The sequence below is a fragment of the Rattus norvegicus genome, chromosome 20 (assembly GCF_036323735.1).
Source record: "Rattus norvegicus strain BN/NHsdMcwi chromosome 20, GRCr8, whole genome shotgun sequence".
Lineage (NCBI taxonomy): Eukaryota > Metazoa > Chordata > Mammalia > Rodentia > Muridae > Rattus > Rattus norvegicus.
This window is the reverse complement of record NC_086038.1, coordinates 7367208-7435223: the sequence shown is the minus strand read 5'-3', so window position 1 is coordinate 7435223 and position 68016 is coordinate 7367208. Positions and strand designations below refer to the sequence as shown.

Sequence of the window (68016 nt, the reverse complement as noted above, 5' to 3'; positions counted from 1 at the left end):
GCAAAGGACAGAAGCCCTGGGAAGAGAGGGGTGGCGGGCGCTGAGGGAGCAGCATGGGAGATCTGGATGAACTGTTAGCACCCTTGTCAGAGGTGGGATCAGGAGAAGGTGGAGGCTGAAAGCTTGGAGGAGTCCAAGCAGGAAGGGCTTTGTGAAGAAAGGGGAACCCCAGGGGCTGGGGATTTAGCTCAGTGGTAGCGCTTACCTAGGAAGCGCAAGGCCCTGGGTTCGGTCCCCAGCTCCGAAAAAAAGAACCAAAAAAAAAAAAAAAAGAAAAGAAAGAAAGAAAGGGGAACCCCAGAGAGTTCCCAGCCTGAGTCAAGGTGCCCTGGGATCCTCATTAGAGTCTCCAGGTTTTGGATGCCTGCCAGGCCATCTCAGCCACATTCTGCAGGTCCGGCCCAGTTCAGGGTCTTTCTATCCCACACAGCTCTTTGTGCTCATCACCAAAGGGCCTCCTGCTTCAGAAGGCTCTCCTGATATCTGTGGCCAAGTGGCACATGGCCGGATCTTATCAGAACAAGATATTAGACTGCCACCTGCTGGCCGGCTCTCACGGTAACTCTACAATCTGTCATAGGTCACCGATGGCACCTCTGCGGTGAGGTATCCCTGTGCAGGTTACAACCTGTTGGGTTATATGTGAGGTTCCTGAATGGCGTGCCTCTGTAATCTCTCCTTTTTAGGCTGGGAAACACAAGGACCATCTCAGACCACAGACACAATCGTCTTGTACGAATGACGTGCGCCCTGCACCGGGTCCTAGGTCCTAGGTCCTAGGTTGGTAGAACGCCCAAGGTGGTTCAAGCCCCACCGTCCCTTAAACCTGACTCAAAAAAAAAAAGGCTTCCATTTGTCGTAGACAGCTTCTCTCCCACCATGCCCAGCAACGTCCAGCAGAGGGCGCTATGGGGCCGCTAGCAAGTGAGACAGGCTTGTCAAAGGGTGGCAGCCCAGAGCAGGCACACAGGGCCTTTTCATGTGGTCTCAGAACAGCGGCCACACATTACCCTTTGAACCACGGTGGTGCAGACAGCAAGGAAAGCACCGTGAGGTTGTCAGAGTCGTGAACTGCCCCAGAGGGAGCCATACCCTTACAAGGACCTACTCTGGCCCCTGTTGTCAACCCACCCTGAGCCTTCTTTGGGGGACAGCTCACCTTCATGCCAGCCACGTCGATGCGGGTCCTCACCTGGAACTGGGCACCCACTTGGAGGACCCGGGGCACGCAGTACAGAAGCATGTTGTTGAACTGGGAGGACATGGGGAGGTATGGGCAGCAGCTCGGGGTGCTTTGAGTGCCCTGGCCCCCGCGCCTCCCCGTCCCCTCTGGTTACATTCTAGGCTGGCTCACAGAGCGATCCGGGATGGGGTGAGGACGTGGCTGTCTAGCCCCCAACTGCAGTGATGGGCCCCAAAGGTCCGTCTAGGTCTACCGTGAGCACTGGGGCACCAAAGCAACCAGAGGACCTGTGGGCTGACAGGAGATATACACCTCCTGATAACAACGCTGCCTGGTTTCAGAAGATTCCGGTTTCCCAGAATCAGCTCAACAGAACTTCCGGGGCAGCTAACCTAATTCCCTCATGCTGCGCCGTCTTCAGAGCACACAGAAGCAACAGGGGCCTTAAAGCCAACCTGAGCTCAGACCCTGATTTCTGCTGGGGGCGGGGGATGCAAAGCTGGCCCCTCAGCCACCAGCCACTCGGCAGCCCCTACCAAAACCAGGTAGCGCTCCATTGGGTCGCTGCGGCGGAAAGAGATCTTGAGAACAGGGCCCTCTCGGAGCAGGGTGTTGGAAGGGTCCACAATGTCATCCTCCAGGCCCAGGCGCTGGTACACATCCCACAGGCCCTGCAGCCGCTCCTGGAGATGGGGCACACCTTCAGCCTAGGCTGGGCAGGGTCCCAGCTTCTTGAGAGTGTGCCTGATGGGATAGGATGGGGGAGCCAAAGGCAAGGAGGTAGCATGGGGCAGGTACCCTGGATAGGATCAGTGGATACAAGGACCAAGAGACAGGGCGTGTCCGGGGATGCCCCCATGCCCACTCCGAGGACAGGCTCCTCACCATCTCAGCAATGGCTGCGTTCGAGTGCTGTGCGGCTGAGAAGATCATGTCCAGCGCTCCTAGCAAGGGAACAGAGCCCCAGTCATTCCTGGAGACCTGCAGCCCCCGGGGCTTGGGCTCTACAATAGCACCAGGGGCGGGAGCACCTATCATAACTACCACAAACACAGCCCTGCTCAAGCAGGCTAGCATAGTGACGGTCTAGAAGATGGAAGCCACCCAGGATGGGGACCCTGAGGCCACTGGGACTAGATTGATGACTTCAGCCATTCTCTCTTACTCCCAGGGCAAAACCTGACCTAAGAGTGTATGCCCGACAGGTGTAGGTTCAAATCCCAGCTCTGCTCTTTTCTGAACTGTGTGACCATGGGCGAGTCACTTAACCTCTCTGGGCCTTGCCACCCTGCCTCGTCTGTGGCTCACGTGGTGTGGATACCACAGATAAAGGACCGACGATGGGTCATCACCAACCAATCAGTCTTCAAGTAGGATCCCCCCACCCCCATCCCCAGCTCCCTGGGCCCCCGGAGTATCCTCACTCTGGGCATCTTCGAGGTCTGGGGCCTGGGCTGGCAGCTTCTGCACATATTCCTTGAGCAGCAGTTCGTACCGTGGGATTCTCTGCACAGGTTCCAACATGTGGTGCTGCAGGGTCAGGCTGCCGGAGGCCTCACTGCGCTTGGGGAGCAGGGGGGGCGGGCAGGAGAGTGAGAGTGGAGAAAATGGGGTACCAGACCTGAGGTTGTCCAAATGGCTTGCGGGGGAGGGGGGGAGATAGGTCAGGCTCACCAGGTAGCCGTGCAGGCTCCTCCCCTGGGCCCCTCACCTGGATGCGGGTGACCACCTCCTGGAAGGGCTGTGACTTGTCCATCCAGGTGGCCAGCAGTTCTGCCGCCCGCTCAAAGTTCTTCACGTACTCGCTGTACATTTTCAGAAAGGGGGCCAGTTTCTGGATCACATCCCCGATGCGTGGTGTGGCTGTCCTGAGTTGGGAGGGGATGCATTCAGTCTGGCCAACTCCCGTCTTGGCTCCTGAGCCAGACTCATGCTTCCCAGCCCCCAATAGCCTTTCCAGGCTCCCTCAGGCGGGGGGGGGGGGGCTGAGGGGGGAAGGTCAGAGTGTGGCTCCCTGAGGGTCTGCCTCCTCCTTTCGCTCTGAGCCCTGGTCCCTGGCTAGCCTCCCTCTGAGGCCCATTGAGGCCTGGTTGGAGAGACTGCAGAAGGCCACGTGTAGCTGACAGGCTCCATGTACAGGTTGCCTGAGAGTACAGCCCAGGATGGCTGCCTGTCTCTGCTCTCCTCAGTCTAAGCCGTGTGTCCTTGTGGAAGCTTCTCCGAGTCTTGGTTTTCCTCCTCAGAAAAGACGGGTGTGATGTTGGGTGAGTTTATAGACCTGCGTCCCACCCCCACCCCCATCTTGCTTTTTTTTGTTTGAGACAGACCTGTTTGTGGCCCTGGCAGACTGTTCTGGGTCTGGGTAGGCCAGACGGGTCTCCACCCGACTCTATCTCTCGTTTTAACAAGTTCATATTTATTACCGTCATGTGAGTGTGCATGTGTGTGTGCACTCCTGTGTGTGTGTGTTGGGGGGGTGATGCTTGTAGCATAGCACACATGTAGAGGTCAGAGGACAGTGTTGGAAAATGGTTCTCTTCTTTCACTGTGAGTCCCAGCCATTAAAGCCGGGTCTGTGGGGTTGTTTAGCAAAGCTTTACTGATTTGAGCCATCTCCCCAGCCCTCAGGCCCATCTCTCTTTAGATTTATTTATGTGTATCAGTGTTTTGCCTGCATGTATTATGTATGTACGCATGTATGTACGCATGCATGCATGCATGTATGTATGTGCTCATGTGCATGCCTGGTATCCACCGAGGCCACAGGAAGGCTATTAGACCCCTTCTAACTGGAGCTACACATGGTTGGGAACCAACATGCGGGTGCTGGGATCAGGGCTTCCCATATAACAATGGCGTGAACATCACATAGCTGCTGGCTAGGAAATCAGCCTATCGACAGATCAAGGCCAGGTTCCCACTCGGTACCACGACACCCAACCTCTTAAGTCACAGGGCCTAGAATGGCCCCGTCTTCTCCGGCTGTGCCAGAGGTAGAGGCCTGCAGGAGACAGCCACGGCCAGAACTAAACTCAAGCACACGGCCTCACAGGCAACCTCACCCCGGGTCCGTGACTCGAGTCCTCACCAGTCATCCACGCGCCTCTGCAGCTCCGGGAGGAAGAACTGTGCGTGGAAACGGTAGATGGAGGAGATATTGGAGAAGATGAGCTTCACCACGTCCTCAGGGAAGGCCTTGCTACGGCTCGCCTCCCTCAGCAGCTCCTGGAAGAACACCTAGACAGGGAACCAGCAGCTACTCACACCCTACTCAGGAGGAAGCCACCGCCCACCGCCCTGGATTCAGGCCACCTTACAGATGGGCAGACAAGCCAGGAGTCCCTAGGGCTTGGCCAAGGGAACAGCTCTATCTGTGTCTTCCTAGGCTTTGGGCCTTCCTTGGTTACCGAGCATCTAGTGAGGGTAATCAGTGGGGAAGCCAATGCATATATGAGGTTGGCCAGGACCAAAGGCAGTACATGAGGTGCTAATGGGTTCAGTTCTGACGCTGCCCCAAAGCCACCCAACGAGGTCAGTGGGTTGAGCAAAAGCCAAATCCCGGCCTGGTGTCTGCACTCCTGATATGGTGGGTGATGAGGAGCCCCGACTGGCCTGGTCAAGCAAGTGCAGGCGAGCCACGTAGGCCTGCTCCGTCTCCAGAAGCTCCTGCACGACCCTCTTCTCCTCAGGTTCCTACAGGGATTGAGGAGAAGGGTGGACAACTTGGCTTGCCGCTCCTCGGAGGACAATGTTGCTCTGCCTGGTGGGCACACCCTCTGGCATTCCTGCCTTCCTGGTAGACCTACAGAATACAGCCTAGAGAGATGCACTGCTCCAGGCCTGAGTCTTTTTTTTTTTTTTTTTTTTTTTTGGTTCTTTTTTTTCCGGAGCTGGGGACCGAACCCAGGGCCTTGCGCTTCCTAGGTAAGTGCTCTACCACTGAGCTAAATCCCCAGCCCCTCAGGCCTGAGTCTTAAGGCTAAGCAACTTCTACCCGGGCTTTCATGGGAGCAAGGAGTCAAGGAGCCACTGTGGAAGGAGGCCTCACGCATGAAGGGGAAGACACATGGAGAAGGGGCCTAGCATCGCAGCTGAGCCGTCCTCTGGCGCCTCAGAGCTGGGGGAGCATTAAGGTTACATAAGGTCATAAGGATGGGTGGTTGGTGACCTTATAAGAAGGAGAGTTAGAGTGACCTGTGACCCCAGCACTGGGGATACAGAAGCAGGAGAATGTGAGTTTAAGGCCAGCCTGGGCTACACTGCAGGATCCTGTCTTGAATAGGGGGAAGAAGAGAGAGAGGAGAGAGAAAGAGAGACAGAAAGCCAAGGGGTCCTTCTAACCCATTCCCCAGTCAGAGTCAGCAGTCCTGAGATCAAACCCTCACCTGAGTCTCCGGCCCTGGACTGGCCCCAGGTTGGCAGGATTTCCTCCAAGCCCCACTCGATAGCTTATTCTTGAGGGAATTCAGATATGTCCTGCTGACTGGCCGGAACTCAGACGTCAAGGCCTCCCCGGCAGGGGGTGCCTCCCAAGGCTCTGGGGACAGGGGCAGCTGATGTTCAGGGCTATGGGGCTGGTCCTCAAAACTATGGGGTCCAGGTGCTGCTCCCGGAGACCTGCTGAGAACAGACCACACTGGAGGGTCTCCTCAGGGTAACCGGTGTGAGCGAGCCACTGGTGTTCATGGGCTCCCAAGGGCCCGGCAGAGTGTAGGAACTTGTCAGAACTTCCGAATCCTCCTCGGTCCTCACCCACCCACTCCTCCCTCTTTTTGTGAGCCAGGGTCTCACATACTGAAGGCCGCCTTTACGGTGGAAGATGACCTTGGACTTCTGGTGCCAGGATTACATACGTGTACCACTACGTCTGGTTCACACGGGGCAGGGGGCAGGGCGCAGGGTCTTTTTTTTTTTTTCCAGAGCTGGGGACCGAACCCAGGGCCTTGCGCTTGCTAGGCAAGCGCTCTACCACTGAGCTAAATCCCCAACCCCTAGGGGACAGGGTCTTGTGCACATCCTCCTACCAACTGAGCCGTGGCCCCAGCACCATCCTTCTGAGTCGTCCCCCCACCCCCGGTGGGGGGAACTCTATCAGTCCCTAAATGAGTCACTATGACCTCTTTTATTCTCTGGGGAACTATATACTTCCCTGTTTCAGATGCAAGCACGTCTAGAGAGAACCACTCCTTTGACACACAGATTGTTTTTTTTTTTTTTTTTTTTTCTAGAGGTTCCTTCAGGATCAAAGTCCAGCTTTGGCCTTCATCCCTGCTTTCTTTTCTGTAGCTCTCCCGACACATCGAGGGAAATGTGGGAGCCATAGGGTAATTCAGAACAGGGTCACAGATGCTGAAGCTGGGCCTCTTTGGGGACACTTATACCCCTTTATGCCCCGTTACGAGGGGGCAAAGTCAGCCTGAAGAGCTCTGCGCTGCTGCATTTACCAGTCCCATAGGCCAGAGAAACCCACACTGGCAGAGTTATCCCTACCAGGCACCTGCAGAGAAATAGCCAGGGTGACGTCATTGGGTTGGCATCCCCACGAGGAAGACAGACAGGGTAACAAAGGCCAGACAGGTACCAAGCCTCCAAACCCAGACAGAAAAGAAGTCTCAGGGTTGGGGATTTAGCTCAGTGGTAGAGCGCTTGCCTAGCAAGCACAAGGCCCTGGGTTCGGTCCCCGGCTCCGAAAAAAAAAAAAAAAGAAAAGAAGTCTCTGCGTCCATGCGTCCATGCTGCAGATGTGGAAACTGAGGCAGAAAGGATGGGAACCTGAAAGTGGGCCAGGCGGGGAAGGCAGAGGCCCAAACCTCCATGCTAAGCTGTCTTTTTACTCTTGATGTCAAGGACAGAGAGACCCAGAGAGCTGAGGCTATTGCCCTGGTCACGGGGCATTGTGGGGGCAGAAGGAATATGGAGCCAATTCCAGACACAGAAAATGGAGTTCCTTGGCCTCAGGACCTATAGCCAGGGCGGTGGGAGTGGGGTGAGAGGGTGCTGAGTCTTAGGTTTTTCTCCTGTACACTTGGTTTCAGCTTCTGCATTTCTAAGCACTCAGGCCTGCGTCTGTTTCCTCTCTAGCCCTCAGTTTCAGATCAGATAGGTAGGTGCCAAGGGCCCCACAGAGAGAAAAGCCAGCATGGTACCCCTCGCTCAGAGCCTGACTCTCATATTCCTGACCCTGCTTCCTGTGACCCACTCCTCTGTACGGTTACTCTCCCTGCACGGTGCAGACTGGCATAGCTCAGTACCCCAAGAGCTGGCACCCACATGAGCCTACCCTCCAGCACTCTGAGTGTGGTGGTCCCCCACATCTGGGGTGGTGGTCCAAGGAAGGCCGTGGCCAAGAGCTGTCCCAGGTGCTGAATAGAATGAGTCCAGCCAGGCTCCTGGAGAGGCAGGGTCAAGCTGCTCAACTCCAGAAGTGAAACTTGCCCTGGAATGAATGTAGGGTTCCAAGTGGAGGCCCCAGGCACTTCCTGTGCTTGACCCTCACAACGCAGGAGGGAGGCCTTCCCAGGGCATCTAAAGCCTGTGGCCTTGTGTCTCAGAAGGACAAAATTTGGTGTCATAAGTAGAAATCTATCTCTGCACCCTCCACAGACCCCTAGGCACTGCACTGTGTTCTTGTGGCTTCCTAGGGCTGGGAACACTAGTGGCCGAGGGTTATTTAACAGCAGAGTCCTTCTCTCGGAACTTCAGGTACGAGAGCCGCCTTACCCAGCATCTGGCAGCTGGAGGCAAGGGGACTCAGCTAGAACCACTCAAGCATACCCAGGTTCTGGAACCCTCTAGCATAAACAAGGGCTCAGCCCCTCCCTCCACCTGCCCCTCCTTCCCTCATCTCTCAGGTCCTCACAGCTTCCCCCACCCCCACACCCCCGAACCTCACAACTCCCCCCCCCCTCCCCGCCGCCCCACCAAACCTCCTGAGGCCAAACCTCTATCTGGCGCGTGTTTCCAGAGCACAGTACCAAAGACACTCCCAAATCACAGGCCTGCAAAATGGCTTCAAGTCTCACACTCACACCCCTCCAAGACTACCTAGGACCCCTCCCACCCTTGGCTTTGTCTTTCCCCTTTAGACACAAGCATTAGCACAATCCCAAAGCTCAGAAACTCAAACAGCCTAGTCCCTGCGACCCCTCTTTCTTCCCTAGGATGGGAACAGAACAAGATACACCCTAGGGTCACCGGTAAGGCCTGAGGTATAGAATGGAACTTAGGAGACTGGCCTAGGGTGCATGGCTCTGTACTGTCTGCATCCTGCCCTCTTGTTCCCATTAGTATCCTGGTTTAAATGGGATCTGTGCACATGTATTGGAGACCTCCCAAAGTACCAGGCCAGATAGAAGGGTTCGACCCCAACCCCACCATCTGTACCTGCTGTTCTCAAACACAGCCACCAGGTTGCACACTGAGTCCTGCTTCGCACAGGCTTGCTCCATTCTGCTAGCCTGCAAGGTGGTCCTCAGCTACCCCAGAAGCAGGGAGGAGGGCAAGCGGTCAGCGCCCTCAGCACTCCCTGGCCTGCGCGGGAAGCAGGGCTACCACAGCCTGGAATCTGCCCATCTCTTCTGACTGCCCTGGGGCAGTTCCTATCTTCAGAGCGATAAAAGAGGAAGTGGTCCCAGTGACTTGGAAGAGAGACCAGCGCTCCCTACTGTGGGAGGAGCCTGTTGAGCTCTCCCTACTGTGGGAGGAGCTTGTGACGTTCTCTGCCCCTGCACTCTTGGCATCTGACCTTTACCTCCCGGAGACTTATACTTGGCCCTGGTTAGAAAAGACACCCGCAAGGGGTTGGGGATTTATCTCAGCGGTAGAGCACTTGCCTAGCAAGCGCAAGGCCCTGGGTTCGGTCCCCATGCTCCGAAAAAAAGAAAAAAAAAAAAAAAAAAAGACACCCGCAGTGGCAACAGGTCACAGGACCTTTCTGGAGCCGGATCCTGGACTGACAGCTTCGCTGGGGGCTCATAGTTTTTTTACTTGGTACCATTCTCAGCGTCTTTCCTGCATCTGGCCCTGTGCACTGCTGAAAGAAACAGCTTCTAAGTAAAAAAACAAAACAGACCACAGGACTGGGGATGTAGCTCAGCTGGTAGACAGTGCTTGTGTGGGATTCGGGAAGCCCAGGGTTTTATCCTCAGGACCGTAGAACTTGGTATGGTGGCACATGCCCGTGGCACCCACTTGAGAGGTGGAGGGGAGAGAAGCAGAGTCGACCAGCCCGGGCCACAGGAGACCACGTCTCAAAAAAAAGGGGTCGGATGTGATGGGTTTGAGATGGCTCAGAGGTAAGAGTGCTTGTAGCCAAGTCTGGCAGCTTGAGCCTAACCCTGCAGCCCCACATGCTGGAAGGAAAAAAAAAATAGGCTTTTTCTCTCCTTTTATTTTTATGCGTATGTGTGTTTGGCCTGTGTGAGTCTGTTATACCACATTCGTGCCTGGTGCCCACAGAGGTCAGAAAAGGGTGTTGTGGGAACCAAACCTAGGTCCTTTGTAAGTTCTTTTAACTGATGAACCAGCTCTCCAACCAAGAGCGGACTTTTTCCGGTTGCCTCTGGACTCCAACCCCCACACACTGTGTCTCTCGTATCCCTCCCCTAAAATATAAATGTTTAAAAAAAAATCATGAGTTGGGCTGGAGAGATGGTTTAGCGGTTAAGAGCACTGACTGCTTGGGTTGGGTTCAGTCCCCAGCTCCGAAAAAAAGAAAAGAAAAGAAAAGAAAAAAAGAAGAAGAAAAGAGCACTGACTGCTCTTCCAGAGGTCCTGAGTTCAAGTCCCAGCAACCACATGGTGGCTCACAACCATCTGTAATGGGATCCGATGCCCTCTTCCGGTGTGTCTGAGGACAGTGACAGTGTACTCATAAACATGAATAATTTTTTAAAATGATGTTGATTGGGGTTGGGGATTTAGCTCAGTGGTAGAGCGCTTGCCTAGCAAGCACAAGGCCCTGGGTTCGGTCCCCAGCTCAAAAAAAAAGATGTTGATTTCTCTCTAGCGCCCTAGGCAGGAGAGCCTCCAGGGTTAGAGCTAACCACTTTCTTCTCATTTATTCCCAGAACTGTGCTAACCACTGTGCTCCCTTACCAGAAATAGAGGCTCATGAAGGTCAAGACGCCTGACTGAGGTCACCCAGGAAGAACAGGGGAGAACTGTCATTTCTGAAGCCCAGGTAGGTGTCCTATGACTCCAGCAAAGACCAAGGGAGCTGGGAGGATGACCTTCATGTGCTCCGTCCTCAGGGTCATTCCTGATCACAGCACCCTAGGGAAATCTGCCTAGTCGTGAGCCTCTCGGTCACTCGGTGTTTCCAGAACACGTGACCAGCACCTCTGCTCCGTTCATTCAAGCTGGAAGGCCATTCACGCATCGCTCTCCCACTGATCCTGAGCCAGGACCCTCTGCTGAAGCTAGTCTTTGTCCTAGGACCAAGTGGGAGCCATCCTGGAGCCCAAAGTGCCTGGCACTGTTTCTCCCGTGGCAGCTGTGAGTCTGGGGCCTTCTGCCCAGCAATCCTGCACCTCTGAGCTCCCCTCCCCCCCGCCCCCAGCTGTGTTTTCCACCAGGCTGGCCCAGTCCTGAGGACTAATCCCAAGAGCAGGTCCTTTGCAAGAGCAGCAAGTGCTCTTAACCGCTGAGCCATCTCTCCAGCCCTTACAATGCTAGTTATATTTTTTAAAGCTTTATTTATTGTATGTATATGAGTACACTATAGCTGAGCCATCTCTCCAGCCTCACAATGCCAGTTTTATACTATGCTAAGGATGCACAGCAAGCCAAGCTGTCTACAAACTCAGCAGCATCCTTAGACTACTTGCACTTTTTGTCATAAAAAACTTAGAACATGCATGGGAGTAGACAGAATAAAATAATTTACCCCCATGAGCCCTCAGCCCACACCAAAGTTCAGTCCCCAGTCAGTCCCAGCCTGTGCATGGTCCTCTCCATTTCCCTTCTGTGTCCCGATTAATAAGCAAACTCCAAATGCCAGATGACATTATTTCTGTATGTATCTATCCCCCCCCCCACCCCGCCCGGAGCTGAGGATGGAACCCAGGGCCTTGTGCTTGCTAGGCAAGCGCTCTACCACTGAGCTAAATCCCCAACCCCTCCATATGTATCTAAAAGCCAAGGGGACTTCTAAATACCAACACACAGCCATGGAGGCAGACCGGATACATAGCTACACAATTACTATAGTAAGAGTTTTATTGACATGTGTGTTCATACACATGTACTACCGACAAAACAATGTTACCACTGTTGGTTCTCAAGAGACAGGGACAGAGATTGTTCAGCAACAATCTCTCTGTGTAACTGAGTATCCATTTCGAAAGCACAGGGCCAATAACCAGGAACAAATGTTATGTGTGTGGGGGAGGGGATGGCCTGGATATTGAGGCCCAGCCTGACACCCTCAGTTCTATACCTAGAACCCACAAAGTGACAGGAGAGAATTGATTTCTGCATGATGCCCTCTGACCACCACCTGCATACCATGGAAGATGCATACATGCATACATATATGCATATGTATACATGCACATATATGTTGATGCTCCCCGAGGTCCTCCCTCCAGCTGATGGTCACCAAGGGAGAGAGTGTCACTTTCTTTAATGATGTAGCCAGTGACAAGCTGCCTGTTGTCCAGTGAGCTCTCACACTCACACAAGCCACCCTAATTAAGCTCAGTGGGTCACATATATTCCTGTAATCCTAGTATTGGGAGGTGAGGTGGGAGGATCAAGGTCATCCTTGGCTACCGAGTGAGTTGGGGCCAGCCTGGGCTACACAAGACTTTATCTCCAAAATCGGATAACAGAACAGAAAACGGCCAGGTACAAATCTGTTCCAGGGTGATGCCCTGTCTTGCTCCTGAGCTCTCTATCTTGTTTTTTTGTGTGTTTAGCGAGGACACAGGCTGCTGCCTCACTGCCCTCCCCTTGCCCACAGGCAATCTCCTGCCTCAGGATGTGACAACATTTTTATTACAAATTGAACAGAGTCTGGGTTACTTTTATCCTTAGGGACACTTCCTCTGGGCACTCCTGGTCTTGGGGAGACCGCTCTTTGTTAGGGTTCAACCTTTGCCTCAGCAGTGTGTAGTGTGACAGGGCTTGGGCACAGATGTTCCCAGCCTTGTAAGTTCGTTGCTTAGCTGTGGCCTAGGAGGGCTCAGAGTGTGTATTCTGGTCCCCCTCTTCCCTAACCCGGCTGTCAACCTCAGCGAGGCACGCATCACCTGCAAAATGACAGACTGACACCTACAGCCAGCTCTCTCTGGCTTCAGCTCCATTGCTAAGGCCTCGCCTCCTGCTCTTTTCGAGGCCCTGGGGGCTGGGCGAGCCTGCTTGGTCACGTGCAGACCGAGCCCCCCCCCCCCCCCGTGACGGTTGCCAGTGGGTGGGTGGGCGCCCAGTCGACCAGTCCCTGACTGTACAGTGAGGAAGAGGGGCGGGGAAATACTAGCCTATCCAGTAAGTCTCTAGGAAGCTCATCCTGCCTGCCCCTCCCCCAGACAGCCAGGCTATTTCTATTTGTTTCTTTGCCACCATTTACTCAGGCTTCCCTGAGGAACGGCTTGCAGCTGATTGTCCCCTTAGCAGGCTGAAAGGTTCCCCCCTCTACCTTCCTGATGTCGCCTTTCCTAGGAATTTGCCTGTGTTCTGGCTTCTGAAAGGCCTGAGTGTTCTTGTCTTTTAAGGTTAATTTGAGCAATGTCATCTTTTGTTAGCCAGCCGTGGGGGGCGGAGGGGGGAGTAATGAGCCAGGGCTGTGACTTGGTGGAGGGCCCACTCTAGTTTCTGCACTGACACAAAGCCAGAATGACAGCAGAGTACGAGGGCAAGCCTGACTTGACACCTACAGCGCGCGTCAGTGGGCCACGTAAACAGCCTTTTAATCTTCCGTGCGGTAACTATCCAGTTTCAAAGCTGAGAGTTGGCTGGGACCTGGTGAGGCTGTTGCCAGGTCCTCAGGAAAGGCTCAAGGTCATAAGAGGTGGTGCCAGGTCCTCAGGAAAGGCTCAAGGTCATAAGAGGTGGCGCCTGGGCTGGCTGCCCCCCCCCCCCCCCCCCCCCCGCCTGGGGATCACGGAGTGGGGCCAGCCTGACAGACAATATGATAGAGACAATATGGAGCCGGCAGGTCTGTCTCTGAACTAGGCAAAAGCAGGGAAGTAGGGAGGATTATTTTTCCACGGGAGGAACCGGCGTGGGGAAGGCGGAGCCAGATGTGGTCAAGGACCTGAAAAAGTCCTTGAGCTTCACACGGGACCAGTACACGGGCCCTCCAGACTGATCTTGGGTTTCAAGGCCCTGACTGCTTTCAAGCCTTAGCAGCTCAAGAAGAAATGGCTTGGGGAGGAGTGGCCAGGCTTCCAAGGGACAAAAGCACCTCTTGTTCCTGCCTGTCCAGCCACTCTGCCCATTGTGTATCTCTCTCTCTCTCTCTCTCTCTCTCTCTCTCTCTCTCTCTCTCTCTCTCTCTCCTCTCTCTGCTACCAGCTCCCTTTCCCCTGTCCCAGGCTGTGCTCATTCGAGCTCACTCGCACAAACCCAAACCCCTGGACTTCACACACAATAGTAAGCACAGCCCTCCCACAGCCTGGCCCTGTCGTCCTTCCCACATTCCTAAGTGCCTGTGTGAGGGCCTTCAGGGAGAGCTGTTACATAAGCAAGCTCACGAGACTCTAAAAGCCATTCTGAAGTATAGCTCGCGGTTACAGAGCCTCCAAGCCATTCTGAAGTATAGCTCACGGTTACAGAGCCTCCGTAGCTTGCAGGAGGTCCTTCCTGGGCCCTATCATTACTAGGAACTTGGCAAATCACCTGTGGATTTAGTCCTCATAAAACGACATAGAGGGTGGACATAGCTCATTTCTCCCTGTCCCCAGAGGCTAGGACAGAGCCTGCTGACCAGCAGCAAAGACCACAGATCTCTCTCAGAAGGGAACAGAAAGTGGTGTGTTTATAAAAAGATAAAGGGGGGGGGGATTATGTTCTATGGAGGTGTAGTGAGGTTTGGGGAAAGGGGTGCTTCTGCGGGGCCCATGCTGGGACACCCCTTCCCCCTGAGGGACCAGCCACAGGATGACGATAGGTATAGTATAGAATAGAATTTGTTCAGGGCATGGAGAGGGGAGTTAAGAGGGTAGCAGGGGCAGAGAGAGAGAGAGAGAGAGAGAGAGAGAGAGAGAGAGAGAGAGGAAGAGGAGGAGGAGAAAGAGGAGGGGGAGGGGAGGAGAGAGGAGAGGAGAGGAGAGGAGAGGAGAGGAGAGGAGAGGAGAGGAGAGGAGAGGAATAGAGAAGAGAAGTAGAGGTGTAGAGGCCGGCCATAAGCACGTGGAGAGAAGGGAATGGGGAGAGGAGGGACAAAGGGGGAAGAAGGGAAGAGAATTAGAACAAGAGATGAGCAAGTGAGGAGGGAGCAAGCAGCCCCTTTCATAGTGTCAGACACACTGGCTATTGCCAGGTAACTGGGGGCGGAGCATACCTGGCTGTTGCCAGGCAACTGTGGGGTGGAGCATACCTGGTTGTTGCCAGGTAACTATGGGGGGGTGGAGCTTAGGCAGAATACTAACAGAAAGGACCCAGGGTTTGCTTTTTTCCCCTTCCTACCTCCAACCTAGGGTTGGGATGGACAGTCAGAGAAACACTCAGGTGATTTTTTAACCCAAAAACAAAGGACAGCATCCATCCTCAGATCCTCGGGTCAATCACCAGGTTCGAATACTTTCACAGTACCCAGCCTGAGGTCCCGCACGATCAGGCAGAGTCCCGCAGCAGAATCACCAAGGGCTCAGTCAACTCTCTGAATGCAAGCCTAGACTTAGCTACTTATCGTTGGTGATTCAGTCGGGTTTCACAGAGCCTCGATCTCAAACTCACTGAGCACCTAAAGACGACCTTGACCTCAACATCTGGTCTCCACCTGGCACGTGCTGGGTTTGCAGACGTGTGTCAGCACACCCAATTTCTCTGGTTCCGGGGGTTCTGGCTTTATGTATGCTAGGCAAGCCCTCAATGTGCTGTGCCACGTCCCCAGCCTCCTTGTTTTTGAGACAGAGGCTCCCTCTGTAGCCAAGGTTGGCTTATTATCCAGGATATGACCCTAATTGATCTAGAACTCAGGTGGATTTCCCTCTCCCCATTCTCCTGAGAGCTGGGGTTGCAGACAGGAGCCACCACAGCACACCTGGCAAACAAAAATCGGTTGTTTTTAAACAGTCTCACTATGTCTCTCTGGCTGGCCAAAACATTCTATGTCGGCCAGGTTGGCCTTGAACCCTGCTCCTACTTCTCAAGTGCAGAATTAAGGGCATGTGCCTATGTGTAATGTAATTTTTTATTTTATTTTTTTTTTGAGACAGGGTTCTCTGTGTAGCCCTGGCTGTCCTGGCTCCTACAGATTCCTAGCCAGCTTCGCTTCTGCTTCTAGGCTAGAGACATGACTTTCTGTATCTTACGAAAAACCTAGATCTACACATGAAAGAAAATAGGGCTTAATTCACTTAATATGATAATCTTTGATTGCATCATTTTCCTCTAAAGGACATTATTGTTTTACCCCTTTGCATGACTGAATAAAATTCCATTTTCAAAAGATTGTTTTTTTTTAATTTTATGTGTCTGAGTGTTTTGTCTTTATGTTTGCCTGCACCTGACGCCCTCAGGGTTTGGAGGAAGTCATTGGTCTCACTAGAATTGGCACTAGAATTGGAGCTCAGCTGGTGTAAGCCACCCATGTGAGTGCTGGGAACTGAACTTGGATCCTCTATATGAGCAGCAAACGCTGTCAACCATGGTGTCATTTCTGTAATCCCATCCTTTTTAAAGATTTATTTTAAATAAAGATTTATTTAAATATTTATTAAAGATTTATTTCAATATTTATTTTATATATGTGAGCACACTGTAGCTGTCTTCAGACTCACCAGAAGAGGGCATCAGATCTCATTACAGATGGTTGTGAGCAACCATGTGGCTGGTGGGAATTGAACTCAGGACCTCTGGGAGAGCAGTCAGTGCTCTTAACCGCTGAGCCATCTTTCCAGACCCCCATTCGTTTTTTAAAAATGTGCTCTGTAGGGGCTGGAGAGATGGCTCAGCGGTTAAGAGCACCCGACTGCTCTTCCAGAGGTCATGAGTTCAATTCCCAGCAACCACATGGTGGCTCACAACCATCTGTAAAGAGATCCGATGCCCTCTTCTGGTGTATCTGAAGACAGCTACAGTGTACTTATATATAATAAATAAATAAATCTTTTAAAAAAAAATGTGCTCTGTATAGCTTTTCCCAGCCTGGAATCTGCTATGTAGCTGGGCTAACCTTGAACTCCTCATTCTCTTGCCTTCAACTCCTAGTGTTGGCTACACAGTCATGCCTGGATATTTGTTTGTTTGTTCGTTTGTTTGTTTTTGAGGTGGTGTTCTATTGAAGTGAAGAGACTCCACCACCAAGGCAACTCTTATTAAGGAAAGCATTTCACTGGGACCTGGCTTACAGATTCAGAATGTTAGTTCATTATCGTCGGGCATGGCAGGGGTCGGGGGTGGGGGGAGTGTGGTGGCAGGCAAGGAGGCTGCTGGAGAAGTAGCTGAGGGCTTTACATTCTGATTCCTGACCACAGAGGGGGCAGGGGGGGGGAGGGTGGTAAGGATAGACTGACCTGGCCCTGGCCCTGAGCTTTGGAAGCCTCAAGCCTACTCCCAGTGACACACCTCACTCGATAGCCCACACCTACTCAACAGATTCATACATCCTAATCTTTTCCAAACTGGGGACCAAGCATGCAGATATTTGAGCCTATGGGAGCCAATCTCATTCAAACCACCGCAGAGGTGGAATTTTTACTAAGTATCCGAAGCTGGGTTTTAATTAATTAATTTATTTATTATAAACGATATATCAGACATTAATATAAACACTATTCCGGATAATATAAAATAAATAAAGTATGATAAAAATAAAATAACTAACTAAATAAAACGGGTCAGTAAATACCTCTTTGTCTACTTTGCGTCCGCGTGAGATTGCGGATGCGCACGCACATGACGCGTCTCTACGTCCCCCGGCTGAACCTCTTCCATGTTAAGTTTAGGAAGCTGGAGAGACGGCTCAGCTGTGGAGGGCACGAGCTGCTCTTCCGGAGGACATCAGTTTGGTTCCCATCACCACTGTCAGGCTATTCACAGTCACCTGTAACCTCAGCTCCAGTGGATCTGGTGAACTCTTCTGGCCCCCTCAGTCAGGCACCTGCACGCACGCATGGCATATGCACGCTCACACAAATAAATCTTTTTTTTTTTTTTTTTTGGTTCTTTTTTTCAGAGCTGGGGACCGAACCCAGGGCCTTGGCGCTTCCTAGGCAAGCGCTCTACCACTGAGCTAAATCCCCAACCCCATGCAAATAAATCTTAAAAACTTTTTTGACAGAGGGTTTTCAATTTTCCAAATTGATTTTTTTTTTGTCATGCTGAACCTCCGGTTTTAGCCTGCTCTTCAAGTGTGTGTTATTTCCTTTCACCCTTTGTTGAGCCTAAAAATTAGGATGAGGAATGGGCGTGTCCAGACAATGTCATGGCCAAGTAGTGACTCTTGGCACCCATTGAGTACCCATAGTGAGCACAGGTACCCCAGGACGGCCAGTCCCCACTGTAGAACTCAGCTCACCCACATACACACCCACCCCATCGTGGAGTGTGGCTCAGGGGTAGACTGATGACTTCGGATGTGTGCAGCCCTGGAGTTTGTTGGAAATGCTGCCTTTAACCCCATCAGGAGGCCAAGGCTGGTAGATCTCCGAGACTTTGAGGCCAGCCTGGTCTACAGAGGGAGTTCCAGGACAGCCAGGGATACATAGAGAAACCCTGTCTTGAAAAACAAACAAACAAACATCCCTGAGTCTTGGGCTCCTTTTGGGGAGAAAAGGGAGGAAATCTGGCGTCTGCTCCTGACAACAGCCATTAAGCACGCTGGTCGTTCTCACAGAGGAATTGGTTCAGTTCTCAGCTCACAACCATTGGTCTTCTTGGGTACCAGGCACACACATAAATATAAACGCAGACAGAACACTCATGCCTGTGGAACAAAACAAACCAGGCCCCAGAACGTAGCACGCCAGACCAGGGAAGGGTGCAATATTCTCACCTGGACCTCATAGAAAGGAAGATATCTAACCCTGGATGCCAGCCCTATCTTCTGACCGCTCAGTGTATATGTCAAGGGGCAGAGGAGTGGAGAACTCCTGGCAATCGCAGGGGCTTCCGTTTAGCTGGGTTCCCAGTGTTTGACTTACCATCCACACGCTTGTCCATTGGCTACCTGCCTGTACCCAGACCTTAGCGATGCCACTGGACTCCCTTCCTCTCCTAGTCCCGAAAGCTCTCAGCAGCTCTGCACTTCCTGAGCCGTTCTCCAGATGGACTGGTTAATATCTAACCTCAGAAGTCACTTTCTCTCCCTCTGCCTCTGGTAAGAACGCTCTCAAACCCTTAAGCCTCTGGAACCCTTTGAAGTCATTCTATAAAACACACACACACACCACTCATAATTACAGTGTGATTTGTATCTTGAGTTAATATTAGTAACTACGATGTGAACGAAAGAACTTGTGATTGACTGACAGCTGGCTATCAACTTCAGTCAAAGAAACTGATGTAGCATAGTGCACAACCCAGGCTGGCCCTGCTGCTTCTGTCTCCTGAGTATTGGGGCTTAGTTTGCAGGTATGTGCCACCACACTGGATTGTTTGTACTTGAGTTTCTTTGTTTAGTCCATTCACTTAGGAATAGTTTCCTCGAAGATATACTTTATATGCATCCCTACATTTGAGGTGGCGAAAGATAGATATTAATGTCAGACAATACAATACAGTACAGTACAGGGAGCTGAATTATGAAAGGGCCAGACAAAAACAGGGTGCAATGGTGGACAGTCAAATACAGACTGGAAAAACAAGGCACTGGGGAAAATATGGAAGAAAAGCCCACGGATGGAACGGATTTGTGTGGGCAAATGTCAGGAACATAAGGTAAATCCTACCCTTTCCACATCTCTGGAAACTAGGACTTCTTCCGGGTTTAGTGCTGTGCTATGAACTTGACTTTAAGATGGACGAGGAAGCTAAATCAGGCAAAAGGAAGTCATTTAAAGTCCTGTCTGGAAGAGAGTAGGAGGTTTGATGAGACAGCGAACTGAAACACACAGACGTGTGTGTGTGTGTGTGTGTGTGTGTGTGTGTGTGTGTGTTCCTGCGCGCACGTGCATGCGTGCCAGTTTAGGAACCCACTAAGAGAGGAAACTGTAAGGTTTTAAAATCACAAAGGTTGGGGTGGGAGTGGTGGCCGTGATGGCTTTTTTCATGGGCAATCCGGGAGGGATCCAGACTTTGACTATTCCAAAGACCTTTCTCACAAACTAGCCAACAGGACAAGTTCAAGCAAAGGGTCCCTTCCGACTCTAAGGTTCATTACCAGAAAACTATTATTGGCCAGTGCAAGACCAGCAGAGAGCTGCTGTGCTTGCTCGGAGGTGGAAACAGATCACTGGCTGGATTAAGCACTTTCCTGGAAGGTGGCTCTAGGAATTGCTGCAGGCATTAGATTAGAGCTACCCTAGGTCTAGGCACCCAGCACTGAGCCAGTATAATAAGTGCACAGGCAAAGAGTGTTCCCAACCCTCCTTAGCTGCGAGTTACTTAAACACTGAGGGATTTTTACTCAGAACCGAGAAGCATGCTGGAGGGGTGCAGAGGCGGGCCGCAGAGACCGACCGGTAGGCACCACTGCGATGACTGGTCTGGTCCGCAAAGGGGCGGGTCCCGAGCTGCAGAGAACCAGCTCCTGGCCAGGAGCACCACCAGATCCCACTTGCCCGGCCAGCCACGCCCCTTTGCCCCGCGGCGTGAGTGGTGCCGCCCGGATCCGCCCCTTGACGCTCTGGGGGCGTGGTCATAACCCACGTGACGGGGAGTGACCTCCACGCCTGGCGCCATGGGGGCCTCGGACCCGGAAGTGGCGCCTTGGGCTCCGGGCCGCGCCGCGGGGATGGCGGGAGCCGGAGCTGGTGCAGGAGCTCGGGGCGGCGCGCCGGCGGGAGTCGAGGCCCGCGCTCGGGACCCGCCACCCGCGCACCGCGCGCACCCTCGCCATCCTCGGCCCGCGGCTCAGCCGTCGGCGCGCAGGATGGACGGCGGCGCGGGCGTCCCGGGCTCCGGGGACAACGCCCCGACCACCGAGGCGCTGTTTGTGGCGCTGGGCGCGGGCGTGACCGCTCTCAGCCACCCGCTGCTCTACGTGAAGCTGCTGATCCAGGTGGGGCGGGGGGCTCCGCGGGAGGATGTGGATGGGATGTGCGGTGTCGGGGTGCACGGAGGGGGCTGAGGGACCTGAGTGATTGAGTCGAATTGAGGGAAAGGAAACGATTTGAAGGTGCTGGGAGGGAGCAAAGGGACGAGAGTGACAGACGTGGGATAGGAAAGGCTTTGGGGTGCAGGGAAGAGCGATAAAGTGTGGGAGGTAAATAGTCGGAGGCAGTGGGTTTGAGATTCCGAAGAGTAATGGATTTGGGGTGCAGGAAGAAGCTACAGGATTGGGGGAGGGCCGGGAAGTTTTGGCGAATGGGTAGAGAGGAGGGCTGGCTGGGTACGAATGCGAAGTGTTTAGAAGGTGAGTACATTTGGGGCAGAGGACGTTGAGGCTCTGGATTTATTGAGATGGGTAAAAAGCGCTTTGAGGGACAAAGGAATGGGCACCAGGGCCAGAAATTTCGTAGGGAAAGAATGCAGCCGCGAAGAGCTATCGGTTTACTTGAGAAGGGGCCTGTAGATTTGATGGCGACGACAGATTTGGAGGGAGGAGGGGCCTCCGCATTGGAGGGGGGAGTGGAGCGGTGGTAGCGATGTGTCTGGAAAGGGGAGCCAGGAGGCAGCTTTTAGGGGGAAGGGGGGAAGAGGGGAACGGGATGACGCATTTAGTGGGGGGAGGGAAGGAATTGAAGTAATTGTGTCTGCGTGGGTTGGGAATGGGCAGAAATATGTTTGGGGATAAGCATAATAGGTAAGGGTTGTCCAAAGCTGGAGCGAAGGTAGGGATGTCTGGATTCAAGGATGCCTGGGCACCTAAACGGTGTTTTGCTTGTTGCCAGCTATTGAATCCAAGAGAGGATGGGGGGAGGGTAAAAGGGGAGGAGGGATAGGATTGGAAGGAGGAGGTGTGCATTTGGCAGAATTGGGTTGGTGTGTGATGGGAGGTGGGGAGAGTTTTGATTGTCTCGAGGTTGAGGCTCAGACTGATAATCAAAGACGGAGTCTAGCATTTTCCCAAAGGAGTGGAGGATGGGTGGTGAGGTTTGAGATGGAGGCTTAAGATTTGAGGTTTGATTTAAGGCAAATGGGGTGTGAGATTATTGTACTGTCCCCGTCACAGACCCGAGAGAATTATAATTAATTATGTTTTGAAATGAGAGGGCCTTAAGGAGTTGCTGAAGCCCTGGGGTCTTGATGAATGGAGATAACAGAATCTGGAGTTTGACTAGAAATATGAGAAGGAAGGAGAAGAAACCATCAGGGCCATTGGGCATCAAGTGGTGCCTGAGATTTGGAGACCGCTGATGGGACAGTTGGAGACCAGCACAGACCTGTTGTGATGTGAATATGTGTTTACAACATGGGGTTACAGCTGGAGAAAGCCTCAGTTTAGGGGAGACGCTGGGTTTTGGCAGTGTCTGAGCTGAGCAGTGGGGGTGCTGGGAGCTGATCGGGTGGGAATTGAATGCTGGACTTCGGGATGGCAGGCCTCTGGGTATGGTGTGGGAGGGCACACGGAAAGTGACTTATCATTGGGAGCATGGTTGGCGTTAGTGTGGGGGATTGAAGAATGATGTAAAAAGTCTTTGGAGAGGGACCTGGAAAGTGAGGGGGATGGGAACGAGGCGGCACGTGGGTGCAAACCCGAGAGCTCCATGGGGGGGTGTGTGTGACAACTTTAGGGAGAGAGCTTAATGGCTATAGCTTAGCAATCCATAACACTGAAGAATACGTAATAATAACGACAGATTGTGTTTTGCAGGGAGCAGGTGTGCAGTGCCAGACCTTGAGCCTTAGATCAACGTGGGTATCTGGGTGGAGGCAGGGTAGTACTGAAGGTGGTGAGCTGGCCCTGCCAGTGTTAGGTACGGGGTTCGAGGTCTTGGCTTCGGTTGTGGCCGTCAGAAACACATCTGGGTGAGCATGACGTGGGAACAAATCAAGCTGAACTTGACCGAGGCTCGCAGTGTACCCTTGATAGCGCAGCGGACACAAGACAATAAACGCAACAGATTGGAGAGGATGTGCACTTGAGGGACCTGCTTTCAGGGTCAGGTCGTAGTTGTACTGATAAGATGTGGGAGGGCAGCATAATAACAAGAGCCTGAGGCTTGAAGTTGGAGCATAAAGGAAGGACCACCTACCACTTAAAGAAGCTGAAGGGAACTTCTGACCTAGAAGAAGAACTCTGGAAGGAAAAGCCATCTGCCTCACAATAAAGGAGTTTTACATTTACAGTCAGGGTCCTTGAGATGGGTTTAGCAGCACGCCGGCCACTTGTTGCTCCAGCTGGAGCCTGCAAGTCCCATCCCTGGAACTTACAGCAAAGGTGGCCAGAGGAAACCGGGACTCCAGAGTTGTGTTCCGAATAATAAGAATTAAGACATTTGGGCCGGAGAGTTGGCTCAGCGGTTAAGAGCACTGACTGCTCTTCCAGAGGCCCTGAGTTCAAATCCCAGCAACCGCACAGTGGCTCACAGCCCTCTGTAATGAGATCTGATGCCCATTTCTGGTGTGTCTGAAGACAGCAACCGTGTACTCATATACATAAAATAAATAAATCTTTTTAAAAAAGAATTAAGACATTTACAATCAGCCATCCTCAGTATGTCTCGGAGTCAGAGCCATTGGGATCATGTGAACTTTGATGAAACGCCAGGAAGGCGAAGAAAAGGCAGCAGCCAGCAAAGGGCCCCACGCGCGGCTGACAAGGCCAGGCTTCCTAACCTGTGGGTCTTGCCCTCTGCTACACCTAGCAGGTGCTGCCCTGTTTGTGCTGAGGGCCCAAGAGAGATTGTCCTCATCCCACTTAGACTCTGATCTGTGGCCCCGCCCTCTAGCTGTGCTGCCCGTGGGGTTGACAGATCTAACGTACTGCTTTACCGGGAAGGTTGTAGTGGCTGTGCACAAGATGAGGGCCATTTTGTCCCAGCGCTACAGGGCAGTTGAGATTAGAGTGCAGCCATACAGGTGGGTTTAAGGCCACATTAGCTAAGCCTGGGACTGGCAGGGACAGGTGGGGAAAATATTTACACTAAGCTTAGAGGAATTTAGGGGTAGGTGGCAGCACAAAGCTGTCTGAAGTCCCAGGCCGCCCTTTGTCAGTATGTTGGGACTTAGGCTGGAATGAAGTTTTGTCCTGAAGATGAGAATTAGCAGGTTTATTCTCAGGAGAGTGGAATTGGCTCAGCAGGTAAAGACACGTGATTTAAATCCCCAGAACCTACAGAACGGAATGAGAGCCAGTTCCTGCAAACTGTCCTCTGGCTTCCACATGCATGCCATGACACACACACAAACGTGTACACAAAAATTAGTGTTTAAAAAAAATTAAATGTGTGTTTCTGGGCGGGCGGGATGACTCAGTCAGTAAAGACGCCTGTTGCCAAAGATACTTGAGGACCTGAACTGAATCCAAACGACCCACGTGGTGGAAGGAAAACACCAACTCGTGCACTCCATGGATGCGTCGTGCACCCGAGTACAAACACACAGGGACGCAAAATGTACAAAGCAGCCTGAGTTCTATCCCTAGTACTCACCGGAGGGCAGGAGGAGAGAATCAACTCAACAAAGTTGTCTCTTGACTGCAAGGATTGCGCCTTATTCCCATGGTGCGCTGCGTCCTAGTCTCCCTCTTCCCGTCATGCACTGCGTCCTAGCCTCCCTCTTCCCGTCATGCACTGCGCACTAGTCTCCCTCTTCTCGTCATGCACTCGATAATAATGGGCAAACTTGTAAACTGTAGTAAATGGTTGTGGAGGGCTTGTGATTTAGATTGGGGCCAGGGTGGGACCAAGGGCTAGGCATTGATAAAGGGACACCAGCTGATATTCCCCGGGGAAATGGGACCAGCCGTGTAGGACTTGGAGCCAGGAAGCTGTGCGCTGCCTTACAGTGACCCTTTTGTCTCTGTTGATTCTGAAGGTGGGTCATGAGCCGATGCCCCCCACCCTTGGGACCAATGTGCTGGGGAGGAAAGTCCTCTACCTGCCGAGCTTCTTCACCTATGGTGAGTGCCACAGGCCCAGTTGTACCTGGGAACCTGCTATGCATTCTGGCACCAGGAGCCAGTGCCAGCTCTAAGGAGGGGACCCAAGAGTGGCCCGAGGCAGCGGGGGTCAGGTGGGAGTCTGTGAGCCCAGGCTGCAGGGCACAGACTGATTCTAGAACCACACGGGGAGACATCGATTCTGCAGATACAGGAGCTGGTGTAGCAACCACTTGCTTGCTGCAGCCCCACTGTGCTGTGTAGAGGAAAATATACTAACTGCTCGGGTTCCTTATTGAATCCCTGTGGGGAGGTCTCTGAACAGATGCCCACCTGTCTGTCTTGGCTGTGATTCCCCAAGCCTGTGGCTGGCAGCTAGCTAGGGCGTGGAAGGGTCTCTCTAGCTGTGACTCCTTGTCCCTCCTGTCGGATGTCCCTAAGGTGCTTCCTACAAGTGTCTTTCTGAGTGTGCTGCCCAAGTCCGCCCATTTGGCTAGTCTAGAATATTCTCTGCAAGTCTCCGTGCTGCACAACCTGGTGCTTGACCTCTGAGCCACCTTCTCCGCTCTACACACTCACTGTTGGCAGAGCCAGAGGTCGGGTTCTTTTTCCAATTTTGCCTTCAGTTCTGGGTGTACTCTTAGGGCTAGGCAGAATGGGTCGTTTTGTAGGGAAATGCGTCTGTGTTATTTTAAGATTGTTGGTGTAGGGGAAGAGGGAAGCCATAGAAGCAGACCACCCCCACCCACCATTGTACACAAAGATAATGAGTGAAGGCCTGTGGCAACCAGGCTTTCTCAGATCTGCCTACAGTGGCGCCTTCACTCATGTCTGAGGCCGTGCCTGTCCACATGGGACCATCCTGACATCACCCGAGGGCCTCTTGCAAGAGTGAGCCAGGTTCTGAGGTGCCCCCACCCAGGTTTTATAAATGTTTCAGATCAGATTTCAGGAGCTGCTCCTTAGTCAGGAAGTGCCTGGCTGTCTCGCTGTCTAGAACTGTCTGGCCAGTGCGACCTCCTCCCCCGCACTGTCGTAGAGAGCCCCACAGCTGTGGACATTCTGTGGCTTGAGGCCAGAATCCTGGGGGGGGGGGGTTGGGAGGAAGTTTCGGGCTCTACAAATAGGCCCTGGGGTCCTGGAGCTGGTTCTATGGGAGCCACACAGAGGCTCTACCTGAGCCTGCCCCCTCAGACTAACATAGGGTGGCCTTGCCCGAGTCATTCCCCAGCCCTCTGGCCCCTCACGGCCTTCCCCAGCCCTTTCTTCCCTGCCCTCCCCCTTCTCAGGAAGCTGCATACAGGTAACAGGTGCACTCCCCCGTCCCTGGGAGCCCTCACTGAGTCTGCTGCAGAGGGAAAAAGGGGCACACGTGCACGTCACTTCCTGTGTGCGGTGCTAGAGAGCTGATGTCACAGGTCTGGAAGCAGACCACATTGAGGGAGCGCTGTTCTGGCTTCCAGGGTCTAGAGAGACACATCACCTTACTGAACGTGGGTTAAATGCGAAGCAGGGAGTGAATTCAAGATGTCATATGCTGGATGTGAGATACAGCAGTGGGACAGCAAAGTCCCTGTTGTTACCTGAAGCCCCAGGGTCCCCCTGAGCTCCTCCGTTTCTGTTTGTCCCTGTTTCTGCCTTGTTCCTCACACACAGGAACCAGCAGCTGCTGGGGGCATCTTAGGTATAGCACAGCACAGTGACAGAAACTGGGTGTCCCAGCCTCGGCGTGCCCTGTAGACCTCCTCAGGTCTGCCTTCCCATCCATTTCTTTTTTTTTTTTTTAATTTTTTTTATTTATTCATTTATTATATATAAGTACACTGTAGCTGTCTTCAGATACACCAGAAGAGGGCATCAGATCTCTTTACAGATGGTTGTGAGCCACCATGTGGTTGCTGGGAATTGAACTCATGACCTCTGGAAGAGCAGTCGGGTGCTCTTAACCGCTGAGCCATCTCTCCAGCCCCTTCCCATCCATTTCTTTTCCCCCTCCCTAAGGTGGGGAAGGTCGGTCATCCCTGCCTGTGGGCGCTCCGCCCCCACCCCAAGGAAACCACTTTACAAGCAGCTGAAATTGGTTTTGGATTACAGCATAGCAAGGGAGCAAGCAAGAAACCCAGTGAGCCTATTTGTCAGAACGTTGAAACGTTTTCCTAAAAGAGACAGGTCAGATGACACTCGGGATCGCAGTCCGGTGTCGGGCCCTGGACACACACTCCCTCAGGCTGCATCCAGCTGTGACTGGGAAACCACTGGTCTGGGTGTATGGTCTGGTGGTGGGTGTCCTGGGCTGGGTGTAACACCCCCTCCCCCCTTTTACTTTCCTACAGCCAAGTACATTGTGCAGGTGGATGGGAAGATAGGGTTGTTCCGGGGCCTGAGCCCCCGCCTGATGTCTAACGCCTTGTCCACTGTGACCCGGGGCAGCATGAAAAAGGTGAGCCGTTACCCAAGGTTCCCCAGGCTCTGGTCACTACCAGGTACAGCCTGCCAGCCATGGTCCCACTTCCTGTGCAGACCCCAGGACACGGCCCCTAGGTTTGTGCTTGGGAGGCCTCCAGCTTTCCCACTCTGTGTCCCCAACCTGGTGCTTTTTTTTTTTTTTTTTTTTTTTTTTTTGAAGCTGGGGACCGAACCCAGGGCCTTGTGCTTGCTAGGCAAGCGCTCTACCACTGAGCTAAATCCCCAACCCCCCAACCTGGTGCTTAATGACGGCCCAGACAATGGGCACAGTGCCCAGCGCCCCTTAGGCGTGCTTGTCAGTCTCACGGCGTGTTTGTGGTTAGGTCTTCCCTCCAGACGAGATCGAGCAGGTTTCCAACAAGGATGACATGAAGACCTCACTGAAGAAAGTTGTGAAGGAGGTGGGTGTCAAGGGCCAGAGAGGAGAACTCTCATCCCCAGTTGGCTTGGGTCCTCATGCTTGCCTAGGCGGGAGGAGGCTTAGCTGGATACTTCGAGGGACTTCCCTCCCTACAACATGCCTCTTTAACTGCTCTGGCCCAGGACGGCCTCATACCTCAGGGAGGATTAGGGAGAGAGTGGGCAGCATCCTTGGCAAACCGGGGCCTGAGCAGGGAATCCGGTTTTCCTTGTGTAGGCTTGTAGCTCCCCATGAATCCCGGGCCTGATGGCATCCCCACCCCCCACTCTCTTGCAGACGTCCTATGAGATGATGATGCAGTGCGTGTCGCGCATGCTGGCCCATCCCTTACATGGTAAGGACACGGCAGCTGAGCCCACTACGGTACAGGTGGGTGGGTGTAGACCGGCCCCACCATGGGCCATGGATTATGACCGGGACTACCTCGATCCCTCCCCAGTCAGAGGCGATGCTATGCCTGTGCGGTCCGAGACCCTCTTGTCCTGTCCTTTCCTGTGTGGCACAGGGGCCGCTCTGGCCCAGACACCACAGAGGTAGGGTGCTGAGCCATTGGCCCACCGGGTCACCCCGAGCTTTCTGTCCCCTCAGTGATCTCGATGCGCTGCATGGTACAGTTCGTAGGACGTGAGGCCAAGTACAGGTAGGTGACGCCTGGGCGTCTCTGTCCCTCCTCTCACTGGGAGTAGCACCACTGCTGCTCGCACCCGAGCTTCCTTCTGCCCCTCCCTCACTTGATTCTCTAAGAGACCCTTGGCTCCTTGAGGAGTTGGGTGCAGAATCTCAATGCCCTGCGCTGCTGGAATCACCTCCTGGACAGCTAGGTTTCTCTGGCTTCCTGTCCCTCCTTTCCCTCTCACCCTCTACCAAGAGGCTTTCCTGCTCCTCACATGCCCAGAGCTCAGCTCATCCGGGAGGCCTGGGGCCCAAGCACCAGCCTTTTCCTCTGCTATTTCCTGACTTTGGTTGTTTTCCACAGAGTTGCTTGATTTCCCCAGACTGAAGTAGGAGGTTGGTAAATGACCCGGAGGGGACAGCTTGGCTGAAACCCCAGTGGGTCAGGCCGCTGAAAAGAGCTCTGGTTGTGGCGGGGCAGGGAGTGGGGGTTGGAGCCCGGGACCAGATCTAGCCGGTAAGGCTTAGGTGCCTGGTGCTTCTACCTGGGCGGTGCAGCTCTTCTGTGGGCCAGCTGCTGTTTCCAGTCACAGATCATGAAAAGACCTCCGGAGAGGACCTTTCCTTTTATGGTCTGTTAGTTTTAACGGTGACTCGGCCCTAGGTATCTGGGCGTGCCTGGGCTTGTTCAAGCCTGTTGCAACTCTGAGTTAAGACTCATGGGGTGGGTCTTTCATTTTCCCCCATTTTCTTTTAGACTTGAGTAAAATCCTTTACTCAAATCGAATTTTAAGGAATCTCTTCCTGTTGTCTTACCCTCTGGTATTGTTGGGTGAGAACAAGCGTCTGAATGACTGAGAGTCTGTTCTTTATGAACTGCATCAATCTGTTTAGAATGCAGGGGCCAAAGAGGAGGATTAGGAGGAGGATGATTAAGGGTCCCATCAAGGTGGACACCAGGGTAGCAAACCAAGGGGATCGGTTAAACCACCCCTCGAACCAGCCTTGTTGGGAATCAAACAGCTTCTGTCTCTGGGCCAAACGTTCTCGGAGCTTAGCCATGTTATCTCTCACTAATCCTGTATGGTCTGCATAGAAACAACATTCTTCTTTTAGAGCAGCACATAGCCCTCCTTCGCGAAGGAACAGCATGTCTAGCCCTCTCCTATTTTGTAAGACTACTTCAGACAAAGATGTTAAGGACTTTTCTAATGCACTCACGGATTCCTCGATAGCTTTTAGATCTGCATTCATGGCTGCTTGTAGCTGACGAAAGTGACCCGTCTCGATGAGGGCGGTGGTCCCCGTCCCTATACCTGCAGCCATTCCTCCTAAGGTGATTCCTCCCAAGAGTAGAGCTAGGGTCATGGTGATGGGTTCTCGCCTGAATCGAGTCAGCCTCTCAAAATGTGAGTATATGTACTCGGGCCCATGGTAGGTGACCTTAGGCCAAATTTCTACCAGTACACAGTAGTCTGAGGATCTGCGGAGGATTGCGGCGGAGATACAAGGTGTCAATCCAGTGTTACAGGCCCAATAGGTGCCTGTAGGAGCTGCTAGGTAGTAGCTTCCAGTGGGGATCCTCTCGGTGATAGCGCAGAGGACCTGGTGAGTGGGGGGTATGGTCCCTATACAGAGTCCCTGTCCTGAGACTTCCGGCAACGTCAGCCTATGGCTAGGGAGGGTTGTGCAGCTGGCCGGGGCCGTAGTCTGATTAGTATAATTCCCCATGACTGCCACACCCTCATAATAGGGCGGGCTAGAGACCAGGCACAGCCAGCATTCTTGGGTCTTGTCAGGTTCTGAATAATTGAGTGCCAAGTATGCCCCGGTCACTAAGTTGATTAGCCGGTCTCCCGTTCCTAGCAGCTGAGGGGCCGGTGTGGAAGGGTCCCTAGTCGGGGAGGGAGTTGTCAAGATATCCCCGGAGTTCTGAGTGGTGTTTAGCCATAGTGGGGGTCCGACCGGGGGCAGTGCTGGTGCTGGTCGGGAAGGGGGCTTTTGATCCATGAGGACTGGGTTTGGACCAATCTCTTGTGTGACCCGTTCTCTCACCAGTTGGAGGGAGAACAGGAGTCCTGGGTTAGTTTGGCCAGGGGTATACAACCGTATCCCCCACCTACGCCCCACCTTCCAATCTATGTTTTTACCTTGATCTGTGAATTCTATTGTAATTCGAGATTCGCCTGGAGTCTCAGGGGAGAAGGCCACTAAGTCCCCCTTCTTGGTCCCCCACCATCCTCGAGTGTAAGTCTCACACCCCCACTTAGCGCAGTAGAAGGTCTCAGGACCTCCGCACTCCCGTGTCCTCTTACCTCCGGGACAAGTATACCAATCAGAGTGTCTGCAGGGTGGGTATGAGTTGTGGGGAGTCCGCTCAGTATGCTCCCAGGAGTCCTTAGCCAGTTGACAAAGGTCGAAAGTCAAAGGGGGCCACCAGGTTCCTTCAGCATGCTTACCATTAGCTAGGACTTGAGACCAGCCCGTCTCTAAATTAGTTATTATCCAGGACATATTATATACCTGGTGGGGGCTAGCCCCCAGACTCGCCCCACCCCTAGTCCATAAGACAGTTAAGAGCAACAACGTGAAAATCTTAGCTTTAGGGGGTTTTGAGTGCGTTGAGCCTTCCATGTCTGGGGTGCGATGTTGTGATCTGCCGTTTCCTCAGGTCGGGCTGCCTTGGCATGAGATGCGTGGATCCAAGCCGCAATTCCGTCTACCTTCAAGGCTGTCGGGGTAGTCAGGAGAACTGTATAGGGTCCTTTCCACCGAGGCTCGAGATTCTTGGTCTGATGTCTGCGCACCCACACGGTGTCTCCGATCTGGAACGGGTGCGGCACCGTCGGTTGTTCAAGCCTGTCTTGGTAGGCCGCGGCTAGAGGTTTCCAGATGTCTCTCTGCACGATTTGTAGGGCCTGAAGATGTGCTGCCAAGGAAGGGCTATTAGCGAATTCAGCGATGTTTGAATCAAAGAAATTGATAAATGGGGGTGGGGTCCCGTATACTATTTCAAAGGGAGTCAGGCCATGGGAGCCTGGTGTATTCCGGGCCCGGTATAGGACTAGGGGTAGTAGGGACACCCAATCCTTTGAGCCAGTTGCAAGCGTTAATTTAGATAAAGTCTCCTTAATTGTTCTATTCATGCGCTCTACCTGTCCTGAACTTTGGGGTCTATAAGCACAATGTAACTTCCAATCAATCCCCAATAACTTGGCCACCAACTGACTTACCTGGGAGACGAAAGCGGGCCCGTTATCTGACCCCAATACTTGGGGCATTCCATACCTGGGGAAGATTTCTTCGAGGAGCTTCTTGGTCACCACCTTGGCCGTTTCATGTTTCGTGGGGAAAGCCTCTACCCATCCGGAGAAGGTATCTATGAACACTAAGAGGTATTTGTGTCCGTACATACCAGGCTTGATTTCAGTGAAGTCAATTTCCCAGTGGGTACCAGGCCGATGTCCTCGGGGACGGACTCCTTGTCCAATTTTAGCTTTTCCTGGGTTTACCTGAGCACAGGCCCTGCAGCTTTCAGTCACCTCCCTCAAGGCCTGATCTCGTCCCAGGAGGTAGGTGTCAATCTCTTCTCGTCTTAAGAGGGTCTTCATCTTCTTGAGTCCCAGGTGTGTTAGTTTATGTAGGTAGGAGATTAATTCAAAGGTCATCTTCGTAGGCATAACTGTTTTCCCTGTGTAGACCCACCGTTTTAGTTGTGGGCACCAAACGGCCCCCATTTTCTGTAGGAGCTTTGTGTCCTCCGTGGTGTAGAGCCAACCGGTCTGTTCCGGCTGTGGAGACGTGGGTTGATCTTGGTCTTTTAAGGACAGAACTTGGGTGCCCATGGCGGCCTCACGCGCTGAGACATCAGCTAGCCGATTTCCCCGTGCCTCGGGGCTGTGTCCCTTCTGATGCCCTGGGCAATGTATAATGCTCAGTCTTTTTGGTAGGAACAGAGCTGCCAGGAGGGCCAGAATTTCAGTCTTGTTCTTAATGTCCTTACCCTCAGATGTGAGCAGCCCTCTTCTCCGGTAGATCTCTCCATGGATGTGTGCTGTAGCAAAGGCGTAGCGGCTGTCTGTATATACATTCAGCCTCTTACCTTCTGCCATTTTGAGCGCCTGGGTTAAGGCAATGAGTTCAGCCCGCTGTGCGGAGGTACCAACAGGCAAGGCGCTTGCCCAGATCACTTTGTCCTCCGTAGTGACCGCGGCTCCAGCTTTCTGTTCCCCGTTCACCAAGTAGCTGCTACCATCGGTATACCACGTATGGTCAGCATCCTGGAGAGGCCGGTCCGATAGGTCTGGTCTGGTTCCATGTACTTCTGCGAGGATCTGCAGACAGTCGTGCTGTTCTGCCTCCTCTGGCAAAGGAAGCAGAGTGGCTGGGTTGAGAGCGACCACGGGCCCAAACTGGACCCGTTCCGCATCCAGTAGCAAGGCTTGGTAGTGGGTCATGCGGGAATTGGAGAGCCAGCGGTCAGGGGGCTGTTTTATCAAAGCCTCCACTGCATGGGGTGCCAGGATGGTGAGTGGCTGCCCCAAGGTCAACTTCCCAGCGTCTTTAGTTAGGACGGCAATGGCTGCCACCATTCTCAGGCATGGTGGCCAACCAGAGGCCACAGGGTCTAATTTCTTAGACAGGTAGGCTACCGGGCGCTTCCAGGGTCCCAGTCTTTGTGTTAGGACCCCCTTAGCATACCCTTGCTTCTCATCCACAAATAGTTCAAAGGGCTTGGTGATGTCTGGGAGACCCAAGGCAGGGGAGGACAGCAAGGCCCGTTTAATGTTATCAAATGCCTCCTGTTGTTCTGCCCCCCACTGGAAGAGCACCCCCTGTTTAGTGAGAGGGTACAAGGGGGCTGCCATCTCGGCAAACCCAGGAATCCAGAGGCGGCAGAATCCCGCCGTTCCTAGGAATTCCCGTAGCTGTCGGCCATTTCTTGGGGCTGGGATGTTGGCCACGGTCTGTTTCCTAGCCGGAGTCAGCCATCGCTGTCCATCCCTTAGTTGATAGCCTAAATAAGTAACCTGGGTCTGGCAAATTTGAGCCTTTCTGGCAGAAGCTCGATAGCCCAATCGCCCCAAAGTCTGCAAGAGGGATTCTGTTCCCTGGTGGCATGCTGTCTCAGAAGTGGCCCCTAGAAGAAGGTCATCAACAAACTGAAGAAGTATAAGAGTGGGATGCTGGACTCGAAAGTCAGCCAAGTCCCGGTGTAAGGCCTCATCAAAGAGCGTTGGGCTGTTTTTGAAACCCTGTGGTAACCTTGTCCAAGTCAACTGTCCCGAAAGCCCCATTTCAGAGTCTTTCCACTCAAAAGCAAATAAGGGCTGGCTTTCTGGGCTCAGCCGGAGGCAGAAGAAAGCATCCTTCAGATCTAAGACCGTATACCAAGTATGGGTGGGAGGCAGGGTGCTGAGTAGGTTATAAGGGTTTGGGACAGTTGGATGAATATCTTCTACTCTTTTGTTGACCTCTCTCAAATCTTGTACTGGCCTATAGTCTCCAGTGCCGGGCTTCTTAACAGGTAGCAGAGGCGTATTCCAGGGTGACCGGCAAGGGACTAGGATGCCTTGGTCTAAGAGCCTCCTGATATGTGGCTTTATGCCCTGATAAGCTTCCCATGACATGGGGTACTGTTTAATGGAGACAGGAGTCGCGGTGGCCTTTAACTGGATAATTAGGGGAGGCTGTTGGAGCGCCAACCCCATCCCGCCAGTCTCTGCCCAGGCCAGTGGGAATTTCGTGACCCAAGAGTCTATTTCTGGAGATTTTGGCTTGTCCTGTTCTGGTTCATATAATCTATATTCATCTTCTAACTGAAGGGTTAAAATCTGAAGAGGAATACCGCGGGGCCCGGTTACTCGGGTCCCTCCTTCTTCAAAATGGATCTGAGCTTTTAATTTGGTAAGCAAGTCACGGCCCAGCAGAGGGTATGGGCAGTCCGGAACATGTAAGAAGGAATGGGTCACCTTACCAGTAGCCAGCTGAACCCGTCGATCTGTAGTCCAACGGTATCTCTTGCTGCCAGTGGCTCCTTGTACCCAGGCCGTCCGGTCGCTGAGTTGTCCAGGGGCCTGGGTGAGGACTGAGTGCTGGGCTCCTGTGTCCACCAGAAAGGTGACTGGCTGCCCCCCAACTTCAAGAGTTATCCTGGGCTCAGGGGGGGGCTCCTGGCCCTGACCTCCCTAATCTTTATCTAGGGCCAAGAGGGAGGTCTGTGGGCGGGGTCTTCGGAGCCCGCTGGGTTTCTTAGGGCAATCTCTGGCCCAGTGTCCTCTTTCTTTGCAATACGCACATTGATCCTTATCTAGCTTTGGCCCCTTTCGAACTCCCACCCTCTCTCCCCTTTTCTCTTGACCCTGAACTACGGCGGCCAAGATTCGACTCAACTCTCTGCTTCTTTTTCGGTCTCTCTCATCCTTTTCTCTACGTACTCTATCTTCCTTTTCTTCTTGTGTCTCTCTCTTGTTATAAATTCTTTCTGCCTCCTTAAGTAAATCCTGCAGTGTATACCCTTGTAAATTTTCTATTCTCTGTAGCTTGGCCCTGATATCTGGTGCTGCCTGCCAGATGAAGGACATGGAGACATTTGTCATTTGTCCTGGATCATCTGGATCATAAGGGGTATACATGCGATAAGCTTCCTTAAGTCTCTCTAGGAAGGCTGAGGGAGTCTCCGCAGCCTCTTGTACCACTTGTTTCACCTGAGCCAAATTGGTGGGGCGTCGTGCCGCCCCTCGGAGACCCGCTAGGAGCAACTGGCGATAAAGGCGTAGGTGTCTCCTACCTTCAGCCGTGGTGAAATCCCAATCAGGTCTTGTAAGTGGGAATGCATCATCGATCTCTTCCGGGAGCAAGGTGGGGCGTCCATTGTCCCCCAAAACATGTTTCCTGGCCTCTAAGAGCACTCTCTGCTTCTCCTCAGAGGTCAGGAGGGCCTGTAAAAGTTGCTGTATATCATCCCAAGTGGGCTGATGGGTAAGCAAGACAGATTCTATCAGGTTGGTGAGAGCCACCGGATCCTTAGAAAAGGGGGGGTTGTGTTGTTTCCAGTTATATATGTCGGCCGCTGAGAATGGCCAGTATTGCATCTGGCCGCCAGCCCCTTGTCTAAGCGGAAAGGCCTGGGAGGTGGAGTCTGGCGCCACCTCGCGTCGTCCCCGAAGTCTTCCAGCCACAGGGGAAGGGGCCGCCTCGAGTCGAGGTCTAGCAGGCGGCTCCACTTCCTCTTCTCTTGGCGGGGCTGTAGGTACAGGGTACGGAGGAGGTTCTTCCAACAGGAGATCTATAAGGGGGGAATTTGGGTCCTCTGGGAGGACAGGTTTCGGGGGAGGGACTTTGGGAGATTCTTCCTTAGTTAGAGCAGGATAGAGAGAGGAAGAAGCAACCAAAGGGTCAGGTGGGCTCGGGGAAACAGGTTTAGGGGAAACAGGAAGCCAATTCGGGTCCACAAAGGGTTCTGCCCAAGGAGGAGGGCTAAATGCCAAGCTCTCCCAGGTGACAATGTAGGCCACCTGGTCAGGGTGTCCGTACGGCTTCTGGCGGAAAATCAGGTCCTTAACCTGCAAAATAGTGGTCTTGTTAAAAGTGCCGTTCACCGGCCATCCTACATCGTAAGTGGGCCACTCGGACGTGCAGAGGGTCTGCCATTTTCCTTTCTTGATCTCGACCGACTGATCACGTGCTCGGTCTCGGACGTCCTTCCAATGGTCTAGAGTGAGACTCAAGGGGGTTGTTAGCGATTGTCCCATGGTAGCTTCAAAGAAAATTAGGGCACAGATTAGACAGACAAATCCAACGATCAGACAATAACAGACAGACGCGCCGCGCGGCTTCGACGTAAAACCCAAAACAAAGAGTCAGATGGAGGTGCCGAGGGTCCTGGACCCTCTCCTCCAACCAAAACCACGTATCCCTCCGATACGGGCTGAGCCCCAAAGAACCGGGCTCCAGACACCCTTGGAACGTCTTCCAGGGCTGCGGGGGGAGAAGTCCGAGCTCGTCAGCTCCTTCTCTGACCCGCCCAAACGGAGGCGCTGAGGGTCCTGAACCCTGAGACACCGAAGGCCCTGGGCCTTCTCCTTCGACCAAAACCCAGATCTGAGTCCAAAACTGAGACGAACTGAACACGCGCACAGGACAAGACAAGACAAGACAGGGCAAGACACGACAGATGCCGGCCGGCTTACCTCCCGGTGGGTGGTCGGTGATCTCTGGGCGGAGGATCTCCAGGTCCCGGGCGAGTCCCCAAAATGAAAAGACCTCCGGAGAGGACCTTTCCTTTTATGGTCTGTTAGTTTTAACGGTGACTCGGCCCTAGGTATCTGGGCGTGCCTGGGCTTGTTCAAGCCTGTTGCAACTCTGAGTTAAGACTCATGGGGTGGGTCTTTCAATCACAGAGCGGGGTACAGGGCCAGGAAGCTGCAGCCCACCCTCTTCCTCTCCAGAAGGCCGCACTGAAGGGCTCCAGACCCCAAGCTTCCTGGGTGGGAGGGCTGGAGGGTTTTTTCCTGGGTTAATCCAAGGTCTTCTGCTGCTCTGTGCAGGTGCTCCCCTCTGTCCTCCCCTTCCGCTCCTCATTGGCCTCAGGTCCTCAGCTCGGAGCTTGCTTGGCTCCTGAGAGGTGCATGTGAGGTGCAGGCACGGAAGAGAGAGCTGGGATTGTTATGTCCTAGTCTCTACAGTGGTGTGAATTCACCCTACCCCCAAAGGCTCTTGTTTTTTTCCTCCCCGTGGGGTCTCCTGTTAGCACCTGCTAGTCTGAGTACGGCTGGATGGTGACCCCCTGCGGGGTGACTTTGTCTTCATCTTGCCTCCCTAGTGGCGTGCTGAGCTCCATTGGGAAGATTTTCAAGGAGGAGGGGCTGCTGGGATTCTTCGTGTACGTGAGTTTATTCCCTGTAACAGCCACTAACAGGTGTGTCCTCAGCCCCTTGGGTCGCAGCTGCCGCCCTGGACTAACCACAGGATCATGCCCCAGGGTGAGCAGGCGGCAGCTGTGTTACTTTGGTAACAACGTGGGGGGCAGAGCTACCCAACCCCTTCAGGCCCCAGCTTAAATGAAAGTGGGCCTGGGCAAGGGCTACAGTTTAGTGGTTGGATGTGTGCTCGGCTTAACAAGGGCCTGGGCTTTTCATCCAGCACCACCCACACACTATATCCCATGCTGAGGGGATGAGCTAGCCAGCCCCTAGCCAGCCCCTGCCAGGCCGCATCTGGGGTTACCCGGGACACAGAGCCGGTCTTTGGAAGCCAAAGGTGACTGTTAAAGTGGCAGTGTACCCACCGCCTCCAGGCAGTGGGCTCTAACAGTGACTGGACATCGAATGCTCAAGATAATTTGCACAGGAACCCATGTTTCGATCTTCTCTTGCCAAGTCAGAAAATCAGACCTGGCTGGGTCTGCGTTTCCACAAGTCAACCATTAGCAGGGGCTCAGAGACCCGTGTCTCTGGGCACATTATCTCCCAAGGGCCACAGATTCCATACTCTTGGCCTTGAGCCCAGCTTACCCACAAGAAAGCTCAGATCATACAGACAATCCAGAAAGAATGAGCTTCGGACGGCCGAGAAGCTGGGCTGACAAGTAGGGCTTTTGTTTCTGTCATTTGAAGGCCCAGGCAGTGGCCTACAGTGGTCACGTGCAGAGCACTCCGAGACAGGCTCCCTGCTAATCTCTTTTTTTTTTTTTTTCTTTTTTTCGGAGCTGGGGACCGAACCCAGGACCTTGCGCTTGCTAGGCAAGTGCTCTACCACTGAGCTAAATCCCCAACCCCCCTGCTAATCTCTTGAGCTGTGATTTTCCTGGCTCGACAGATGGCTTTATGGTGCGTCTTTAGTCAGGAAGTGACTTGGAATAGAGATAGGCAGATTGTGTCTCTCAGTAGCGGTGATTCTGCCCCCTGTCGTCATTGGTGATGTCCAGGGGTGTCTTATAGATGTCAGAGCTGGCACAGGAGACAGCTAGGTATTGCTCAGCTCCAAATGGCCACAGAGCCAAGGTTGAGAAACCCATCTCTATACACATCCATGTGTGAGAACATGGATCCAGGTGCCAGGTACACGAGACCTTGACACGTCGCCTGGCACCGGCCAGCTCTGTGACTGGGGTCACACCCAGCACATGCTTGCTTTTGGAGTACGATGCATAGTTTACACCCTATGCACCCACTGGGGAAGGACATGCGTCCACCAGAATGTTTGTTGACCGTCCTCTGAACACAGGCACGATACTTAACACTTTCTTGGACTTTCGTCTATAAGATTAAGGGGGAAAAGGCATGTATCCGTTGCTTTCCTGTGTGTGGCTGGGTGAGTTTATGTACACCACGGATACACAGGATCCATGGAGGCCGAGGGAAGCTTCAGATCCCTGGAAGTAGAGCCCAGCCAGGTCCTTTGTTTTTTTGGTTCTTTTTTTTTTTTTTTTTTTTTTTTCCGGAGCTGGGGACCGAACCCAGGGCCTTGCGCTTCCTAGGTAAGCGCTCTACCACTGAGCTAAATCCCCAGCCCCCAGCCAGGTCCTTTGTAAAAGCTCTGAACTGCTGTGCCATCTCTCTGGCCACTGTCACAGGGGACCTTCTGGTCCTGACTTGGAGAGCTGTTTGCCCCCAAGGGTGTCACTGCAGGGTAGCAGTCCTTGCAAGCACTTGAGAGGTGCACGGCTCACTGTAGGTGGAACATTCCAGAAAGCAAACAGAGACATTACTTAAGCTGCTCACCGAGAACTGGTCTGGAGCAGCCACCTAGAGTAGCGGCTACCCGACCGGTACTCCTCTAGGATCTGTGTTTGCCTGGTGTGGCTGCTTTCACACCATGATACCAGGGCTTCTGCAGACTGAAAACAGCTTGTGACACCACTAACAAATTTGTGACACCCGAGACCTCTGTGTGGGAGGAGGACAGGAATCTGCACAGGGTGGCTGTGATACTCCCTGCAGGCTCTGCCAAAGGCTGGGCCTCAGGTGCTGCGGGTGAGAGCGGGTGCTGCCGGTGAGAGCTGGGTATAGCAGGTGTAAGCGGCTGCTGCAGGTAGGAGCTGGCTGCTGCAGGGGTAAGCTGGGTGCAGCCTGCCCACCTCTAGGTCTCCTCCCTGCTCATCTCTGCTCACCTTATTTTTTTAGCGGCTTAATCCCTCACCTCCTGGGCGATGTGGTTTTCTTGTGGGGCTGTAACCTGCTGGCCCACTTCATCAATGCCTACTTGGTGGACGACAGCGTGAGTGACACCCCAGGGGGGCTGGGAAACGACCAGAATCCAGGTTCCCAGGTTGGTTGGAGCGAGGGCTCGCCTTTTTTTCTGTGTGCTGGTGCCCAGGGTCTGGGACAGACTGGGACTTGGGGATTTTCTCGACCTGGGGGAGAGAGGGGACCCCTTCAGTATTACAATTGGGCCCCAGTTTCCCCAAAACCTTTCAGTAAATGAGCAAGGGTAGCTAATACCCGCAGTCCTTTAACCTTCATGGTTCATGCTCTCCACTGAGAGCCCGGTCGAGATGGTGGTGCATGCTGTTTAATCCCAGCACTTGGGAGGCAGAGGCAAGCAGATCTCTTGAGTTCAGAGACACCCTGTCTCAAAAAAAAACAAACAAACAAACAAACAAACAAAAGAACCCCACTGTGGCCAGGCATGTAATCCCAGTACTTGGGAGTTGAGGCAGGAGGGTTATGCAGTCAAGGAGCCTCTTCTCAAAAGCAGAACAACCAACTTCTATCCCATGAGCATCATGACCTGTCAGCTCTGCTTGTCAAGGGAGGTAGTGTTGTTGTTAAATGTCAGCCCCACGCCCGTCCGGATAGAGCATACCAAACCAACAGTAGAGTACACCAAACCAACACCAACACCGTTCCACATGGAGAGATTTAATGGGAGAACGAGACAAGGGGAAGGGGGTGAGAGAAAGAAGAGAAAAGAGGAGGAGAGAGAACAGGAGTCTGACTTTTATCTGGAATATGACGTAACTGCTCCCAGGCGGGGGTTGAGAATTGAGCCAAAAGGTCTCCTGGGAATGTATGGCCGTTGCCATGGCAATAGTGCCCGAAGTGTGTCGCTGCTGAAGGCAATTCCTAACACCAACAGACAGCCCAGCTGTAGCTCCCTCGGCTGGGATGGTGCCTTCTTGTCCAGCCTGCTTTGGCTGCTGAAGTCTGCAGACCTCGCCTGCATGGGTCAGAAGGCCTGGGCACCTGATGGGTTGATGGGTTCTGCTCAACCAAGATAGGGAACAGGGACCTTCTATGGGTTAGTGTTCCTGGGAGCCAGGCATTCTGACATCAGGAATGGCCAGGCCTGGAGGGATAGGGGACGAGTCATTTTCGCGATCCGCGGATATCTATTGGCGCAGGCTGGCCATCCCCGGGGGAGGAGATGTGAGGAGACTGGTGGCCCTGGAGCCTGGGTAGGCAGCTCTTCACTGCCCTTCTGTTGCCTACAAATCAAGTGGGCTTATGGGATATGCACCCTCATTTCCAGGGAAATTGGCACATGCCTGCAGCTCTACCCTGCCTTAAGGCCGCTGGGTGGGCAGACTCTGTGGTCACTCAGGCCTGTGGGTGAGCAGGCAGGCACTGTGGTTGCGTAAAGAACAAGGCTAGGGGGCTGGAGAGATGGCTCAGAGGTTAAGAGCACCGACTGCTCTTTCAAAGGTCCTGAGTTCAAATCCCAGCAACCACATGGTGGCTCACAACCATCTGTAATGGGATCTGATCCCCTTTTCTGGTGTGTCTGAAGACAGCTACAGTTTGCTGTGTCCCACAGCAAGGCCCTTGACTGGCCTTCTGGGTTGGGGAGCACAGCCCGCCCAGGCTGCCCACACACCTTTCTGAGCAGTCAGTGCTGTGTGGAAGGCACGTTCTGTGCCAGACCTGCAGGGCCAGCAGGCGTTTCTTCTGTAGGGGCTCTGGGGCATCCTGTAGGGATGACCGCTTGAGAAGACGCCAAGGGCCAGGCATCACCTTTCTTAGTGAGATCTGTTTTCTGGGGAAAGTCAGGCTTTAGAAGTAGGCATTGGAGGCTAGGTGAGATGGGGGCAGTAGGCCAGAGGGACCACGTGCTTCATACCCAGAACCAGGCTCTGTCTGGGATGCTGGGTGGAACCAGGCTCTGTCCAGGGCACTGGGGGAAACCAGACTCTGTCTGGGATGCTGGGTGGAACCAGACTCTGTCCAGGGCACTGGGGGGAACCAGACTCTGTCTGAGATGCTGGGTGGAACCAGGCTCTGTCCTGTGCACTGGGTGGAACCAGGCTCTGTCCTGTGCACTGGGTGGAACCAGGCTCTGTCCTGGGGTGGAACCAGGCTCTGTCCTGGGCACTGGGTGGAACCAGGCTCTGTCCTGGGCACTGGGTAGAACTAGGCTCTGTCCTGGGATTCTGGGGAGAACCAGGCTCTGTCCTGGGCACTGGGTGGAACTAGGCTCTGTCCTGGGCACTGGGTAGAACTAGGCTTTGTCCTGGGATTCTGGGGAGAACCAGGCTCTGTCCTGGGCACTGGGTGGAACCAGGCTCTGTCCTGGGCACTGGGTAGAACTAGGCTTTGTCCTGGGATTCTGGGGAGAACCAGGCTCTGTCCTGGGCACTGGGTGGAACTTGTCCTTTCACTGGGCATCCCTCACCAGGTGTATCTGTAAAGCTAGGGCAGCTATCAAGCAGATGTGGGCCACACTTGGGCGCTCTGGGGTCTGTGGGTTACCAGACACAGTTAGAAATGAGCCTGCCTCACTAGAATCCTTACTGGTCTCTTCAACCCTGGTGGCCTAATGGGGAGGTCACAGGAGGAACTGTCCCAGAAAGAGGAGTGTGGAGAGTACATGAGGCAAGTAAGGGTACCACAGAACTGCAGGCTGCCCCTGACATCCCTGTGGTAAACCCTGCTTCCTTTCTGTCCTACAGTTCAGCCAGGCCCTGGCCATCCGGAGCTATACCAAGTTTGCGATGGGGGTAAGTTCTGCCTGCTGCCCTTCAGGGCCACGGTGGACTGGAGGTAGGCCTCCATGGGCCTCTGTGGGCCTCTGTGGGCCTCTGTGGCCTCTGTGGGCTTCTGTGAGCCTCTGTGGGCCTCTGTGGGCTTCTGTGGGCCTCTGTGGGCTTCTGTGAGCCTCTGTGGGCTTCTGTGAGCCTCTGTGGGCCTCTGTGGGCCTCTGAGGGCCTCCGTGGGCCTCTGTGGCCTCTGTGGGCCTTTATGGGCCTCTGTGAGCCTCTGTGAGCCTCTGTGGGCCTCTGTGAGCCTCTGTGGGCCTCTGTGGGCCTCTGTGGGCCTCTGTGGGCCTTTATGGGCTTCTGTGGGCCTCTGAGGGCCTCTGTGGGCCTCTGTGGGCTTCTGTGGGCCTCTGTGAGCCTCTGTGGGCCTTTATGGGCTTCTGTGGGCCTCTGAGGGCCTCTGTGGGCCTGGTGAGTGGCCTGCTGGTCCTGAAGCCCCTGTGCTCTTCAGATTGCAGTGAGCATGCTGACCTATCCCTTCCTGCTCGTTGGAGATCTCATGGCAGTAAACAACTGTGGGTACGTATGCGCCCTTCCACCTGGCCCCCTACCAAGGCTGCTGGGACGTCCACCTACACATAATTCCCTGTGGGGTTAGCATGGTGTTGGGATGGGCATAGGGTGCAGCCCCCCTACATTCTCCAGTCCTCGCTGATGACATGTCTGAGGCCCCATGTTCTCCACAGACTGCAGGCTGGACTCCCTCCGTATTCCCCTGTGTTTAAGTCCTGGATCCACTGCTGGAAGTACTTGAGTGTGCAGGTGAGCTTTCTCAGCCTTGGTTTGCCACCCATCCAGTGAGGTGCTGGCCTGAGGAGGAACCAAGTTGAGTGGCTTTGGGTGGTGAATAGGTTTACTGGGGGCCAGTGAGGTAGCTCAGTGGGTACAAGTACTTGCCACGGAAGCCGGACAACCTGATTTGGGTCCCCACATGCATAACCCACCCTCATCATAGGCACAGCGAGAGGCAAGGTTCCCTCCAGCACCCCTGACTACTGCTCTTCCCCACCAGGGCCAGCTCTTCCGTGGCTCTAGCCTGCTTTTCCGCCGGGTGTCATCAGGGTCGTGCTTTGCCCTGGAGTAACCTAAGTCTCCCGACCAAACATTTATGGGGTCTTGGCCTACCCCTGGTGAGGACCCATCATCTCAGACGCCTGAGGGTGACTCCAGCACAGCCTGGCTTCGTGTCCATATTTTTCATGTGTCTGTCCACATGTGGGCTGGTGGAGGTGGGTCACCTGGGGGAGCCTGGGAGAGCAGTGTTGGTGGCATCCCCTTCCTGCCCAGAGGTCCTTGAGTCTCCATCTTGTACACGGGCAGAGGAAGGCTGCAGAGGCAAAGGTCACTCCAAGGCATCCCTGCACCTTCAGCCCAGCTCATCCTGCCAGTCAGCCGGAAGCACCCCCTCCTGCTTTGTAAATAGGGCACCGTCAAGCCTGGGCCTGGGCCGGGGGCTGGCGTTGCTGCGTTCTGCCCTTGTTCTCAACACTACTTTCCTGACACAAGGGCGGCGCCTCCTCCTGTGTGACTCCTCAGAATGTCCCCCCTCATCCTCTTGTCTGTGCCGGTGACACTGGGCATGAAGGTTCACTCACCCGTGCAGTTACGCACAGGTCACATAGGCCGCCATCTAGTCCTCCCCTCGTGGTAAGATAGACACATCTCCTCGAATAAATGTATTGGTAACGATTTGGACTTCTGTGGGAGCCCCTTTTTGTTTTTGTTTGTTTGTTTGTTTGTTTGTTTTTATTTTCTGTGAGTTTTGCCAGACCTTGTGCTGGCGTTTTAGGTCTGTGGGTGGCCAGCCTGGGTGTGACACAATTGAGTCTTTTGTCCTCGGGGTTGAGCCTGAGTGAACCAGAGCAGCAGCTGGCACTTGAGCCTCCTGCCGTGGAGATGGCAGCTGTTTGACCTAAGCTGCCCAGCGGCATCTCAGCACCTTTCGAAGATGGCCGTTTTCAAGTCTTCAGAGACTCTCAGTACAACAGACACACACACACACACGGGTGCAGCAGGAGGAAGTGAAGTGGCCAGCCACCTCTGACAGACCCAGCTGCTAGGTCTTGGTGGGGACAGAATGACATGGTCCCAGCCCCTGAGACAGGACCAGCAGACGTGGGTCTCCAGAAGAGTCAGCAGCCACCATGAGCATAAGGCTTGCGTGTATAATAAAAATCTACATCTTTACGTTCCCCCTTTAAGGAATGCCCTCCCTGTTATGGTTAATAAGACTCCACAGTAATCGGGGACGGCATGAGTCCCAGAAGCAAAGGTGTGGCTATGTCTCAGCTAAATGGTAAACGCTAGGACTTTCAGGGCAGCCCTTGAGGCTGTGGGAAAGAACTCTAAAAACATCAAGATGTCTAATTTCTCAACTATGTAAAAAATAAGGATGCAGTATGAATTATGAGGGGCTTCACAGATCCAAAGGAACAGAGGCCGCTGCATTAATGAACCAGCTTGTCAGAAAGATACAAAGTCAGCCTGGGAGACAGCAGGTCCAGGCCCGTGGTGTGGTAGAAATGGTAATTTCAGGACCGGGTCCCTCCTACCCAGCTAGTTTATCCTCTGTGCCTAACAGAGGCAGACAGATCTCTGAATTCTTTTACAATGTTAAGAGAAAACGTGTGCTTGCTGTCTCCTAAGAATTAAGCAACCAGGGTCACTGGATACTAACTCATAGGACATTCAAAAGGAAACCTGCAGTCAATGACTGGATCAATCGATATGTAAAATAAAAGCCTGGGCTTATGGTCTGCAGGAGATGAGCTCTCCAGAGAGTTTTTAGAACAGCCAGAGAGAACTGTCTTGAGCAGAACAGAAAGGGTGTCTGTCTAGAGATCTCCAGAGAAAGCAGATCAGAGAGAAAGCAGGCTAGAAAGCTGTCTCTAGCAGAGCCTAGACAGTCAGCTCAGACTTAGGATCCGACTCCAAGCTGTTGTTTTTGCCAGTCCCGGACACGAGTTCTCTCAGGTCCTCTCTCCAAGCCGAGGCTGGTCCTTGGCACCCTGTTGTCTCCCCGAAGGTTGGTCCTCTGCAGAGGGCCTGGTGTGTAAGAGTTGCAGTTTGGAGGTTTTTCATTCCCCAGGAGGCTTTGGCCAGTGGGGTTCTTCAGTGGTCTATTGACGGGTCGGGGGTGGGGAGCAGTTTTACCCACCCCCCACCCACCCCATCCCACCCCCGTCTCTCTCATGCACAGCAGCAAGGCTTGGTGGACGCTGTGCCGATAAACAGCAATGGGCCCCGTGCCCTCCTGCCTAGCTTACCTTCCCTATGCTAGAGAGCCTCACCCCAGAAAACTGCAATCCGGGAAGCTTCCCAGAGGATGTCAGCCTAGTGTACCCCACTCCACATTGACCATGCTGCTGGGGTAACTTTTCTCCAGGTGCTCCCTCAAATCCTGCGTTGTACTGTTCCTTCCAGTGACCCTCCCGGATTTAGGGACACGTATTTCACAACTGAGCAGAGCTTAGCTGTCCCTAAAAGAGGTGCCTCTGTCCCTGCCTGAGCCATGTCCTCCCCGAGGTCCATAAGAGACTGTCCGCCCTAAAGTGGAAGGCTTCGATTGGTCTGACTGCTCAGCTCGAGGCCCTGCTGTCCTCTTCCCTGTGAAGAGATTTGGGCTTGAGCAGGGCAGGAAGTGAGCTACCTGCAGGGAGAGGTGACTGGAGTTGTCCTCGAGGGACCCAGTGACTTCCCTCACAGGTAACCTTATTCTTAGTTGACAGTGGTAGCCAGAGCTGTTCCCCTTCAACTGTCCCTCCTTGTCACTGCCAGTGTCGCCAAAATGCTCAGAAGCCAAGGCTTACAGTGGCAGGGAAGACTCAGGTCCTCAAGGCCTCTCTATCTTCATAGTTCAGTTTTGCTGTCAGGTCCCCCTCCCTGCCCATCCGTTAGAGCCTGTGCTCCTGGAACCTCCTGATCTCCCGCAGGCATGGGACAGATCTTCAGACTGCCAGCTGATACCCTTGCTGGGTAAGTCAGGAAGAGCCACAGGGGAACCAGGATAGGCTTGGGGCCTCTGAGGTGTCTGCTTGGCCCAGAGGCCCCCATCCCTGACCAATCGGGCCCAACATACCAGCTCAAGAAAACAAGACTTTCTGAGGAACGCAGTTGCTTTAGCACCTGAAGATCAGTTATGTCATAGACTCTAACCTCGAGGGCCATCTCGATCGGGACAGAAAAGTCCTTTGAGAAAAGTCAACACACTTTACACAGTAAAATCCTTCACTGGACAAGGAAAAAAATGATGTTCATGAACAAAAACAATGTCATCAGTCGGGACTGGGGAGAAGGAAAGCGCTCGCTTGCACCAGCAGGAGGACCTGAGTTTGATCGAGCACCCACATGGGAGCTGGGTGCAAGTGATGCAGCCTGTAACCCCAGCATTGGGAGCGGCGGTGGGTGGGGTGTGGAGACCGATCCCTGAAGCTCATTGGACAACCATCCTAGGCAAACTGAGTCTCAGCCTCCGAGAGAGACACCGTCTCACAAAAGCAAGGTGATGCCGGAGACTGGCCTCCGGCCTGCACACACACACACACACACACACACACACACACACACACACACACGTGCATGAGCACAGCACACGAGCTCACGGGTGCAGGGTGACTTTGCGGGAAGGAGAATGTTCCAGGATGGGTGGACTTTGGAGATATGGTTGGTAGTTACAGAACATATTTGGGAAGGATCTATACAAAAGCCAAAGGCCAGCAAATGAGGCTCCATGAAATGGCTCAGTGGGTGAAGGCGTTTGTTACCAAGTCTGACCTTTACTGTGGAGGGAGAGGAGGTCCTCCAACCCATCAAGTGCATTGGTATGAACTCCCCCAGCCCCCCCCCCTGCCAAAAAAAAACAACAAAAAACCCAAGGAACAGGAAATGTGCAAACAGAAAATAGATCAGCATTTGCTTTAGGCTGAAGTGGGTGGGTGGGAGCAGGCACCAGTGGGTACGGTGCTTCTAGGGTGAGGAAAAAGTTTCACTGTCCGTATTAGGGATAGCTACACCGTCCCCAAATGAATAGACTAAAAAATGTCAAGTCAGGGCTGGCCAGTTGGCTTAGTAACGGCACCTGCCACCGAGCTTGACAACCTGAGTTGGATCCCCAGACCATGCATGGGAGAAGAGCCATCCTTGCAGGTTTGTCTGTCCCCTGCCCTCAACATGCACACCACTGTGCATACCCCCACCCTACACAGACATTAAATAAATACATCTCCAAAACACTGAGTTGTATGCCTCGATATTTTTTTTTCCAGCCAGGCGTGGTGGGGCACAGCTTTAATCCCGGCACTTAGAGGCAGAAACAGGTGGATCTCTGAGTTGGAGGCCAGCCTGATCTACACATACAGTGTTCCAGGACAGCCAGGGCTACACAGAGACAAGAGCTTAAAACAAGCACACCCAAATAAATATGTTGGGGGACACAGTACACGTGTGCCATTGCACACGAGTGGAGGCTGGAGGACGACTTGCCTTTACCCATGAACCTTCTCACTGGCCCGAAGTTGTATAACTTGTTTTTAAAAAAGATTTACTTATGTATTTATTTATTTATATGTATGTGGGTACACTGCTGCTGTCTTCAGACACACCAGAAGAGGGCATCGGAGCCCATCACAGATGGTTGTGAGCCACCATGTGGTTGCTGGGATTTGAACTCAGGACCTCTGGAAGAGCGGTCTGCGCTCTAACCACTGAGCCGTCCCTCCAGCCCAAGCTGTATAGTTTAAACAGGAGACTTCAGTGTCTTTATTGAGAGGAGGCGCTTTGATAAAGCAGCCTGGCCCCTCTTATTTTTTGTCCCTTGTGTTCCTGACCCACAGAACTTCTGGACCCCAGAGAGGTTTCTGGGCCCTGGAGCTCTACTCAGGGTTCCTTTCAAGAACTTAGGTTGCCCAAACTTTGCTCGGTTGAAACTTGTGGCCAGGACAGGCCTGAGCATCAGCCCCCTTGTGGAAATGTCCTAACCCCTAAAGCCACCAAGGTAAGCCCCACTGATAACTTCTGCTCCTTCCCTCTGCTCTTTTTTTGTTTGTTTGTTTGTTTGTTTGTTTCTTGCTAGGCTACCTGTGGCTTGGGTGGAGCGAAAGTTACCGGAAGGGGAAGGAAAGAGATGGCTCAGAGAGTTGGGGGCGGGGATGGGAGGATGGAGAGGAAGAGGGAAAAGACAGAAGAGTTGCATGGGTGGGCAGACCGGCTTCCTCACAGCACCCCTCCTCATGCAAAGCACTGAGACACGACTCTCAGACAGGCTTTATTCAGGAGTCAAAGCTGCCTCTCTTCGTTCCCTGCTCCCCGCCTCCCCACCCACAGAACCCCACTTTGGTTGGGGCTTGTTCTTTACCTACCCCGAGTCCCTGCTGTCCAAGCCAATGGGCACCACTTGGAGATGGGGAGCCCTAGAGCCTGCAGGCAGACAGCAGCCCACCCGCCCCACCCCACCCCGTGGAGCAGACAAGTATCATCAGAATCATGTCCTCCGTAGAACTCCACTGTGAGGGGCAGGAAGGGCCCCGGTGTGCAGTTACTGATGAGCCCACAGCCTTTCCCTTCCAGAGGGGCTTTAGCCAGGGGTGATATCTTGCTTGAGGGACAGGATAGGAGAACACAGCAGTTGGGCATCTGAGCTCTTCTCCCTGGGGATGGGGCAGTAGGCATTTCAGATACTCCTTGTCTTATAATGGCTCAAGAAAGAGCTCAAAGGACTAGAAGGACCGAGTTCTTGAGGAGGCTGAGACCCTCTGTCCTTAAGACACTAGGCACATGTGGCCTTTAGAACACTGCTCAGAACAGTTTGCAGCTGGCTGAGGACAGCACCCCACCCCCAACCCTCGTGCTGGCACTGCTTGGCAGAGAGGGGAGAAGGGGGGAGGGGAGAGCACAAGGGAGAGCACGACCTGCTCCGGAAGCTCTGGCTTCTAACTTGGAAAAAGAATCCAGAATGGGCACAAGGCCAGTCTCACCAGGCCTTTGAGTGTCCCCCTCAGAATATGCCAGCCAACAGCAGGAGAGGCAGCAGCAGTCCCGGGAAAGGGCCCCACACAGGAGCAGAGTTCTTCGAATCCCAGCTGGCCTTTTCAGGGTCCTCTGCACCTGCAGAAAGGAAGGTGCTGTACCTCAGCTGGAAAACAGCTTAGCCTGTCTCTCCACTCACTCCATGCAGGGTGCAGGCAGCAGGCAGGGAGGAAGCATCTTCCAGATGGCGCATGCTTTACCATGCTCCAACCACTGGTTCCAGCACCGGATACCAGCATTCTGGAGCCAGGAAGGACGATGAGGACTTGGGGCCTTACCTGTCCGGGATGATTGTAGGGCCAGGGTGCGCCCACCTGTGGCATTGCCCGAGGCACTAGGGAAGTTGGGCAGATATGTGGGGACAGGGTAGCTGGAGTGTTCCAGTGAGGCCTTCGGCCCACCGCGCTCCTGAGCTGGAAGAACTGGGACCAAAGCCTCACTGGAAACAGGCAACTCGGCCTTGGCCTCTGGCAACTCGGCCTCTGCCTCAGGCAATTCGACCTCTGCCTCGGGCAACTCGTCCTCCCGCTCAGGCAACTCGGCCTTGGGCTCAGCCTCCTCCTGGATTTGGGGTGGGGACTCTCCTGTCTCTGTCGGGGACATCTTGGGGTACAGAGATTTCTCTGGGCTCACGGAGGCTGCTCTCGACTTGCTGCTGGCTTCTTTGTCCGTAGATTTGGGGACAGGGATGTGTGTTGATGTGAGGAAGTTAACTGGCCCTTCATCCAGTGAAGGCTGGATGTGCGTTGCAGAAACCGAGGGGACCTCAGTTAGAAAAGACTGAGCCTCTGTTGCCATGGAGGAGGGGCCTTCGGTTGCTAAGGAAGGTGGGGCCTTTGTTTCTACCGCAGGTGAGGGCTCGGTTGCCAGGGAGTCCGAGACCTTTGTTACCGAGGAGAAATGTAGAGATTCAGAGGTTGCTAGGGATGGAATACCGGTTTCCCTGGAGCCTGGGACTTCAGTCACCCTTGGAGGCGAATCCTGCGCTTTTTCCGGTTTTCTCTCCGGCTCTGTTTGGCAAGGCCAAGCATTAGTGCTGCAAACGAGACCCCGCCCGGCCGCACGAATACGCCCGGCCCACTGGGATACGCGAGCCATAAACTCCTCTGCAGCGGGTGTGCGCCTCTGGTATTGTAACTTCTTGTCATTGACACACTAACTCTTCCACCCGCCGCCTTGTCCAAGCTTCGTTTGGTAGACTGTATAGCAGGCCCCACCCATTCGATAAAAGACCACGCCCACCACCCGGACCTTCCCGCTCGACCACGCCCCCTCGCGGCGCACTCCAGACCCTCCGGGTCTCAACTCTTTGTAGGGACTTAAGGGTGAAATCTGTTACTTGGAGTTAAGGAGTCGCTAAGGTGGCTGTGCAGGGAAGGCAGAATGTCACAGAGGATCGCCACCATCGCATCCCGTAGGTCCCTCTCCTGTTTCTCAGGGCGAGAGTCCTGAGATTCTGAGTCACCCAGGCGCAGGGGTGGGGGTTGGTTATGGGAGACATCCCATCTTAGCTCTCGCCTGCCACTTACCACAGAGAGAGTTCACGCAGCTGTAGCCAAGAGGGCACTGGGAGCAAGGCGTCCCCTCCTGGTAGGGCTTCCGGCCCTTCACGTTCCCCCTAAATGAGATGGCATTGCTGCAGGCAAGGCCAGCACCCTCCTACTGGTCCCCACGTTTCCCAGGAGCACAGCAGAGTCGTCCATAGGAGCCTACAGAGCTGCTATCCCCCACGAATTGCTTACCGGGGATCATGGGCTCCCCCCCTTCTCTGGGTAACCAAATTAGACCCCTTATGGGGTCATCGGAGCTGCCAGAAGGGGCAGAGGCCACATTAGCAGCCCACAGCTTCCTTGAGCCTTGTCCAGTTCCGTCCTGCCCTACGCCTCTGGCCCCTCAGCACTTACGGGGGCTCATAGTTGCACACCAGCAAATGGATGTTAGCTTCCTCCACTCCCTGGAGCGTCTCGCAGAAGTGGGAACCACAGCCGATTCTCTCAGTTTTGCTCCACACTACCTAAAGGGAAAACCCAGGAGGTTAGCCCTGGGTAACGTAGTCGGTCCGGTGTCGTGGGACCCTATAGCTTCAGGACAAAACTGCTCACGGTAGTTAGAGGCAGGGGGTGACAGTGTCTACCCTCTCTGCCAGGCCCAGTCACCAGGCCTCTTTCAGTCTTCCCTCAGCCTCAAGCCTCTGTTATACCCTGTCCACTCTCCCGTGGCTTCTTTCTAGAGATCCTTAGGGTTTTTGGATTGCTCATTGGTTGGTTTTTTTTTTTTTTTTTTCCTTTTTTGGCTCTTTTTTTTTTTTTTTTTTTTTCGGAGCTGGGGACCGAACCCAGGGCCTTGCGCTTCCTAGGCAAGCGCTCTGCCACTGAGCCAAATCCCAAGCCCCTCATTGGTTGCTTTGATTTTGGTTTCTCTGTGTAGAGCTGGCTGTCACTCTGTATACCAGGCTGGCCTGAACTCTCAGAGATCCACTTGCCACTGCCAATCCAAGTGCTGGGATCAAAGGTGTGTGCCACCTCTGATGGGCTTGGTCCCTTGGAACAAGTTGTTTTTGTTTTTTCTTAGAATTATTTATTTTATGTATATGAGTACACCATCTTCAGACACACCAGAAGAGGGCATCGGATCCCATTACAGATGGTTGTGAGCCACCATGTGGTTGCTGGGAATTGAACTCAGGACCTCTGGAAGAGCAGTCAGAGCTCTAACCACTGAGCCGTCTCTCCAGCCCCCAAACGAGGTTTTAAACAGGGAGTCTATGGAAAGGATCAGAGATAGTGGAGAGCTTCAGCCGCAAGGAAAATGCAAGGAGGAGTTATTTTGAAACTTTCCCCACTCCAACTAACACCTTGCTAGGCTCCTTCCACCCCTTGGTTCTACCTCTTTTGGGGCGTGGCCTGGTTGTTAGAATAATTTCGTCCTAAAATACAAAAACAAAACTATGTGAATCCCAGCACTCTAGGCAGAAGCAGGCAGATCACTGTGAGAATTCCAGGCCATCCAAGGCTACCTAGGAGAGATCCTGTCTTAACAACAATAACAACAAAACAAAAGTGTGTGTCCTGCTCTGGAGAGATGGCTCAGTGGTTAAGAGCACTCCCAGAGGGGTTGGGGATTTAGCTCAGTGGTAGAGCGCTTGCCTAGCAAGCACCAGGCCCTGGGTTCGGTCCCCAGCTCCGGGGGTGGGGGGGGGAGCGCTCCCAGAGGTCCTGAGTTCAAATCCCAGCAACCACGTGGTGGCTCACAACCATCTGTAATGAGATTTGATGCCCTCTTCTGGTGTGTCTGAGGACAGCGACAGTGTACTCATATATAATAAATAAAATAAATCTTTAAAAAAATGTGTGTCCTGCCACGGTGTGGAGATGCCATTTTCCCCTTATTTTCTAGGCTTAGGTTGTCGGGGAATCCTGCTTGTAATGGCTGCGGCTTCTTGGACTCCTGTTTGTGCAGGTGAGTTTTAGAAATGTCGCCCAGCTTAGGACAGAGCCACAGATGGCTTGGTGAGTCTGTTAGGAGTGTGTTGGGTGAGGGTGGGTAGGGACGTCCCAGTAGGGAGGGTGCTGGGACCTTCAATTTTCCAACTTGGGTGGGTGCTTGCATTTCCTTAAGATTAGGGCTAAAAATACCAACTCAAAAAGGCACTGGGAATGGGAAGGAAGCATGAGGGCGGAAATGAATGGGTTTTTTCCCCGTTTGGTTTCGGGTGTAATCATTTGTACAATAGGCATTGGGAAGAGAAAACAATCCCTTAAAGGCTAAGGCTAGCGTCACTCCGCAAGACCGAACTTTCCAGAAGCACCGGAAACTGAGTGGAGAGGGAAGAATATCTGAGAGAGGCCAGAAACACTGTCGGAAGGCTCCAGAAACATTTCTCCAGTGAGCAGGTGCTTTCTGCCTACACAGTGTTTTTAGAAGGATTTTGGTTGTTTGTTTTGTTTGTTTGTTTGTTTTAATTGGGGTCCAGAGGATCCTACTCCGTCAGGCTTGGTGACAACTGCCTTTACCTACTGGGTCATCTCTCCCACTCTCTTAAACACAGTTTTTCCTAATGCAAAAATTAATTAAGTTTGTCTATTCGCTTTTATCAGTTTGGCGGATTAGAAACAGCAAATTAGAAATGGCAGTGCCAGGAGCGACAGAGGCAAGGTGAGGAGAGGCAGCTGAGGCTGAGACAAAAAGCTTTGGACCACTCAGGGTCCTCTGTCACCCAGTACAATCCTGCATTCAGGAAATAGGCACTGCTTTCTTAGCAGGATAAAACGGGCTTTCAAAAGACCAGACGTGCCTTCTTGAAGAGATGAAGACGACAGTTTGAGTGGACTGCGCGCTCTCAGCTGGGCAGATTATTAGGGACGCTGTAAGGGGGAGGACGGGTTTAAAGCCAGGCTGCTCGGAGGGGAGCCACTCTACCTGGCCCAGCACTTGACTCCACCCATCTGGAGATCCTGCCGGCCCCGCCCACGCACCAGGCGGCTCCACCCAACACCAGAAGGGCCAGCCCGCTTTGCCCACTGTGCACGTGGCCCCGCCCCTCACCTCCAGGTCCACACCAAGCGGTGCCCTCAGGTTCGCACGCACTTACATGGTTCATCAGAGCACCTGAAGCCCTCTCCCTACTTTCCACACACGGGGCCTGCTCAATCATGCCGGTGGCCATACCCAAACATCAAGAGTCCGCACGTCCCCGCCCCAACGCCATCCCACGGCTCATCCAACAATCAGGGGTGAGTCCAACGCCAAGATTCCCCAGCCCTCAGGCAGCATCGGGAGGCCTCACACCGGAGCTCACCGTCCCACCCTCTGCCCGCCGGCCTCCCTAGACTGTCACCTGAGTGTAGTGGCCGCACATCTGGCCCGGATCACAGGTGGCTGTGCTGAGATTGTAATATTCATGCTCCTCGTGCCAGTTCCCCACGGCCAGCGGTACATCCATGCCCTCGTCCGTGATGGCAAACAGGTTCTCTCCGCGCCGCCCGCGCTCCTTGTTGTGTCCCCACACGCACTTCTGAGCGTAGGCCTTGGCGAAGGCGGCCAGCTCGTCGTCCCACCTCTGCAGGGGCGCAAGGGAGGCATGGGGAGAGGTGAGGGTGGTTAAAGTAGGCTGGGGAATCTTGAAACCCCAGTAAGCCAGAGACTGGCTTGCCTCACCACGCGCCCCCCCCCCCCGACCCTCAGCAAGGTGACTTCTGGCTTGTCTCCGGAATCTGTTCCCCGTGGGTTTCAGTGGGATGGGAGAGTGCCACCTTGGACCCTGGGCTTCATCTCTTACCCTTCACAGGGCATGGGGGCGAGGGCAGAGGATTGACGTCAGTCGTTATCTTTGTGCGTGTGGCTGGGGGTGGGGCGGAGATGCACACCGGCCTGTTTAAACTGCTCGGACGTCTGAAGCTGTCCAGAGAAGTATTGGCGAACCTGTGCATCAACACCGGGCTACCGCCTGCCTCACTGCTTGGGCTCTCCCTCGGCTTCCTTGGCAGTTGAGCTCTTCCTAAGTGCTTAACTAACTCCCTTCATCGGGTCCTTCTTCCTGGAGGAAACTGTTTCTGTAGGGCACACTGTGAAGGTTCCTCACTACCAGGCATCAGAGCCCTGCGTCAAACCCCAACTCCAGATTCTCCATTCTGCTCACAGCACGTGAGACTCCAGGGAAGGGTAGCTTTGCTTAGAGAGCCTCCGAGGTTCCTCTTCCCAGGCTGGAAGAAGATGGAGCGAGTGTGGAGTGAGGAACTTAAGGCATCTGACCCCAAGGACCAAGGAGGAAGACCTGGATCCTGTTAAACTCTGTCCACCCCTCCAGGAGATGGATGCCTGCAGTGGCTCTCGTTCCACCCTCTGTGTCTCCCCGGCCCCCAGCGCCCCTCCCCCCCGTATCTGACAGCCCCACCGAAAGCACCAGCAGGAGCTTGGGTGACATAGGGGGAGAACTGTGTGACCATGTCCGCTTCTTCCCACCTACTCAGGGGTTAGCTTCCTGAAACCCTCGTTGGAACCTGACGTGGGACAGCATCAGGGCTGTGCCTTAATGAGTCTCTCTCTCTCTCTCTCTCTCTCTCTCTCTCTCTCTCTCTCTCTCTCTCTCTCATTTTGAAAAAATTAATTATGGGGTATGTGGGAATGCAGGTGCATGCCTAACAGTGCCTACATAAAGGCAAGAGGGCAGCCTTCGGGAACCTATTCTTCCTCCACAGCCTCTGGGGAGGGGATTTAGCTCATCAGATTTGCTTGGCCAGAGGTTTTTGATGAACACCTGGCTGGCCTCCCTCTGGCCACTTTGTTTCAAATCACTGGTCTGATCTGGGTGGTCCCCTAGACTCTGACCATAGCCAGCCGGCAGCTGGGAGTAAAAACAGGGATCAGGGGGCCTAGAGAGAGCCACAGGGCTCCAGGATGGACAGTTAGGCCCCATTCTAGGACAGGCAGTAGCATAATCCCCATTTGTCACAGTGCTGGGCGTTGTGGGTACTTTTAATAGGTAGTTAGGGCGGAGAGACCAGCTCTAACCTCCAGAGCTGGGTCTATGCTTGAAGTCCCATTGAGACTTTTCAATCTGTGGCGTTGCAACCTCCGTGATCCTTTCTCCCTGGAAGTAGGTCCGTCCACTCTGTTACTAGTCCTGGTCACTAGGCCAGGATGAGAGCAAGAATCCTGTGGCTGCAAGTCGCTGGGAGAGCGTGGCCACTGGGATCAGTGTCATAGGTAACTGGGTCCTGTGGGACTTGGGAAGGCTGTGTAGGCAGACTGAGGGTGGAGAAAGAGATGGGACTAAATGACAAGGTGCTAGCCAGGTGGGGGACACCCTGATCAAAGTCACACTGAGCAGCACATGGACAGAAGTGAATCTCGCTCTCGCCCATCTGTGTGGTGAGAGGGGCAGGCAGAACTGCTACCTGGTATCCAGGCTTCTGATTTGTCTGCAGTCCCTGGTTGCCAAGGACAACGGGTGTGTGCTGTGAGCATTTCTCGAGGTCATCCTGTCTGACCTGCAGGTGGACCCAACTGTCCACCAAGAAAAAGCTCCCCTCGGAGTCACCAAGCCACAGGGGATGAGCTGAGGCTGCAAGCGAAATGTGGGGACCTCCGGTTCCCTGCTGTATTTCCCAGGTGTGATTTGCCTCTTTAGCTCGATGGTTCCTGGCCACTGGAGGATGTCTGGTGTGGGGTGAGGGGTAGGGGTGGGATGAACCAGTCAGACTTCAGAGAGGACAGAAAGGGAGGGACTCTAACTCTATCAGCTGAAACTGGAGCAGACATCCTGCCTCAACCCTGTCATCTGATAATATTCTTTCCGTCAGATTGGCCATGGGTACTCAGCTACGGTCTCCATGGTCTGTGTTCCTCTGTTGTGTGGATAGTTTGTGTTGCGTGCGTGTGTGTGTATGTGTGTGTGTGTTGTGTGTGTGTGTGTGTGTTGTTGTATGTGTGTGTGTGTGTCTGTTTTATTTCACCACATGTAGTATTACATGTGCAGGAGTCAGCGCATGCATGTGAGTGTGCTTGTGACCTCATTGTACGGATGAGAGACTGAGAGTCCACATGGTTACAGGATGCACCCCAAATGAGACCGGGTGTTAGAGAGAGCACCGGAACTGTGGGCCCCTAAGCCCTTCTCAGGTCTGCTCCTCTCCAGTGTTTCCTGGGCTCATCTGTCTCTTCCTCTTCTCCTCCAGGCCAGCCTATCTTGAGAAGAGTTGAGGAGGAGGCCACTGGTGTGGGGGGAGCCAGGGCTTAAGCCTGAGCAAGTTTGCTCTGAGCCTCAGTTTTCTTATCTGGAAAATGGGGCTGATGATGGGGACCAGTGCATTGTACAGCACCAGGGACTCTGTCACTGAGGAGAGGAAGGACTCTTGAGAGAGCATCCACACACAAGGGGAGGTGAGGAGAAGGGCTCGTGGCAGGCCTTGCCTTGCACCCGCACCCTTTCAGTCCCAGGAGGTGGGCACCCAGCCACACTCACCATCTGCAGCATGTCTGAGGCTGGCGGGGACACCTGGGCGCGGTAGTGGTTGTGAAGCTCCACCATGGTTTGCTTCTCGTCCTCTGTGAGGGCTGTGGCGGGGCCAGTGGCAGTCAGCAGCAGCAGAAGCAACAGGAGCAGCAGTGGCAGCTGGGGCAGCATCACCCACGGGCTGCAGGAGCTGTGCATAGTGGCCAGCCCTCTCTGCCTCTCCCGATCAGGGGTCTGGCGGCTGGACTTAAAGTCCTTCCCACACAAGCACCACCCTGGCTGGGGTGGGGCGGCAGGGGCTGTGTCTGGAGGCCCAGCCCAGCTCACACAATGTCTCCAGGAGGGCTGGGTGCCTTGGGTCTGGACCAGAGTAGAATCCACTCCCCTGGAGTCCTTGGCAACAGCCTCCTTTTCTCTCAGTAATGGGGGCTCAGGCCAAAGGCTATATGAGCTCCATGGTCCCTCCTGAGGTGGACAGATCCCAGAAACAGCAGCAGAACTGTGCTGTGGCATCCAGCTCACCCTACAGTTCCTCATCTGCAAGAACAAGACAGAGAAGGGACCTTACAGATCTGCCCCTACGGGATTGGGTAAGAAGAGGAAGCAGCCAGGACCACTGAAAGGATGGGGGAGGGAGAAATGATATATCCAAATGCCTCCATCCATAGGTCCTGCCCACCGCAATGTTTGTGGTAAACTGAGTCACGACAGCAACATTAGGTGCCCACCCCAGGTCCTCTGCAAGAGCAGCAGGCACCCTTAACCAGCCCCAGGGGAGCCTTCTAAATAAGGCTAGGGATATCCACAGGAACAAGAAAAAAGTCAGGGGGTATGGAGGTCTCTTACTTGCCTGAGGTGAGCTCTTCATTATGTAGCCCAGGCTAGCTGCTCTCTAATTACAATTTCATTTGTTTGTTTGTTTGTTTATTTATTTACTGTATATGAGTGCTCTGTCTGCATGTACAACCATATGGCAGAAGAGGACATCAGATCCCATTACAGATGGTCGTGAGCCACCATGTGGTTGCTGGGATTTGAACTCAGGACCTCTTTTTTTTTTTTTTTTGTTTTTGTTTTTGTTTTGGTTCTTTTTTTCGGAGCTGGGGACAGAACCCAGGGCCTTGCGCCTCTTTTTTTTTTTTTTTTTTTTTTTTAAGACTTATTTATTATATATGAGTGCACTGTAGCTGTCTTCAGACACACCAGAAGAGGGCCTCAGGTCTCATTACAGATGGTTGTGAGCCACCATGTGGTTGCTGGGAATTGAACTCAGAACCTCTGGAAGAGCAGTCAGTGCTCTGACCACTGACCCATCTCTCCAGCCCCCCCATTGCTTGCTCTTAACTGTACTACAGCCACTACCAACATGTCTCTTTCTCAGCCCGCTGCAAACAAAGGAATGTGTGGGTGACAGTGCCTACTTGTAATGGTCTCATGACCCTTCTTCCTCAAAGAAGCAGTTCTAGCAGCCCTTCCGCATGGCCATCCTGAGATGGTGCCAAGTAGGGTGGGTCCTTGGGCAAGAGAGCTATCAGGGGAGGGGACTCCTCCCATCTGTCTCCTGTGGGCCACAGGCCTCCTCCTGGAACCCTTGATGTCCATACCTCAGGATACTCTGCCTGGTGTAACTCCTGTATCCTCTCCTGGAGTGAAAGAGAGAGCCAGGGCTTCTCCTCTGGGGGATTCCCAAAGGGAGACACTCACATATAAATCTGGTCTAAGAAGCCAGACAGACAAGAGTAAATCTTGTCTGGAGATCGGGGTCAGAACACAGGGTTCGATTCCCAGCGCTGCAGATCACTGCCACGAAACCAGGCAGGCAGAAGGATTTAGTATAACTGAAAGAAAAATAGTTAAAATGACTGAACTCATTTCAAGCTAGGAGTGGTGGGTTGAAATGTGACTTGACTGGCAAGCAGGAGATGGGAAGAGGACCCTGAGAGACTGGACAAGGAGAGGAAGGGAGGGAGGAGCTGGTGAGAGGCTGGAGGGGAGGAGCTAGCTCTCCAGGAATGGAGGAGGGGAGAGTTCCAGGCTCACCCACCCAGATCTAACCCTGCTGTCACTCCCCAGCCGAGCAGGCCAGCTACCCCTCAGCTGGTGCTTTGTCCTCAGTTTGGCAGCAGACACATTGTAGGTATCATGATGGTGGGAAGAGTGGAAGGCTTCTAGGTACCTCAGAGAACACCAAGGTCTTCTGCCATCCAGGTTTTGCAACGCTGGCTCCTGGATAGAGGTGTCTGATGGACAGGGCCTCATCTCTGGGAGCCCCCAGAAGACTGAACTCCTCCCAGAAGAACCTGGCTGCCCAGATAGCCCCCCATCCAAATCCTAAGTAGGGTCTGCCCTCACGGCACCATGTAGGCAGGGGCCCCTTTCTTCTCCGACACTCTATCCTCGGACACGTCCATAGACTTCCCACGGCAGGGAGACAGGGCACCTGGCCCAGGCCTCCAGGGGCTCCCGCACTGGAGCTTCCTGTCTAGGCTAAGAGAAATGACCAATGCACAGGATGACTCTTTCAGGCTTATCACAGCACAGATGTGATAAAGTGACGAGCCATGGTCCTGGGTGTTGGGCCCTACCTTGGTGTTTCCCTACCCCCTCGCTGAGCCTCTTAGCCTGCTATAGCAAGGAACTGTTTACACCCTTGGCAGCTGCTCTTAGCCCCTGATTTGGGGCTGGGATTTTCCATGGCACCCTTCCTCCCTACCGAGCCTACCTGCTTCTTGTTGTTAAGAAGTTGCTGGGGGCTGGAGAGATGGCTCAGCGGTTAAGAGCACCCGACTGCTCTCCCAGAGGTCCCGAGTTCAATTCCCAGCAACCACATGGTGGCTCACAACCATCTGTAATGAGATCTGATGCCCTCTTCTGGTGTGTCTGAAGACAGCGACAGTGTACTTATATATAATAAATGAATAAATCTTAAAAAAAAAAAAAAGAAGTTGTTTATGCCCCTGATTAGGCCGAACTTTCACCACACAGACTTTTCCTGTTTTCCTGGTTGGGGATTTTCACCTGCCTTGTTGTTTTCCACGGCTTTTGCCTCTGGTATATAAGGAGAGCTCAGTAAAGCCTTGGTGGCACTCGCTGAAAACGGGTGACCCGTGTACTTGTTTTCTTTCAATCCCGCAGACCTACGCTCGATATTCACACACTGGTGGCGCAGGCGCCGACACCTGGGATCTGGGCCTGGTTCTGGAGCTGGGAGTGGAGAGGGGCGCTTGTCCGGACACTGCTGAGCCTGGAGACCTGGGTGTGTGACACTGCACGGGGCCAGCCTGCACAGGTGTGCGTCACTGGCCGGAGCTAGCGCTTGTGCACTGACAGCTGGTACTGGGGACCAGAGAAGAATGTGAAGACGAGAGCAGCTGAGGGGTCAGATGTCCCTAAAGAGCCCTTCCTCGGGTCCTCCATTTTCCTCTCTTGCCTGTGGCCTGTCTTTTGTTTGTTTGTTTTCCTGACAAGGTCATGTAATATAGCCCAGGCTGACCTTAAACCCACTATGTAACTGAGGATGACCTCAAACTCCCAATCCTCCAACCTCCAAGTTCTGGGATTCCAAGTGTGCACCACCACACCCAGCTTCTGCCTGTCTTGAGGGTAGTCTTCCTCACAGTAAGCCCTGAAGAAATAAAGTTTCAAAGTTTCATAGCTACGAGTAACAAAGTTACAAAAACAAGGCTTGAGAAATACATCTGGTGGGCAGGATGCCTATGACAAACTTGTGACCTTTCTGAGAGGTACATCTGACGTCAGGATGCCCAGTGATATGATAAAGTTTTGTCGATCAAGATATTGAGGCAATTCTGGGGGCTGGGGATTTAGCTCAGTGGTAGAGCGCTTGCCTAGGAAGCGCAAGGCCCTGGGTTCGGTCCCCAGCTCCGAAAAAAAGAACCAAAAAAAAAAAAAAAAAAAAAAGATATTGAGGCAATTCTGACTAAGTTAATTAACAATGACAACTGTTCTCGGAAAGACCTCCCCTATCCTTCCCTGTGGTAAATTCTGAGAACAACGCCAAGATGTCATCCTGACCCTGCCAGACCACCTAGTTCACCCCCCTCCCCAAGAGACGTAACAACTTAGCCCTTTCCCAGTGATTCTCCAAAGCCAGGTGTAGGGCTGGATGAGGAAAGTGACCAACTGAGCCAAGAACAGCCCCTTGAGCAGGCCAGCCAATACCTGACCAGATCCTTTGTCCTGTGTCCCACCAATGTGAAAAGGCCAGCTAACCCTGTTGCTGAAGTCTGCCCTCTGTAACAAATAAAAGTTGTGTGTTTTTGGGTTCGGGGTTGCTTCTCCCTGCATGGATGTGCAACCCCACGTACATATGTGGGTTAAAAACCTTATACCGGGGGGTTGGGGATTTAGCTCAGTGGTAGAGCGCTTGCCTAGGAAGCGCAAGGCCCTGGGTTCGGTCCCCAGCTCCGAAAAAAAAAACAAAAAACAAACAAACAAAAAAAAAAACCTTATACCGGCCTGGAGAGATGGCTCAGCGGTTAAGAGCACTGACTGCTCTTCCAGAGGTCCTGAGTTCAATTCCCAGCAACCACATGGTGGCTCACAACCATCTGTAAAGAGATCCGATGCCCTTTTCTGGTGTGTCCGAAGACAGCTACAGTGTACTTATATATAATAAATAAATAAATCTTTAAAAAAAACCTTATACCCTCATGCTATTGCAGCGGTCACTTTGTCAGTCTGTGCTCTGTGGGTGGCTCCTAAAGGCCACTATGGAGCCTTACGACAGCCTCGTATACAGTCATCGGAAACTATAGGTAAATAAGAGAAAGTACTGATTATCATAGAGGGGCCACGTGCCCACGTTCAGCCTGGGAGACAGCATCAAAGACCCGGTGTCCTCTGATCTGCAACTCACAGGATGTATTCCCGTGCCTGGATGGAACCTGTGTGAACCTGTCCTTTGACCATTACATAGTCTCTGTCGCTCTGTTACTAAGCATGACACATCTGTGCGATGGGGACACCCGGTATCACTGCCCCGGCGTGGTCCAGCAGATGTTCTGCATATGAGAGTGTCCGTTGAGTAGCTGCCGATGCTCGCTGTGCAGGGACGCAGGCACGTGCAGTGTGCCCAGTATGGCTGTGGAACCACCCTTTCAGCTTGGTTTATTCAGGTTTAGAGAGGCTACTGCACACGGACAACCTGGGCTATTATCTTTGTGAGACTGCTTTTTGTCCTTTACCTGTGAGTTTATCTTTGGTTTTTTTTTTGACCTGTCGATGTCAAGGCATATAGATCTGTATGGGCACTCTCCTAACCAGGCTGTAAAGTATTCCATCGCATAAACGCATGCACAGCTGGCCATCCTTTTGTCTGTTTTCCTTCTGATGGATATTTGTTCCCCACCCCCAGTACAAATGCTGCTTGGTCAAACAGTCTTTGAACACATCTTCAAGGGTCTCTTGATGCCTGTGGGCAGTCTATGGTTCTAAACCTAAGATCCATGGTAACCAGGCCAGCCTGGTCTCTTCCCCTCCACCCCGCATGACTAACGTTTCTCCAACGGCACTTCATGGCTGTCTTCCTCACTGGGTTCCAGGCCCCACAGTCTGACTCTATTCTCCCATTCCGTTCTCTGGCATCCATTTTGGCTTATCCACCTCTGTCCGGCCACCTACGTGCATCGTCATGTGAGGTTTGGAGTAGCTGCTGCCTCGGAGGCTTGGACGGGAGCCTGGTGGTGGAAGGGGAGTCCCAGTGTGGGACTCACCTCCTAGTGTCACCACTGAGGTCCAGAGCTGCTGTGAGCTGCTATGAGCCCTCTTCTGGTGTGTGCTCAGCATTTCCAGACATTACTGGATTCTCGCTGCTCTGACCAATGATAATCTGCCCTCAAGATGGACTCAGATGATGGTGGCATCAGTAGGGGGTGATGAAAGGAGGTCACTAGGAGCCTGCCCTTGGAGGCTTGCCCCTTGCTGCTTCCCTTGGCTTCCTTTTCTGCTTCCTGGTGCAGACGTCAGCAGCTGTAGGTTGTAAAACCTTTAGGGAGAATGCTTTAGGGCGGGGCCTAGGGTGGTTTGTATTTTTCAGGGCAGGGTTTCTCTGTGCAGCCCTGGCTGTCCTGGAACTCACTCTGTAGACCAGGCTGGCTTCGAACTCAGAGATCACCTACCTGCTTCTGCCTCCCCAGTGCTGGGATGAAAGACATGTGCCACCACACCCAACTGGTTTAAATTTTTTGTTTTGTTCCGTTGTTTTTATAGCTGGGCCCCACTTCCTGATTTCCTCAGCTTCCTGACTGAAGATGCAGCGCTGTGCCTTCCTGCCGTGATGAGTCACTCTCCTTCTTAAACGCTGATCCAAAACCAACCCCCTGCCTTTCAGTGCTTCTTGTCCGGCTTTTGGTCACAGCTACACAAGGGGAACAGACAGCCCCTGATGCAGTGTCGGGCTCCACATGAGATGCCCAGACATTGGCAGGGGTCAAGCTGCTGAGCTCCAGGGGTGAGGTAAAAGGAGCACCATCTGTGGGCTGAGAGGCATCTTCTGGACTGGGGTTGCCCTTCAAGCTTCTTGTGTGGCAAGGGTGCTCAGCCAGGAGCACGAAGCTGCTGTCACCAAGTGAGCTGCCTGAGCCACACGGGGAGCAGGAGAGAAGTAGAGACACCCCAACACACACACACACACACACACACACACACACACACACCACACACACCATATACACACACACCACACACACACCATATACACACACAGACACACACACACATATACACACACCACACCCACATCACATACACACACCACACACACACCACATACACACACATACACACACACACCACACACACACCATATACACACACAGACACACACACAGACACACATATACACACACCACACACACACCACACACACACACCACACACACACACACCACACACACACCATATACACACACAGACACACACATATACACACACACCACACCCACATCACATACACACTCACCACACACACACACCACACACACCACACACACACACCACACACACACCACATACACACACCACACACACTCACACACACACTCACACACACATACACACACACCACACACACACCACATACACACACCACACACACTCACACACACACTCACACACACATACACACACCACACACACATACACACACCACACACACTCACACACACCACATACACACTCACACACACCACACACACACATACACCATACACACACACAACCACGCACACACTCACACACACATACACAAACATACACCATACACACACACACACTCAGAATGCTGAAAAGCTCAGCCGTAAAAGAAATAATTTGTCTTTGTTCTTCAAAGCCAGGCCATGGGGAAAGGCATTCAGGGCTGGGAGTCGTCAGGAGATGAAGGCTCTGTTTGTCGTGGGGCTGTGCTGATCATCCACAGGGTTTAGGGTGGAACTGGGCCGTAGGAAGCGTGGGAGGGCCAGAGAGGAGCCAACCACAGAAACAGGCAATATTCCCACAGGCTGAGGCCATCTGCTTGCTCCTGATTTGGCCCAGCTCGGGGTCTCAGCTCTGTTCTCTCTGTGTAGAAAGGGCAGGGCTCAGGGGTGTGGGTCGGGGTCCGTCTGCCAGCCGGGGCCGGCTGGGCTGTCCACTGGTGGCTTGGAAGACAGCTCTGGAAGCTAAAGGACACCTGTCCACAGAGGATGGCAGAGTCACCTGGCAAGCCCAAAGTAAGGTTTGCCAGTGGTCCCACCTGAGGGACAAGGTGGCCCTGTGTGTGAGGGTTTCAGCAATAGAAAAGCAAGGGCTACCAAGCTGGATTTGGTTTGAGTGTTCTATTTCTTTTCTTATTTTATTTCCCATTACGTTGTGAGTCGCCATGTGGCTGCTGGGAATCAAACCCAGGACCTCTGGAAGAGCAGCCAGTGCTCTCTACTGCTGAGCCGTCTGTCCAGCCTGGTAGGTGAGTACTTTTCAAACACGATCAGATGGGTCAGGTGATACTCAGCGGTAAGGATGCTGGGTGCTCTGGTAGAGGACCCAAGTTCAGTTCCAGCACCCACAGGGCAGCTCACAACTGTCTGAAACTCCAGTTCCAGGGGATCCAATGACCTCTCCCTCTCCTTTTATTTAAGATTCAAGTTATATTTATTAAATGTATGATGCCCTGCTGCATAGACATCCACCTGCCTGAAGAGGGCACCAGATCCCCTTATAGATGGTTGTGAGCCACCATGTGGTTGCTGGGAATTGAACTCAGGACCTCTGGAAGAGCAGTCAGTGCTCTAACCACTGAACCATCTCTCCAGCCCGAAAAGTTTGTTTTTGTTTTTTTTTTTTAATTAACACAGTGAATGATATATACATATATGCAAATATCCTCACGCAGTTCAAATAAGGATTCATTTCGCAAGGTAGGGAAGATGGCTTAGCAATTAAGAACAACTGTTGCTCTTGCAGAGGGCCCATTTGGCTCCCTCCCGGCACCTGTGTCTGGCAGCTCACAACCGTTAACTCCAGGGGAGACATCTGCAACACGGTAAACATGGACCCATAATATATATTCATAGGTTGTAAACAGTGGGTATGGAGAGATGGCTCCTGACCAAGAGGACTCGGGTTTGATCCCCAGCACCCACAGAGAGACTCGAAACTGTTTGTAGCTACAGTCCCAAGGGCTCCCGTGACCTGCGTTGGCCTCTGCAGACACCAGACATGCACGCGGTGTGCAGGTACGCATGCAGGCACGCATTCGGGCAAAACGCCCACACCCACAGAAGTAACCGAAAACAAAGGAATGTATGACTTTTGACAGAAAAATACACTGTTGTGCAGAACAATCAAAGACACTTGGTGAACTATCATCTTGAGGACGGTGTCCAGGGGCTTGTCAGAAAGACCATTAGGAAAGTCGAGAGGACGTGTCATGTTGGAGGAATGCAGTCGTAAAACTGAGGGAAACGGGATTAATGTTCAAAGATGCCGTCATGGGATGGGAATCATAACTTCTAATTGAAATAGCCTGCGATGTCACCCAGAGTGCAGCCCTTGCCTGGCCTGTGTGAGGCTACGGTCTGAGCCTCTGCATCACACATCACAACCTGTCTGTGTTTAACATATATATCTATATCTATATCTATATCTATATATGTGTGTGTGTGTATCTATATACACAATATATATATTATATGTAAATTATATTTAACACGCACAGTATATATTTAGATTATATATATTATATAATATATATATAATTTTATGTGTGTAGGTGCTTTATCTGAATGTATGTAAGTGTACCATGTACATGCCTCCTGTCCATGAAGCCAGAAGAGGACCTCTGATCCCCTGGATCTGTCGTTACAGTTATGGAGCTCTGGGTGGGTGCTGGGTGTCGAATTTGGGTCAGCCATTTCCCTGGCCCTCCTCTTTATTTTTTTCATTTATTTATGTTTTTACTTGAGACACATGTTCTGGGCTGGCCACTGCCTAGGATGACCTTGGACTTCTGGTCCCCCAGCCTCCACACTGAGTGCTGGGATTACGTGTGCGCTGTGCCTAGCTTACACAGCACTGGGGATGGAATCCGGGTAAGTTTTTTTTTTTTTTTTTTTTTTTTTTTTTGTTCTTTTTTTCGGAGCTGGGGACAGAACCCAGGACCTTGCGCTTCCTAGGCAAGCGCTCTACCACTGAGCTAAATCCCCCACCCCCCCCCGGGTAAGTTTTATGTATGCTTGTGTGTCTCCGTTAGTTAGCGTCTCTAGTGCTGTGACAGATCCCGTGACCTTCCCTCTCCTACTTGGGAAAGAAAGGATTTATTCAGCTTACAGTTATAGTTCATCAGCAAGGGGAGTCAGGGCAGAAACTGAGGCTGGAGCTGATGCAGAGGCCATGGGGGAGTGGCTGGCTTTCACGGCTTACTCAGCTTGCTTTCTTACAGAACCCAGGACCACCAGCCCAGGGGCAGCACCTGGCCCAGTGAGCTGGCTCCTTCCCCCAAAATCATCACTTAAGAAAATGCCTCAGAGACTTGCCTATGGGCCAACGCGGTGGGGGAATTTTCTCAAGTGATTTCCCCTCGTCCTCAATGGCCTGGTCTGTTGTTGAGCTGAGGTAAAGCCAGCCGGTGCGCTAGTTAAGGCCTATATTTCCGGTCCGCTGAACTTCCGGTCCCCTGAAATGACGGTGTGCGCATCCAGTGCTGCCGTTTCCACGAAATTGTGTGTTCTCTGGACGCCAAGAGATGACTTTCAGCTTCACGCTGGGCAAAATACTCAGAAAACCAACTGCACTCAACCCAAAAGAAACAGGTGGCTCTCGCTGATCAGAATCTGCAGGAAAGCCACAGCAGTCAGACAGCGTGGTCCTTGCAATAGAATTCTGAGAACAGTGGGGCACGGGAGACGGCCGCGAAGAGACGCGCACCTGCGGTCAGCAGTGTGCTTCCTGGCACTGAGAACAGAGAGAAAGAAAAAGGAAGGAAGGAAGGAAGGGAGGGAGGGAGGGAGGGAGGGAGGGAGGGAAGTAAAACCCACACAATGGGTTATATAGAGTCAAACACTAAAAACTAGAAGAAAACCTAGGTGACCCCGAATACAGAGGTGATGTTTAGAAATTTTATGTGTGTGGGTGTTTGGCCTACATGTATGTCACATGTGTGCACACATATGTATGTGATGCCCATAGAGGCCAAAAGAGGCCAGATCCTCTGGAACTGGTGCTATGGTGGGCAATGAGTCACCATGTGGGTGCTGGGAACCGAACTCTGCAAGGGCAGGAGCCACTCCTCCAGCCCCAGAGGAGGCTTTTGGAGCCAACACCAAAGGCACAGTCCGTAAGCTGGCTTGACTGAAAATGAGAACCTTTCATTGAGGCGTGGTGGCTCAGACTTGGAATCCCAGTGCTCAGAAAGGTGAACAAGAGGCCTGAGGGTTTGAGGCTAGCCTGGGCTTCATTGGGACTCATTCAGGAAAACCACACACAAGGAGAGGGCATACTTCTGCTCTAAAACGACAATGTCAGTCTTGACGAAGGCCTCAGTCTGGAGAAAAGGCACAGTTAACAAGCGATT

At 53.1% G+C, this 68016-nt stretch overlaps 5 protein-coding genes and 1 long non-coding RNA gene across 33 annotated transcripts in view; 2 read left to right on the top strand and 4 right to left on the bottom strand.

Moving 5' to 3' along the window:
• Positions 1-8817, bottom strand: part of Fgd2 (FYVE, RhoGEF and PH domain containing 2) — a 16801-nt gene extending 7984 nt beyond the window's left edge. For 2 of the 12 annotated variants that reach the window (XM_039098711.2, XM_039098712.2), the window contains exons 1-10: positions 8567-8813; positions 7464-7619; positions 5569-5800; positions 4796-4876; positions 4272-4420; positions 2895-3051; positions 2608-2746; positions 2069-2127; positions 1720-1866; positions 1160-1252 (exon numbers count right to left, since the gene is read on the bottom strand). In XM_039098711.2, coding sequence (XP_038954639.1) covers positions 1160-1252; positions 1720-1866; positions 2069-2127; positions 2608-2746; positions 2895-3051; positions 4272-4420; positions 4796-4876; positions 5569-5800; positions 7464-7619; positions 8567-8631 — 1278 coding nt within the window. In that variant the 5' untranslated portion in view covers positions 8632-8813. Of the gene's footprint in view, positions 1-1159; positions 1253-1719; positions 1928-2068; positions 2128-2607; positions 2747-2894; positions 3052-4271; positions 4421-4791; positions 4877-5568; positions 5804-7463; positions 7620-8566 lie in introns of those variants that run through there. The other 10 variants (XM_063279151.1, XM_039098714.2, XM_039098713.2 and 7 more) reach the window with 10 other exon arrangements.
• An 11115-nt stretch (positions 8818-19932) lies between these two features.
• On the top strand, positions 19933-43666 carry Mtch1 (mitochondrial carrier 1). 2 transcript variants are annotated; one of them, XM_006256184.3, is made up of 12 exons: positions 19933-20510; positions 24431-24515; positions 26828-26934; positions 27284-27361; positions 27658-27715; positions 27970-28021; positions 36818-36877; positions 39120-39213; positions 41885-41932; positions 42423-42490; positions 42658-42733; positions 42984-43666. In XM_006256184.3, exons 1-12 carry the CDS (start codon positions 20190-20192, stop codon positions 43053-43055), a joined length of 1119 nt encoding a protein of 372 aa, XP_006256246.1. In that variant the 5' UTR covers positions 19933-20189; the 3' UTR covers positions 43056-43666. The 2 variants fall into 2 exon arrangements, with proteins under 2 accessions (XP_006256246.1, NP_001094303.1); NM_001100833.1 differs by having other exon boundaries at positions 20182-20510; positions 39120-39264; positions 42984-43660.
• On the bottom strand, positions 30838-36818 carry LOC134483863 (uncharacterized). Its single transcript, XM_063279658.1, has 2 exons — positions 31282-36818; positions 30838-30922 (listed from the first exon to the last, which is right to left on the bottom strand). The coding sequence occupies exons 1-2, from the start codon at positions 33702-33704 to the stop codon at positions 30847-30849; spliced, it is 2499 nt and encodes an 832-aa protein (XP_063135728.1). The 5' UTR covers positions 33705-36818; the 3' UTR covers positions 30838-30846.
• A 4554-nt stretch (positions 43667-48220) lies between the features above and the next one.
• On the bottom strand, positions 48221-57485 carry Pi16 (peptidase inhibitor 16). 4 transcript variants are annotated; one of them, NM_001170481.2, is made up of 7 exons: positions 56958-57271; positions 53832-54053; positions 50899-51008; positions 50524-50612; positions 49273-50004; positions 48943-49072; positions 48221-48615 (listed from the first exon to the last, which is right to left on the bottom strand). In NM_001170481.2, exons 1-6 carry the CDS (start codon positions 57144-57146, stop codon positions 48963-48965), a joined length of 1452 nt encoding a protein of 483 aa, NP_001163952.1. In that variant the 5' UTR covers positions 57147-57271; the 3' UTR covers positions 48221-48615; positions 48943-48962. The 4 variants fall into 4 exon arrangements, 3 of the variants coding, with proteins under 3 accessions (NP_001163952.1, NP_001380744.1, XP_038954460.1); NM_001393815.1 differs by having other exon boundaries at positions 49930-50004; XR_362046.4 differs by having other exon boundaries at positions 48943-50004; positions 56958-57485.
• Positions 50000-53836, top strand: LOC120098949 (uncharacterized). The gene is made up of 3 exons (XR_005497752.2): positions 50000-50408; positions 52391-52453; positions 52728-53836. It is a non-coding gene; the product is annotated as an uncharacterized LOC120098949 (long non-coding RNA).
• A 9256-nt stretch (positions 57486-66741) lies between the features above and the next one.
• Positions 66742-68016, bottom strand: part of C20h6orf89 (similar to human chromosome 6 open reading frame 89) — a 44378-nt gene continuing 43103 nt past the window's right edge. For 11 of the 13 annotated variants that reach the window (XR_010060642.1, XR_010060641.1, XM_039098522.2 and 8 more), the window contains one exon: positions 66742-68016. This exon is cut by the window's right edge. The gene's annotated coding sequence lies outside the window, so the exon portion shown is untranslated. The other 2 variants (XR_010060643.1, XM_063279033.1) reach the window with 1 other exon arrangement.

What these genes read in the sequence shown, in the direction of transcription:
- Mtch1 (NM_001100833.1), top strand. Translation starts at nt 20,190, where the DNA reads ATGGGGGCCTCGGACCCGGAAGTGGCGCCTTGGGCTCCGGGCCGCGCC. An exon ending in TGAAGAAAGTTGTGAAGGAG is followed by an intron (nt 27,362 to 27,657) that starts GTGGGTGTCAAG and finishes ACTCTCTTGCAG; the next exon opens with ACGTCCTATGAGATGATGAT. An exon ending in GGACGTGAGGCCAAGTACAG is followed by an intron (nt 28,022 to 36,817) that starts GTAGGTGACGCC and finishes TTGCCTCCCTAG; the next exon opens with TGGCGTGCTGAGCTCCATTG.
- LOC134483863 (XM_063279658.1), bottom strand. Translation starts at nt 33,704, where the DNA reads ATGGGGTTGGCGCTCCAACAGCCTCCCCTAATTATCCAGTTAAAGGCC. An exon ending in CTCGAAGAAATCTTCCCCAG is followed by an intron (nt 30,923 to 31,281) that starts GTATGGAATGCC and finishes CTTCCTTGGCAG; the next exon opens with CACATCTTCAGGCCCTACAA.
- Pi16 (NM_001170481.2), bottom strand. Translation starts at nt 57,146, where the DNA reads ATGCACAGCTCCTGCAGCCCGTGGGTGATGCTGCCCCAGCTGCCACTG. An exon ending in GTGTGCAACTATGAGCCCCC is followed by an intron (nt 50,613 to 50,898) that starts GTAAGTGCTGAG and finishes CATCTCATTTAG; the next exon opens with GGGGAACGTGAAGGGCCGGA. An exon ending in CTGCGTGAACTCTCTCTGTG is followed by an intron (nt 50,005 to 50,523) that starts GTAAGTGGCAGG and finishes CTTGCCAAACAG; the next exon opens with AGCCGGAGAGAAAACCGGAA.